This window comes from Pristis pectinata, chromosome 34 (genome assembly GCF_009764475.1).
Source record: "Pristis pectinata isolate sPriPec2 chromosome 34, sPriPec2.1.pri, whole genome shotgun sequence".
NCBI classification, from domain to species: domain Eukaryota; kingdom Metazoa; phylum Chordata; class Chondrichthyes; order Rhinopristiformes; family Pristidae; genus Pristis; species Pristis pectinata.
The window spans coordinates 6,496,110-6,568,198 of NC_067438.1; the positions used below are offsets into that span (position 1 = coordinate 6,496,110).

Genomic DNA, 72,089 nt, shown 5'->3' on the forward strand with positions numbered 1-72,089 from the left:
ACAACACACCAAGGAAGTGCAGGAACTCACCGGGTCAGGCAGCATCTATGGAGGGAAATGGAGAGTCGACGTTTCGGGACGAGGTCCTTCATCAGGACTAGACAAGGGTCCTCGCAGTTCTGATGAAAAGTCTCGACCCGAAACGTCGACAGTTCATTTCCCTCCAGTAATGCTGCCCGACCCGCTGAGTTCCTCCAGCTCCGAGGTGTGTTGCACTGGAAGAGAAACAGAGTCAACTTTTCATGTCGGGGAAGGGGTTCCTTCGACCTGAACTTTGTTTGCCTTCTCAAGGATGCAGATTGACCTGCTGAGTATTTCCAGTATCTTCTGTTTTTGTTCTAGATTTCCAGTATTTTCAGGATTATTTAGCAGTGTCCTGGAAGTCCCCGCCACAGGTGGGTTGCGGGGAGGGGGGGGGGGTGGCATCAGTATAGCCGAATGAAACAACAAACGCCTGGGGGAGCTCAGCAGGTGACGCAGCATCTGTAGAGACAAAAGGATGGTGGACGTTATGGGTCGAGACTCCGAACCAGTATAGCTAGACGTGCCTGTCGACCAGAAAGGGGCGGCACTAAAGCTGAGTATTTCTGCCACAAGGAGGCAGCAGCACAGCTCAGCACACCTGCCAATAAAGGTTCTCCACAGCTCATTTCTTCTCCAATGAGCTGAACAGTTTCAGAAGGGATTTCCAGCAGGAAGAAACAGGTTGATGATTTGTTCCTACTTACGGATGATACTCACGAGCTCATGGTGTTGGGAATCAAGTTGTTGTACCTGCTGGACCACGCAAGATCCCGATAAACTCAACAGGTTTTCATCCAAGATAAAGTCCACTTTTTCACCATAAGGTCAGGAGATGAGATAAAAAAGGAAAGCGGCACTACAGCCACCAGTCGCTCACCTTCACCGATGGAGCATCGTCGAACAGAAACATTGATTCTTTTTCTCTTTCCACAGATGCCGCCTGACAGGTTTTCAGCATTTTCTCTTCTTCCCAAAACCGGAGATCTTTCTGCTTCAATGTAATTTAAGGGGACTTTGGGGATATGGCCGTGCTTGTTTTTAAAGATATCTTTATCAATCACATGTACATCGAAACGCACCGTGAAATGCACCTTTATGTAGAGTGTTCTGGGGGCAGCCCGCAAGTGTCGCCACGCTTCCGGCGCCAACATAGCATGCCCACAACTTCCTAACCCGTACGTCTTTGGAATGTGGGAGGAAACCCACACAGACACGGGGAGAACGTACAAACTCCTTACAGACAGTGGATGGAATTGAAACCGGGTTGCTGGCACTGTAAAGCGTTACGCTAACCGCTACACTATCGTGCGGTGAAACAGGATGTGCGTAAGGGAACTGTTGTGTGTTGTGTAAAGTGAAGAAAAGTTGCAGAACTTGATATCACTTGAGAACCTGTCACTTTTTAAGAAGTTGTGTAAGTATGATCATTGTGATCACTGGAGTAAATTGTGCTCAGAACTGGAATTAGAGCTAACTACCTGAGAATTGAGGTTACAATTACCAGTTTAAAGCGGTGTAATATCAAAGCTATAATACTGCATTGTATTTTACTGGGTTGTACTTTAGATCAAGTAAGCCCGCGGTCATAATTCTGCTGCAGTTTCTTGTAATGTGTTATTTGATTTGTAGAATATTACATCAGCTGTAGTGTAAAGTACTTTCATTTCAGTTTCAGTGAACTTTTCAGAAGCTCCCAATTGTACTGCACTGTGAGTCTTGGCTGGTTTCCCCAACCTGGATAGTTTCAGGACCAATCACCGACCCTGTATCAGTGAAGACGACACACAAATGAAAGAATGAAAGCCACACAATTATATCTTTACATTGAACGTCGGGGAGAGGATGAAGGTCCCTGCCCCACTGACACAACGGATGTCAGCGAATGGAAGGGCGACGGGTTGGCCTTGCCCTGGGGCACCATGGCAGGTGACACATAGCCGGTGTCAACACATCGAAGAGCATAGGTTGGTCACGTCCTGGAGAACGTTAACTCTCAAAATATTCACTCCTCATTTCAATTGCAAATACATAATCCTGCCATATCAGTATTCAAAGGACAAGGCTCATTACACCATTTGCTTGCAAGATTTACATGATAACAGCGTGACTACATGTACCCTTTGGCATCGGTTCAATGTCCAGTCAGACCCAGGGTTTTTAGACACTGATGTATCCCGCAAAGGGAGGGCCTGAAGCTGTGGCGATTCTGCAGAGATTTGTGAGGGCTGCATCCACTTCAGTGTTTAACACAGTAGGTGGACCTGGAGCTCAACGTGCGCCAGTTGGTAGCATTTGGTTGTGCACCAGGAGATGTCTCAGACAGCAGAGCTTTGAGCAGACCAGTTAAAGATTGTTCCTTCAATACATTTAAGGCTAAAGTTTCAGCTTTGGAGGCTTGATAGAGGTGTAAAGGATGATAAGATAAGACTTTTTTATGAGTCACATGTACATCGAAACACACAGTGAAATGCATCTTTTGCGTAGAAAGTTCTGGGGGCAGCCCGCAAGTGTCGCCACGTTTCCGGCTCCAACATAGCATGCCCACAACTTCCTAACCCGTAACGTCTTTGGAATGTGGGAAGAAACCGGAGCACCCGGAGGAAACCCATACAGACACGGGGAGAACGTACAAACTCATTACAGGCAGCGGCCGGAATTGAACCCGGGTCGCTGTCGCTGTAATAGCGTTAAGCTAACCGCTACACTACCGTGCCTGATCGAGTGGACAGTCAGAGACTTTTTCCCAGGGCGAAAATGGCTAACGCGAGGGGACAGAATTTTAAAGTGATTGGAGGAAGATATAAGGGGGATATCAATGGATTTTTTTTACACAGTGAGTGGTGGGTGCGTGGAACGCACTGCCTGCAGAGATCGTGGGGGCAGATAGGTTAGGGACATTTAAGAGACACTTAGACACGTGAATGATAGAGAAATGGGGAGCTATGTGGGAGGGGAGGGTTAGATAGATCTTAGAGCAGGGTAAAATGTCAGCACAACATTTTGGGCCGAATGGCCTGCACTGTGCTGTAGTGTTCTATGTTCTATCTTCTAACACTGAGAAGCAAGTAGGGGAAGGTCATTTTGTTTGGACGCCCCCCTCCCACCCCTACCACCCCACCGCCTCCCCCCCCCCCCCCCCAGTAGTCAGCGGTAATTAGAGAAGCGGAGATGCAGGGATATTGCCGAGATCTGTAAGACTAATAGGGAAATATTTGGAGGAGATTTCAGCCTTCCTGACATTGACTGTGCCACCCACAGTGCAAAGGGCTTGGACGGGCTGAAATTTGTTAAGTGTGTCCAAGAAAGCTTCCTTAATCAATATATAGAGGGCCCTTCTAGAGAGGACACAACACCGGACAACCTCTTCGGGAACGAGGTCAGGTAAGTGACTGAAGTGGTGGGGGGGGGGGTGGTGGAGGGTGGGGGGAGGATACTTTACGACCAGTAACCATGATTCTGTTCGTTTTAAAATAGTTCTGGAGAAATATAGGAATGGTCCGCAAGTTAAGGTCTCAAATTTGGGCAGGGCCAATTTGGAGGCATTCGTCGGGAACTTGAAGGGTCAATTGGGTGAAAGTATTTGAAGGTAAAGTGACGTCTAGCAAGTGGGAGGTTTCCAAAGCGCGATCCCTGGATGTCAGATGCAACAAGGGTGAAGGGCAAGGCTGGCATGTTTCGGGAACCCTGGTTGACGAGAGATATCGAGGCTCTGGCCGGGGAAAAGAAGGAGTCATTAATCAGGTTTAGGCAGTCAGCATCCAGCAAATAGGAAAGATGTTATTAAACTAGAAAACGTGCAGAAAAGATTTACGTTGATGTTGCCTGGAGTTGGAGGCCTAGGTTACAAGGAGAGTTGAAGATAAGTGTTTGGATTTCAACAGCTTGCTCAGTTTGTCCTGCCATTAAATTTCGTTGCCATCAGTCCATCCATCTCATCTCCCTTAACACCGACAAATATGTAATGATGCACTTTGTGAAGTTAAACCAGGCCAGGACATACACAGTGAATGGCAGGGCCCTGGGGAGTGTTGTTGAACAGAGACTTAGAGGTACAAGTACATCCTTCCCTGAAAGTGGCAACACAGGTAGACAGAATGGTGAAGAAGGCAGATGGCATGTTTGTCTTCATCAACTAAGGCTTTGCTTACAAAGAGTAGAGATGTCATGTAACAGTTGTACAAATCATCCTGGTCGCCAAACTAGATGTGATTAAGACAAGAGGGTGCAAAAATGAATCAGAAGGAGGTTGCCCAGATTGGGGGGCTTGAGCTACAAGGAGAGATAGGATGGGCTGTTTTCCCAGGAGTGAAGGAGATTGAGAGGTGATATGATCGAGGTGTATAACATTATGATAGACACAAATAGGGCAAATAGCCAGTGTTTCCCATCGTAGGGATGGCTAAAACAAGAGGGCATTGGTTTAAGGTGAGAGAGAGGAGGCTTAAAGGGGATCTGAGGGGTAAATATTTTGCACAGAGAGTAGTTGGTATCTGGAACGAGCTGCCAGAGGAGGCAGTGCAGTCAGGAACAGTAACAACATTTAAGAGGCACCTGGACAGGTAATTGAACGAGCAGGGCACAGAGGGATGTGGAGGTGGGATTAATGTAGATCGGCATGATGGTCAGTATAGACAGATGGGAGGAAAGGCCGGATTCTATGACTCTTTGGTCCACCTTTGTCCATCTCAAGATTGCTCAAAAACCTAATTGTTCACTACATGTCGGTGTTTAGTATCATTGACAAACGTTGAACCTTTGACCTGCCTGCCACAAGCCCTGGTGGTTAATGTCCACGGTGATCTACCCTTCCCTTCCCTTAAGTCTGAAGCCCCGGGAATGACAGAGTAGTCAGTGCAGCTACCTTACAACTCCAGTGACCAGGGTTTGAGCCTGACCTCGGGTGTTTTCTTTGTGGAGTTTGCACGTTCTTCCTTCGATCATTATTATTTCAGAAAAAAATGACTCATAAAATGTATAATCAGGAAATACAACTCAATTAGTACGTGGAACAAAGGAATGAGCTGCCGGAGGAACTTAACAGGTCAAGCGGCATCCGTGGAGGGAAATGGACGGTTGACGTTTCGGGTCGAGACCCTTCATCTGGGTACTTCTTACTCCAGATTCCTGCATCTTGTGTCACAGCTGGTGTATGCCTCCCTTTACATTCATTGTGCCATCAAACCAATACATTCTTGGGCAGGCACGGTAGAGACTTTAAGGAACGGAGTTCCAAAGACTCACCACCCTTTCAGAGAAAATGTGTTGCCTGATCTCCGTCTTAAATGGGTGACCAAATACTTTGAACAGTGACCAATTATTCCACATTTTCCCACAAGGAGAAATATCCTCTCCACACCCACACTGTCAGGATCCCTCACAATCTTCTATTTTGCACCAAAATCCCCTCTCCCTCATCTAAACTCCCTGTGGAAGAAGTGTTGTCCAAACCAGATAAACCTTTTCTGAATTGCTTCTGCTATCCGAGATAATTGAATAATAACCTTTGTACCTTTGTATTCAACTAGCCAACAATAAATAACAACATACAATTGGCTCTCCATTTTCCTGCTGTACCTGCATGCTAACCTTCTGTGAATCATGCAGTAGGACAGCGAGATCCCTCTGCATCTCAGAGCTCTACAAGCTCTCAGCATTTAGGTAATATGCTTTCATTTGTAAATCCTCTTGTCAAAGTGGATAGCTTGACATTTTTTCTCAACTTGCTGACCATTTCTCAGATCATTTCCCGTTCAGTTAACCCATCTCTACAACCTCCTTATGTCCTCTTCACAACTTACCCTCTTACTTTATAGAATCACAGAGTCAGTCAGCACGGAAACAGGCCCTCAGGCCCAAACTGCCCATACCGACCAAGGTTCCCACCTAAAATAATCCCACTTGCCCACATTTGACGTGTATCCCTCTAAATATTTCCTGTTCATGTACCTGTCCAAGAGTCTTTTAAATGTTGTTATTGTTGGTTATGGACTGTGCGCACTCACCCCATCTATGCCCCTCATGATTTTATACACCTCTACAGGATCACCCCTTAGTCTCCTAGGCTCTAGTGAATCAAGTCCCAGCCTGTTCAACCTCTCTTCATAACTCAGTCCCTCGAGTCCCGGCAACACCTTCGTAAATCTCTTCTGCAGTCTTTCCAGCTGAATGGCATCTTTCCTACAGTAGGGTGACCAAAACTGAATACAATGGTGACAAGAACTGTGCATAATGTATGTCACCAGCAAAGTTAGCAAACATGCCTTCGATGCCTTCATCCAAAACAGTGATATAAACTGCAAAAATCTAGATGGTGGACAGGCACGGTGGTGTAGCGGTTAGGGTAAAGCTATTACAGCGTCAGCTACCCGGGTTCAATTCCCGTCGCTGTCTGTAAGGAGTTTGTACGTGCTTCCCGTGACTACGTGGGTTTTCTCCGGGTGCTCCGGTTTCCTCCCACATTCCAAAGACGTAAGGGTTAGGAAGTTGTGGGCATGCTATGTTGACGCCGGAAACGTGGGGACAATGGCGGGCTGCCCCAAGAACACTCTACGCAAAAGATATAGCTCACTGTCTGTTTTGAAGTCCATGTGACTAATAAAGATATCTCATCTTATTGACATTGCATGAAAATTACTCAAGTATCCTTCAACAATACGCCCATGAAGTGTTTGCTTACATTTTGCAATGGGGCAGGCTACAGTCCCAAAGTGATACTAAGAAATTTCACAGTGAAGTTACAACGAAAAAGTTACAATGGCAGCCGCACTTACTAGTTACAGCACTAAAAGCATATCATATCTCACACGTTCTCCACTGTGGCCACAGGAATTTCCTCTGGGTGCTCTGGTTTCCTCCCATCTCCCAAAAGTGTGATGATAGACTGATTGGCTGCTGTAATTCATTGTAAATAACAAAAGAATAAATCAAAGGGGCAATGATGGGTATAGAACACAGAACATAGAACAGTACAACTCATTACAGGCCTTTCGGCCCACAATGTTGTGCCGACATGTTATCTTGCTCCAAGATCTATCTAACCCTTCCCTCCCACATAGCCCTCAATTTCTCAATCATTCATGTGGCTATCTAGGATTCTCTTAGATCCCTAACTTATCTGCCCACACAACTTCTGCCGGTAGTGCATTCCACGGACCCACCACACTCTGTGTTAAAAAACGTACCCCTGACATCCTCCAATCCCCTTACAGTTATGCACCCTCGTGTTAGCCATTGTCGCCCTGGAAGAAGTCTCTGACTTCACTCGATCTATGCCTCCTATCATCCTGTACACCTATCAAGTCACCTCTCATCGTCCTTTTCTCCAAAAAGAAGCCCGAGCTCACTCAACCTATCCTCATAAGACATGCTCTCCAATCCAGGCAGCATGCTGGTAAATCTCCTCTGCACCCACTCAAAGCTTCAACATCCTTCCTATAATGAGGTGACCTGAACTGAACACAATACTCCAAGTGTGGTCTTACCAGAGTTCTATAGAGCTGCAAAATTGATTCACGGCTATTGAACTAATTACTCTGACTAATGAAGGCCAGCATTCCATACGCCTTCTTAACAACCCCATCAACCAACACGGCAACCTTGAAGGATCTATGGACGTGGACGCCAAGACCTCTCTGTTCCTCCACACTGCTAAGAGTCCTGCCATTAACTTGGTATTCTGCCTTCGAATTCGATCTCCTGAAGTGTACCACTTCGCACTTATCCAGGTTGAACTCCATCTGCCATTTCTCGGCCCAGCTCTGCATTTTATCAATATCCTGTTGTAATCTACAGCAAACTTCTACACTATCCACACCACCACCAACCTTGGTATCATCAGCAAACTTACTAACCCACCCTTACACATCCTCATCCAAGTCATTTATGACAAATACAAAGAGCAAGGGTCCCAGAACAGATCCCTGCGGAACACCACTGGTCACCGACCTCCAGGCAGAATACACTCCATCTACCACCAACCTCTGTCTTCTATGGGCAAGCCAATTCTGAATCCACACATCCAGGTTTCCCTGGATCCCATGCCTCCTGACTTTCTGAATAAGCCTTCCATGAGGAACCTTATCAAACGCCTTACAAAATCCATGTACACCACATCCACTGCTCTACCTTCAACAATGTGCTTTGTCACATCCTCAGAGAATTCAATCAGGCTCGTGAGCAATGACCTGCCCCTCACAAAGCCATGCTGACTGTCCCTAATCAGCCTATGCTTCTCTAAATGCCCATAATAACTCTCTAAGAATCTTCTCCAGTCATGTGCCCACCACTGAAGTAAGACTCACTGCTCTGTAATTCCCATGGTTATCCCTACTCCCTTTCTTGAACAAAGGAACAACATTTGTCATTCTCCAATAATCTGGCACTACTCCTGTTGCCAGTGAGCACGCAAAGATAGTTACCAAAGGCGCAGTAATCCCTTCCCTTGCTTCCCGTAATAACCTTAGATATATCCCGTCCGACCCCGGTGACTTATCGATCCTAATGTTTTTCCATAGTTCCAGCACATCCTCTTTCCTCACGTCAACATGCCCCAGCGTATCAGTCTGTCGTACGCCATCCTCAGCAATGTCAAAGGCTCTCTGTCAGGTGAATACTGAAGCAAAGTATTCATTAAGGGCCTCCCCTACCTCTTCTGACTCCAGGCACATGTTTCCTCTTTTATCCCTGATCGGTCTTACCCTCAGTCTAGTCATCCTCTTATTTTTCACATACGTGTAGAACGCCTTGGGATTTTCCTTGATCCTACTCGCCAAGGACTTCTCATGCCCCCTTCTAGCTATCCTAAGTCCGTTCTTAAGCACACTACTGGCTACCTTGTAACTCTCCAGAGTCCTGTCTGATTTATGCTTTCTAAACCTCAGGTATGCTCCTTTCTTCCTCTCGACAAGATATTCTACATGTCGTGTCAACCACGGTTCCTTCACCCTACCATCCTTACCCTGCCTCAATGGGACAAACCTAACCAGAGCCACATGCAAGTATTCCTTAAACAACCTCCTCATTTCCGCTGTGAACTTCCCCAAGAACATCTGTTCCCAATTTGCGCTCCCATGTTCCTGCGTAGTAACATCATAAATCCCCCTCCCTCATTTAAATGCTTTCCCATATCATCTGCTACTATCCATCTCCAATGCTACGGTAAAGGTCAAGGAATTATAGTCACTACCTTCAAAATGCTCTCCCACTGAGAGATCTGAAACCTGATCAAGCTCACTGCCTCATATCAAGTCCAGAGAGCCCTCTCCTCTAGTCGACCTGTCCACATACTTTGTCGGGAATCCTTCCTAAACACACCTAACAAACTCCGTCCCATCTGTCCCCTTTACACTAAGGAGGTGCCAATCAATATTCCGGAAGTTGAAATCACCATGACAACAATCTTGTTATTTTTGCACGTCTCCAAAGTTTTCCTCCCGATCTGCTCCTCAACGTCTCTGCTGCTATTGAGGGGCTCTGTAGAATACTCCCAATGGAGTGATGGCTCCCTTCCTGCACCCACACTGTCTCGGTGGACGATTCATCCAAGCCATCCTCCCTTTCTACAACTGTGACACTGTCCCTGATCAGCAAAGCCACTCTCCCATCTCTTTTACCTCCACTCCTGTCCGTTTTGAAACATCTAAACCCCTGAATATCCAGCAGCCATTCCTGCCCTTGTGACAGCCAATTCCCTGTAATGCCCACCACGTCATAGTTTCAGTAATTACCCATGTTCTAAGTTCATCAGCCTTGTTCCCGATACTTCTCACATTAAGTCGACACACTTTAGCCCGTCCAACTGAGTGCAATTTTGCCTTTTCAACTGCCTCTGCTTCCTCACAGTCTTTCTACACTCTGCATCTTCTTATACAATAAATGAACTCACCTCTGACCTATCACTCTGGCTCCCATCCACCTGCCAAACTAGTTTAAACACTCCCAACAGTTCTATCAAACCTGCCCGCAAGAATATTGGTCCCCCTCCAGTTCAGGTGTAACCTGAACCTTTTGTACAGGTCGTACCTTCCCCAGAAGAGATCCCAATGATTAACCAATGTGAAACCCTGCCCCTGCACTAATTTCTCAGCCACGCGTTCATCTGCCAAATCATCCTATAATTACCCTCACTGACACGTGGCTCAGGCTGCAATCCAGAGATTACTACCCTTGAGGTCCTGCTTTTCAGCTTCCTACCGAGCTCCCTATGTTCCCTCTTCAGGACTTCATCTCTTTCCCTACCTATGTCATTGGTACCAATGTGTACCACGACCTCTGGTTGTCCACCCCCCCCCCCCCTCACAATGCTGTGTATCCGATCCGTGACGTCCCTGACCCTGGCACCGGGTAGGCAACATACCATCCCGGAGTCTCTTTCACATCCACAGAATCTCCTGTCCGCCGCCCTTACTATGAAATCCCCTGTCACTACCGGTCTCCTCTACACCACCGCCACCCACCTTCCCTTCTGCATCACACTACCAGGCTCAGCCCCTCCTTTACCTCCACATCTGTCACTCCTCTAGCACCTGTACCCTGCAACACAGAGCTGACAGCCTTGCCATTCTCTCAGCCACGTTTCTGATTCAATAACATAAGTCATCCCCTTGAGCTAATTCAAGCCCTGAGTTCATCCGCCTTACTTGTTAAGCCTCCTGCATTGATAGAAATGCAATTTAAGCCATCGGTCTTTCATCTCTTCCTGCCGTTCTCCTGGTTCTCCTGTCTACTAAGCTTGCTCTCATTGACCATGCGATTTGCTTCCAACCTCCCAACAGACTCATTTATGCTCAGTCACCCACCCCCCTGCCAATCAGAGTGGGCTAACCACAGCACCGGACTCCAGTCACCAGACACCAGACACTTGCCCAGATTCTGGACAGCACACACAAGGCAGTGATGTAAACCCCCAGGCACCAGGTGACAGGCACAAGGAGCAAAGTACACTTCACCAGCTAACTGGTTCCGGACACGAGATGCCAGAAACTGTCTCGAAACTCTAGTCAGCAGGCTCCAGACACCAGACAACAGTAGCCGATCATCAGACAACTGACAACAGACAACCAGACAACAGGCACCAACCACTAGACAATCAGATAATCTTAACCAGCCAAGACATCAGGCACCAGGCATCAGATAGCAAACACTGAACAGAAGGCACCAGATACCAGACACCAAATGCCAGGTCACTGGCACCAGATTCCACACAGCACACATGAGACATCAGACAGAAGGCACCAGGCACCAGGTGAAGGTTAGCAGACACCAGGCAAAAGTATACACAAACTTTCACCCAGGACGCATAACTTTCCACAGTAACACCCACAAATCACCATCAATGCAGCTAGTCATATCCTTGCAACTGCCGCTCGCTCACACACACACACACACACACACACACACACACACGTACATACAAACTCTCTCTCTCTCACACACACTCTCACACTCACAACACACATATATACATACACATACACACAACTACACACATACACACACACATACTTTCACTTTTTCTCTCTCTCTCTCTCACACACACACACAAACTGTTTCTATTCTTGCTGTCAGTTACAGGAATCGCTTGCTGCTGTACAAGAAGTGTCATCTGTTCAACAACAGGAAACCAACCCCACCCATGAAGCTCGAGATAAACAATTTCAGGAAACTCTGACCTAGAAGTTACCCCTTTACTAAATCACATTTTGATATCGTTTTGAATGTAGAGAACATAGAACATTATAGCACAGGAAAAGGTTCTCTATTTCTGTGCCGAACACGATGCCAAATTAAACTACTCCCTTCTGCCTGCACATGACCCCTATCCCTCCATGCCCTGCATATCCATGTACCTCTCTAAAAGCCTCCTGAACACCTCGATTGTATCTGCTTCCACCACCACTCCTGGCAGTGCTTTCCAGACACCTACCACTCTTAGTGTAAAAATTGGGTCCCTTTTATAAGATATGATATTTATGTATTAGTCACATGAACATCGAAACACACAGTGAAATGCGACTTTTTATATTACTGAAAATGTGCTGGCGGCAGCCCACAAGTGTCGCCACGTTCCCGGCGCCAACATAGCATGCCCACAACTTATAACTTGTACGTCTTTGGAATTTGGGAGGAAACCAGAGCACCCGAAGGAAATCCACGCAGACACATGGGGAGAACATACAAATTCCTTACAGACAGCAGCTGGAATTGAACCCGGGTCGCTAGAACTGTAATAGCGTTACGCTAACCGCTACACCACCGTGCCGTTAAACGTTCTCCGACTCACCTTAAATGCAAGCTCTCCAATATTCACCATTTCTACCATGAGAAAAGGATTCTAGCTGTCTAAGCTATCAATGCCTCTCAAGATTTTATAAACTTCCATCAGGTCTGCCCTCAGCCTCCAGCGCTCCAGAGAGAACAACACAAGTTCGTCCAGCATCTCCTTATAGCAAATGCCCTCTAATCCAGGCAGCATCCTAATAAACCTCTTCTGCACTCTCTCCAAAGCCTCAACATCCTTCCTGTAATGGGGCAACCAGAACTGCACCCAATACTCCAAGTGCGGCCAAACCAAAGCTTTAAACAACTGAAACATGTCTTCCTTACCCTTATTCTCTGTGCTCATAGCATGCCATACACCTTCTTTGTGATTCTATCCACTTGCATTGCGACTTTCAGGGAGGTATGTACTTGGACCCCAAGATCCCTCAGTACATCAGTGATGTTAAGGGTCCTGCCATTAACTGTATATGTTCCCTTACCATTTGACCTCCCAAAGTGCAACACCTCACACTTGCCCAATTCACCGTGAATCCTGTGTATCTTAATTTTCCCGATCAACCTACCATGAGGGACCTTGTCGAATACCTTACTAAGTTCCATGTAGACAACACCCACTGCCCTACCCTCATCACCTTGATCGCCTGTTCAAAAATAATTTGTAAGACACGACCTGCTCCGTGAAAAACCATGCCAACTGTCCCTAATTAGCCCATTTTCTTCCAACTACGGATAAATCTTATCCATAAGAATCCCCTGCAATTCCTTACCTACCACTGATGTGAGGCTCACCGGCCTATAATTTCCTGGATTATCCCTATTTCCCTTCTTAAACAAAGGAACAACTTTGGCTACTCCTCCACTTCTCCAGGACCTCAGTTGTGACTAGAGAGGACACAGGCATCTTTGTCCAAGCCCCAGAAATCTCTTCTCTTTCTTCACTCAAAGCCACAAAGCATGGTCAATGCGGCCAGTCACATAACTACTGCTCCCGTTCTCACACACACACACACACACACACACACACACACACACACACACACACACACACAGTTTTCATTCTTACTATGATCTATGGGAATTTCTTATCACTCTGCAAGAACAGCTTCATCATAAACATGAAAACAGGCACACCCCTGAAGACAGAGAAAAATAATTGTCGGAAATTACAGGATCCTGACCGAAGATGAACCATTTACTAAAGCATACTATGTTGTCATTGTAAACATGCTGCAAGTTCTTTGCTTTGGTAAAGTTTGATAAATGTATTTGAAGCGACATCACGAACGCTTTAGTTCTGAGAGACGAGAGAAACTGCAGATGCTGGAAATCTGGAGCAAGACATACAAAATGCTAGAGGAACTTATCAGGTCGGGCAGTGTCTATGGAGGGAAATGGAGGGAAACAATAGATGCTTCTGGCGAGATCCTTCATCTCTGAAGATGAAGGATCTCAGCCCGAAACGTCGACTATTTATTTCCCTCCATAGATGCTACCTGACCTACTCAGTTCCGCCAGCATTTTGTGTGTGTCATTAGTTCTGAAGATGCGTACACAATGCATTGTGAACTGATGAATCCAGCTGTGTCCTTTGATTATCCAATGACTGTGATCAATATTGTTCTCCAGTACTGTGCATCTGTTGTCCCGAGAACGGTCTACAGACGGCAGGTTTCCATCTGCGAGTTAATCCCATGTGTTCATGTGGCTTTGGAGGCAATGATGGCTCTGGTGAAATGTGGGTCACGCCAAACAGACAGGCCGGTGGATGTCCCAGGGGAATTAGGAACGGCATTTTGGAGTGAGAAATGGCCGATCCCTCGGTTTTGCAGCAAGTCTCTGGTGCCAGCTTTGCCTAAGGTGGTGCAGACGTCGGCCGGTCCTTTGACGTGAAGAGCTGGTTGTTGTTGTTCATTACAACAACTGCAGTCACAACCAGTGAAAAGGAACAGACATGCAGCAACCAGGCATCAGACACTGCATTCAACTAGCAGACCAGTGAGCCTACTTGGAAAATCGACCAGTTGCATTCCATTAACACTCAAAAATTCAAGTTTACTAAAATCTTTTCACAAATTCGTTCCGGCCTAACTGCTTCAATGAAATGAGACAAGGGAGAGTTGGTCATTTGGAGCGCTGCACGGTGCATTATGTATTGCAATTGTACCTCTGCCTTTTCTCCAGTGTAGGTTTACAAGTTAAGTTGTGGAATAGACAGTTCAGTTCAATGGGCAGAAGGGTCTTGCATGTTTTGAGATGGAGCAGGTACAGGGATAACGTGAGCTGTGTCTGAAATTATCACAGGTGACAAGACCAAAAGATATAGGAGTCAATCAGGCCATTCAGCCCATCAAGTTCATTTCGCTTTTCAATCATGGCTGATTTTTTTTCAACCCTATTTTCCTGCCTTGTCCCCATAATCCTTAACCCCCCTTACCAATCAAGAACCCATCAACCTCTGCCTAAACACACCCAATGGCTTGGCCTCCACAGCCCTCTGTGGTAACGAATTCCACAGATTCAACACAATTACAGCGCCAGCGGCCAGGGTTCAATTCCCTCCGCTGTCTGTAAGGAGATTGTACGTTCTCCCCATGTGTCTGCGTGGGTTTCCTCCTACATTCCAAAGACGTATGGGTTAGGAAGTTGTGGGCATGATATGTTGGCATCAGAAGTGTGGCGACACTTGCGGGCTGCACCCAGAGCACCCTACACAAAAGATGTATTTCACTGTGTGTTTCGATGTACATGTGACTAATAAAGATACCAGATTCACCACCCTCTGGCTGAAGAAATCAGATCAGATATCTTTATTAGTCACATGTACATCGAAACACACAGTGAAATACATCTTTTGCGTAGAGTGTTCTGGGGGTGGCCCACAAGTTTTGCCATGTTTCTGGTGCCAATACAGCATGCCCACCCAATCCCCTCCCCAATTCCAATTCCTCCCCATCGCTGTTCTAAACGGGTGCCCTTTTATTCTGAGGCTGAGTCCTTGGGTCATAGACTCTCCTACTGCAGTCACAACCAGTGAAAAGGAGCAGACTTGCAGCAACCAGGCATCAGACACTGCATTCAACTAACAGACCAGTAAGCCTACTTGGAAAATCGACCAGTTGCATTCCATTAACACTCAAAAATTCAAGTTTACTAAAACCTTTTCACAAATCCGTTCCGGTCTAACTGCTTCAATGAAATGAGACAAGGGAGAGTTGGTCATTTGGAGCGCTGCACGGTGCATTACATATTGCAATTGTATCACTGCCTTTTCTCCGGTGTAGGTTTACAATTTAAGTTGTGGAATAGACAGTTCAGTTCAATGGGCAGAAGGGTCTTGCATGTTTTCAGATGGAGCAGGTACAGGGATAACGTGAGTTGTGTCTATAATTATCACGGGTGACAAGACCATAAGGTATAGGAGTCAATTAGACCATTCGGCTCATCGAGTTCGCTTCGCTGTTCAATCATGGCTGATTTTTTTCGACCCTATTCTCCCGCCTTGTCCCCGTAATCCTTAACTCCCCTTACCAATCAAGAACCCATCAATCTCTGCCTAACCACATGCACTGACTTGGCCTCCACAGCCCTCTGTGGCAACAAATTCCACAGATTCAACGCTATTACAGCGCCAGCCACCGGGGTTCAATTCCCGCCGCTGTCTGTAAGGAGTTTGGACGTTCTCCCCGTTTTGTTTGCGTGGGTTTCCTCCGGGTGCTCCGGTTTCCTCCTACTTTCCAAAGACGTACGGGTTTGGAAGTTGTGGGCGACACTTCCGGGCTGCCCCCAGAACACGCTACACAAAATATGTATTTCACTATGTGTTTCGATGTATATGTGACTAATAAAGATATCTTATCAGATTCACCACCCTCTGGCTGAAGAAATCAGATCAGATATCTTTATTAGTCATATGTACATCGAAACACACAGTGAAATGCATCTTATGTGTCGAGTGTTCTGGGGCAGCCCCGCAAGTGTTGCCACGTTTTCCGGCGCCAACGTAGCATGCCCACCCAATCTCCTCCCCAATTCTAATTCCTCCGCATCGCTGTTCTAAACAGGTGTCCCTTTATTCTGAGGCTGAGTCCTTGGGTCATAGACTCTCCCACTGGTGGAAACATCCTCTCCACGTTCACTCTATCCTGGCCTTTCAGCATCCGATAGGTTTCAATGAGATTTCCCCCTCATCCTTCTGAACTCTTATCGAACACAGGCCCGGAGACTTCCAACACTCCTTGTACATTAAGCCTTTCATTTCTGGGATGATTTGTATGAACATCCTCTGGACCCTTCCCAGGACCAGACAGGTATCAAAGGTGACAGAACTTCACTGTGGCTTTATCCAAGGATTTACTTCCTGCATTTTATTACTTGAGGACCAGACAACATAAGTTCTCCCCATTTCTCCACCGCAGAAATAAATACGAGTTACGGAGTTGCAAATGAATGCACAACAAGTGGGAGAAAACTGAGTGGTGTTGGGGAACAGATCGACCTTTGATCGCATGTACACAGATCATTAAATGTAGCAGGACGGTTCGATAATATGATTAAAAAGGAGCAGGGGATGGAACTCTGAATTGGCCGAGGCTTGAATATAAGAGCAAGGATCTTAAGCTGCGACTGGTCAGGACAGCAATTGGACCACAGCATGAGTACAGTGTGCATTACAGGGAAGGTGGGTGCAGAAGAGATTTATGAAAACGGTTTCAAGGACTGTAGTCAAAAGGAGACACCTGCTAGCCAGGGCCATTTTATCTGAAAGTTAGGAGGTTTGGCGGAGAGTTAGTTGTGGGACAAAGTTATCAGTGGTCACTTGCTACACTGAATGAGCGAGCGAATGGCGGGACAGGCTTGAGGGACGGCGTGGCCGACTCCTGATCCTATTTCCTTATGTTCTGAGCAGATTACAGAGGAAGGGCCTAATTCGCCCCCACCCCCACCCCCACCAACCCTGGGGATCAATCTGAGACGGATACCTATAAAGTAATGAATGGATGGGTTAGAGTGGGGAAAAGGGATAATTTGGAATTCATGCAGTGGAAGGACGAAGGAAGCAGCACGAACCACATGAAAGCATTATTCGGAGATGCGCCGCGACCGGCGGGACAAGGTCCCGAGCGCCGGAGCGTGTCCAGAGCAAGGGGACAGTCGCTCACAATGTAAACACCGCCTTCCCCGCTGAAATTCAGCGCTCTCTTTGCACAACAGGCAGCGTGCCCGCATTTCACTCGCTGCAGGCACGGGAAAGACTCTGGCTTCGAGCCCGAAGCTCACTCGAGGCAGGGGGCGGGCGAAACTCACTGAGGACATTAAAATCATCACGACAACCCCTCAGTATCCTCCCACTCTGGGTGGGGTTTAACGGATCAATTAAAAGCTCCTGCACCCTCGCCGCGCCTGGTTTACTGTGTGTTCCAACTGAGTTAACGCGCGGTTTTCAATGGAACTGGAAGCTTTCAAATACTTGAAAGAAGCCGTTTTGACTATTTGTCCCTCCTCAGCCAAAATCACTGGGAATGTGGCGTTAACAGCAGTCCTGTATGGATTTGAACACCTGATGGAGAAAATCAACTCGTGTCCCTGCGATCCGGTACGGAACGGTACCTACGCCATGAATGCTTTTGGTATACCTGCAACTATCCTCTTTATGGCCAGTTTGGTGGTGGTCCCGGATTCACGGAAACTGCTCAAGTGTGCGACCTGCCACAACCTCATTCGCGGTGAGACCTCCGACAACCCCAGAAGTGAGACCTCCAAAACCTACAGAGACGATGAGAACTGCTGCACAAAGGATTCGTTTGAAAACTGCTGTACCCGGGATTGGTATCGCGCCTGCTGCACCTGCAGACAATGTCGACTTATACTGGCCACTTGGATAAAAGTATCGATCCCATCCCTGATATGGGTAGTCATTCTGTTACTGGACGGGGATTACTACACCTGTTATTGGTTACCGTCAAACAATCAGACCGCCGGCAGTACGGGGTGCAAAGACTTTTGCAACATCACAGCTTCGTTCGAAGAGCGCCAACTTTGCTCCAGGTATCAGGTGAGTGCCCTCAGCAAGTGTGTGACCGTAACGGTGCGCAGCTCTAGCCCGTGAACCTTTCGTGCTCCAGAACGTCTCTGGTTTGCCAGAAACCGCTCAGGGTAGAAAGAGGGCACTGTTCTATGGTGAGAGGTGAAATACTTGAAGGGGATCTGAAGGAGGGTTCTCAGAAGGAGAAGATGGTGGAGGCGGGTACAATTATGTTTCAAAGGCACTTGGACAGATACTTGAAAATGAACGGAGTCGGGGGATACGGATAAGTGCAGGCAAATGGCTTTCGGGCAATGGGCATCACGACCGACGTGAATGAGGTGGGCCGAAAGGGCTCTACGATTCTCCGTCTTCTGATACTCCAGCTTAAACTCCCTGCGCCTTCTCAAGTAGGCACGGTAGTGTAACGGTTATCGTAAGGCTACTAAAGCGCCAGCGACCCGGGTTCAATTCCCGCCGCTGTCTGTAAGGAGTTTGTACCCACGCAGTTAATGGGGTTTCCTCCGGGTGCTCCGGTTTCCTCCCACATCCCAAAAAAAAACATGTTAGGGTTAGGGAGTTGTGGGCATGTTATGTTGGCGCCGGACGTGTGGCAGGCTGCCCCAGAAGACGACGCAGTGTGTGTTGTACATGTGATTAACAAAGATATCGTAGTAAGTACAGACAAACATCGATTAGAGTAAATCGGACTCCTTTCTCCATACAGCTCCTCGGTTGATTCTGGTATTGGTTTATTATTGTCACTTGTACCGAGGTACAGTGAAAAACTTGTCTTACATACCGATCGCACAGGTCAATTCATTACAGGGTGCAGTTACATTTAGTTAGTATAGAGTGCATTGAGGTAGTACAGGTTAAAACAATAATAGTACAGAGTAACGTGTCACAGTTACAGACTAACTGCAGTGCAGGTAAGACAATGTTGCGTTCGGTTTAGAAATATATATACGAGCAACAAGATTCCCCAAATTGATTCCTGAGGTAGCAGGTTTATCCAAAGAGGAGAGGTGAACATACGCTTGAAGAATGGGGGGTGATTTCACTCAACTGTACAAAACACTGATAAGATACCAGGTTGATGTTTGACGGGCTGAGGTGGTGCAGAATCAGGGGTCCCGGTGTCAAAATCAGGGTTTGGGGAGTGAGTTAAGGAGAATTGTCTTCACTTGGAGGGTAGTGAACCTTTGAAATTCTCCACCGGTCAGTCTCTGGCTCGCTCACTGAGTACATTCAACGCAGCAATTTGGATTAGAAAGCAAAGGTTATGGGGTTAGAAAGGAGCACTGAGGTAAACGATGATCTCATTGTGAAAAAAAAACTTAATCTTATTGAATGGTGGGGCAGGCGTAAAGGTATTTCTTTGTTTCTACGTCTCAGCTTCTTATTTTTATACCCAAACAGTGGATTGGTGCTATTGTCTTGGTGGTGACTGTGAGCCTGTTGGTAGTTTCTTACTTCCTTCCGGCATGGAAGCCCACCGACTGCACTGAGGAGATATATTACGAGAGAAAGTTTCGGAAAAAACTGGAGAAGAAGAAACTGACCAAGATAAAGGAGGAATTGGAAAAGAAAGTAACAGAATGTGCAGATGTGGAGTCCGGAAATCTCCTTGGTAAACTGAGCCTCGGCAAGACAGAGCAGGGTAAAGGGCAATCCAACCAGTCAACGGATAAGCATGATGATGACGATCACCCCGATCCTGACATGGGTGAACCTCCCCGTAAACCAACTGGGGACAATACCCCAATGAGCAGTGTTTCGCCTTCACTGCAGCAACCCGGGAGTGTTCACGAGTCCACCACAACTCAACCAAGACAGCATTTACACCACGAAGTTGAAACTGGTGCCTCAGACAGCAGTCACAAACGTCCAACTCAGAGCTATATCGAAAAATTCGGCATCCACCTCCCCCAACCCGACAAACGAAAAGCCACCAGCCAGAGCACACGCTCCGAGGAATTGTAAAGTTACAGCTAACTCACTACCACGATATCTGCACAAGTCTGGAGGATTTTCAACTGCTCAGTAACAACCCTGATTTTGGACAGAGAGGTTAAACAAATAGGCTCAGACATCAAATCAAACCTTGTTTTCACCAGCAGCCGAGACACCAACGAGGGGACAAAGACGCGGGTCATTTAACACTGAGGCGAGCAGAACTTTCTTCTCACAGAGAGTGGTGAATCTCTGGAATTCTGTACCCCGAATGATGGTGGAGGCCAGATCATTGAATATGTTTAAGCTGGAGATGGATGACTATTTGACAGATCGACCAATTGAAGGTTATCAGGAACTGGAACAGAGGAGTTGAAGCAAGGGGCATATCAGCCAGGGTCATATTGAATAGCGGGACAGGCGTGAGGGGCCTGGTGACCACTACTGCTCCTATAGAACATGGAACAGTAGAGCACTGGACAGGCCATTCGGCCCACGATGTCGTGCCGATCTTGATGCCAAGTTATACTAAACGTCCTCCTCCTGTGTACAATCCATATCCTTCTATTCCCTATATTCATGCGTCAATCTAAAAGACCCTTAAATCCACCAAACTGGCTGCCTCCACTTCTTTACCTGGTGACACATTCCAGGCACCTAGCGCTCTCTGCGTAAAAAAAAACTTGACCCTCACGTCGCCTACACACGTCCCCCTTCTAACCTTAAAAGCACGTCCTCTGGTGTTTGACATTTCTACTCTGGTGAACAGATTCGGACTGTCTACCCTATCTATGCCTCTCATAGTTTTACAGACCTCTGCGGGAGCCTTTTCAAGCACCTGGACTGTTGTGTCGGTCTCGCTGTCTCGGGCAGAGCGCCGCGGGATATCGCTGACGGCGAGCTCACAGTAAACAGCTGAGCTTCCACCCACAACACAACCTTAACTCGGTCTTCACACTTCAGGCTGGTGGGACCTTGTCCAATAATTCATAAGGACGCTATATTTTCTATTACAGCAGCAGCTAACCTTGAAATGTCCCTCACAAACTGTGAGATGCTTGCGCTGCATCTATGTTATTACGGACAAGTGTTCTGAAACAGTTAGAGAACCCTCGGCCGTGGAACAGAGGTTCACCGATGCGACCACTGATGACAGATCTACAGTACACGGGCCCTGAGCCTAATGGCACAAAGTCATTAAAAGCCCGTCCGAGAAACTGAAGGGACAGGTAGCACACACTTAACGCAAGGCCCACTCACAGAATCTTTACGGCAGATAAACTAAGTCTGGCCATGTCCTACACCAGGATCCCAATCAACCCCGTAATTATTAAGTATGATTGCCCCTTCAGCGGCATAAAAACCTCTTTTGAAGAGGATTTAAGATGAACTCTTCTGTACGATCCCAGTCTGGAGTAGATTAAGGCAAGTGGAGTAGGATATGTAGCCCAAATCAAAATGGATAAAAGTGAAGTCAATGGAAAAACCTTCAGTGGTTGGAGTCACATCTCACACAAAGGAACATGGTTGTGGGTGTTGGAGATCAATCACCTCAGCCCCAGGAGATGACTGCAGGAGGACCTGTGGGCAAGGAAGGACTGTATGAATAGGAGTTGTATTCATTGGGTGACTTCGCAGTGAGTTGCCTTCAAAATCAAAGGCAGAGAGAGTTAGATGGTAGTTGAATCCCAATTTATAATTGAGAGCTAAAGCAGAGCAGTTTTATTAGAATATAACCGTGCACAGCAGTTTCTATCATTTCATATCATGTAATTCTTTTGTTCCTTCCTGTCACATTTCATGCTACATTTTTACTGTATTTTAGATAACATTAGATGTGGTGTTTACCGAATTTTAATAAATGTATAAAAGAGCTCTGTTTCTTAATAGCATTACTCTACCCAGACGGGTTCAGACTGAACAGGCGAAAGGGAGAACTAGCTCTAGATTTGACAAGGGCCACTAGTAGAGGAAAATCGTACATTAAGGTAGAGTATAAATGATTAATTCGCAGAGGCCAGGAGTCTGGTCTCCGTCACCTCTTCATGTCTCGAACATGGGACATTGGTCACCCAGACAGCGATGGACCGCATTTCCACCGAAGATCTTACCCATACTGCTTCCAGCCTTACAGCAGCAGAGCACTGCAGAGCCCAATTTTAACTCCTTCCCAAAATCCACACTGCCCCGGCAGACACTTTGCTTCAGCTGCCCTTGCCCCAACAAACTTTTCCTCTGGACCACTTCTTTGCCACTTATACCTGTGACACCTCTGATGCTCTCTGCCACTTTGACCATTTCCAATGCCCTGGTCCGAACAGACTCAACTGTACCATGGACCTATAATCCTTTTACACCTCCATCCCACATCAGGATAGACTGAGAATCCTCCGCTCAGCAGAAGCCCAGCGAATCCCCTTAACCATCTCATCTGGATGAACTTGTTCTCACATTGAACAACTTCTCCTTCGGGTCCGCTCACTCCCTTCAGATCAAAGGTGTAGCTGGGCGCATTTACATAGACGCGATCTGCTCAGGTATTTTAGTGCCAGACCTGCCAGTAGATCCGCTGCCGCACAGCTCCAGTAACCCGGGTTCAATCCCGACCTGGGATGATGTCTGTGTGGAATCTGCACCTCTCCTCGTTACAGTAATGGGCTTCCGCTGGGTGCTCCAGTTTCCCCCTCCCATGTCTGAAAGACATGCAAGGAGTTAGGTTGATTGGCTAACATAAATTTCTTTCAGTGTGAAGATGACGGGTAGAATATGGGGGTGTCAATGGGATTGAAAAATGCGACACATCCACCGCAAGGCAACCAGCTATGGAATTAGAGAGATACTGCATGGAAACAGGCCCTTCGGCCCACCGAGACCGTCCCCCGCAACAGCCACGTCTTCCTGGTGGCCACCCACTTCAATTCTACATCCCACTCCCATACTGACATGTCTATCCATGGCCTCCGCTACTGTCACGTTGAGGGCAGGCGCAGGTTGGTGGAACAACACCTCATATTCCGCCTGGGGAGTCTCCAACCTAATGGCCTCAACATCGAGTTCTCTAACTCCCGATAACCCCACCCCTTATTTTCCTTCCACCCTCCACTCCTTTGACTTCCCTCATTCCTGTGGCTCCCTTCCCCAGTCTTGATAACCTGCCCATCTCTCCGGTCCCCTCCTCAATCCTTTATTCCATGGTCCACTGCCCTCTCCTAACAGATTCCTTCTTCTGCAACCCGGGACCTCTTCTACCTATAACCCCTCAACTTCTCCCCCTCCCCCACCCACCTACCTTCCCCTAATCACCTGGACTCACCTATCCCCTGCCTGCGTATACTCTTCCACCCACCTTCTTATTCTGGCTCCTGCCCTCTTCCTTTCCAGTCCTGATGAAGGGTCTCGGCCTGAAACGTCGACTGTTTACTTCCCTCCATGGATGCTGCCTGACCTGTTGAGTTCCTCCAGCACTTTTTGCATATTGCTCCAGATTCCAGCGTCTGCAGATTTTCTTGAGTCTCCACAATGAGACAGCAGTGCACTCAGACACGACAGCCACAAGGTGGCAGCATTACACCTGAACCCACATGTCACAACGTGACTGCAACGCACTTGGACACACCTGTCACAACATGACAGCACCACACGTGGACACGACTTCCACAAGGTGGCAGAAGAATACCTGAAGGAAATGAAACAGGAACATAGGATACTGCGGATGCTGGAGATCTGGAACAACACACCAAGAAGCTGGAGGAATTCAGCGGGTCAGGCAGCATCTATGCTGGGAGATGGAGAGCCTAGGTTTCATGTCGAGACACTTCATCAGGACTGGACAAGGGTCCTCGCAGTTCTGATGAAAGGTCTCGACCCGATTGTCCATTACCCTCCACAGATGCTGCCCGACCCGCTGAGTTCCTCCAGCTCCTTGGTGTGTTGATCTGGAGGAGAAACAGAGTCAACGTTTCATATCGGGGAAGGGGCTTCTTCGACCCGAACTCTTGTTTCTCTTCGCAAGGATGCGGATTGACCTGCTGAGTATTTCCAGTATCTTCTCTTTTTGTTCTAAATTTCCAGTATCTTCAGGATAGTTTAGCAGTGTCCTGGACGTCCCCGCCACAGGTGGGATGGGAGGGGGGCATCAGTACATCCGGATAAAATAACAAACTCCTGGGGGAGCTCAGCATGCCATACAGCATCCGTAGAGCCAAAGGGATGGTGGACGTTCTGGGTCAAGACACTGTACCAGGATAGCTGGACATGCCCGTCTACCAGAAAGGGGCGGCACTAGACCCGGGTACGTCTGCCACAAGGGGGCAGCAGCACAGCTCAGCACATCTGTCAATAAAGGTTCTCCACAGCTCATTTCTTCTCCAATAAGCTGAAGAGTTTCAGAAGGGCTTTCCAGCAAGAAGAAACAGGCTGATGATTTGTTCCTACTTACGGGTGATACTGACGAGCTCATGGTGTTGGGGATGAAGTTTTCTGTACCTGCTGGACAACGCGAGATCCCGATTAACTCAACAAATGTTCATCCAGGATAAAGTCCACTTTTTCAAGATCAGGAGGTGAAATATAAAAGGAAAGCGGCACTACAGCCGCCAGTCGCTCACCGATGGAGCATCGTCGAAAAGAAACATTGATTGATTTTCTATTTCCACAGATGCCGCCTGACCGGTTTTCAGCATTTTCTCTTCTTACCAAAACGAGAGATCTTTCTGCTTCAATATAATTCAAGGGGTCTTTGGGGATATGGCCGTGCTTGTTTTTAACGTAACTTTATTAGTCACATGTACATCGAAACGCACAGTGAAATGCATCTTTTGTGTAGTGTTCTGGGGGCAGCCCGCAAGTGTCGCCACGCTTCAGGCGCCAACATAGCATGCCCACAACTTCCTAACCTGTATGTCTTTGGAATGTGGGAGGAAACCGGAGCACCCGGAGGAAACCCACGCAGTCACGGGTAGAACGTACACACTCCTTACAGGCAATAACAGTACACAGTAAAGTGTCACAGCCCCAGCGGAAGTGCAGTGCAATAAGGTGCACGGTCACAACAAGGTAGATCGTGAGTCTTATCACAGCGGTGTAGAAGCTGTCCTTGAGCCTGTTGGTACGTGCCCTCAGGCTCCTGTATCTTCTGCCTGATGGAAGAGGAGAGGAGAGAGAATTACCCGGGTGGGTGGGGTCTTTGCTTATGCTGGCTGCTTCACCAAGGCAGCGAGAGGTAAAGACAGAGTCCGACGAGGGGAGGCTGGTGTCTGGGTTGGTCTTTAAAAAATAAAACAGAAATAATCTGGTCTGACTGGTGTTTCTCCGGGATTGCAGCCTGCTTCGGCGCTGTATGTGACCAAACGCTTCATTCCCGTATTATTTAAAGAGCAGATAGACACAAGGGGCATTGATAAATAGAATGGATTGGTTTGACGGCGCAATGGACGTCAAGACAGAACATGTACTGACTGCATTCCCTGTGCCTATTTTTATGAATGAAATATACTTCTTTAAATGTTCTCTTTAAAGTCATCGAGAGTCTGAGAATAGTCCCTTTTCTCACTTCAGGCTTCTGGGAGAAGATACAGGAGCTTGCAAGCCCGGACATCCAGACTCAAGAAGAGCTTCTCCCCCACTGCTATCAGACTTCTGAACCAATCACCTCTTTCACATCTCCTTCTTGGTGGTGCTGCCACATTCAGGAACCCTTAGTTTATTATTTTATTATCACCATGTGCACTGTTTATTCTGTGAGCTTCAGGCCAGTAAGGAATTCTGTTGCACTCTGGTGTATATGACAATAAACTAATCCAATCTAAACTTGATAATGTTTAGACTTAAAGGGGTAATTTGCAAGGCGACTAGAAACAGGATTAACGCCTGTTACTACCAACGGTAGCATCTACAGGAGGCGATTCCTCAAGAAAGCAACATCCCTCATCAAAGATCTCCACCATCCGGGCCATGCCATCTTCTCGCAGCTCCCATCGGGCAGGAGGTACAGAAGCCTGAAGTCCCACACCACCAGGTTCAGGAACAGCTACTTCCCTTCAACCATTCGGTTCTTGAACCAACCGGCACTACCCTAACACAAGAGTTTAGCAACATTTTGATCGCTTTGCACTAAAATAGACTATTTTGTTTTAATTTTTTTCTTTTGTGAAAATGGGTATAATTTATGTCTTTCTTATGAACGCTGTTTATCTGATGCTATGTCTCTGTGATGCTGCTACAACTAAGTGTTTCATTGCACCTGTGCACACATGTACTTGTGCATGTGACAATAAACTCGACCTTGACTTTGTTGGGACAGAGGGCGGCCGCTGTATTGAAGGATTGCAGTGTGCAAGGTGCACATGCGTGGCCCTTCGGGCCTATCGACGTTTCTGATGACCCCACTTGCGCGATACTCGACGACAAGATCTGTAACATAAAGATATCTTTATTAGTCACATGTACATCGAAACACACAGTGAAATGCATCTTTTGCGTAAAGTGTTCCGGGGCAGCCCGCAAGTGTCGCCACGCTTCCGTCGCCAACATAGCATGCCCACAATTTCTTAACCCGTACGTCTTTGGAATGTGGGTGGAAACCGGAGCACCCGGAAGAAACCCACGCAGACACGGGGAGAACGTACAAACTCCTTACAGACAGCGGCCGGAATTGAACCCGGGTCACTTGCGCTGTAACAGCGTTACGCTAACCGCTACACTACCGTGTCTGCGTGGTAGTGGGGGGACTGCGTTCGCCATCTTCCCTGACCTTCCAACTGAAGGTAAAATGGTCTCTGACCTTCCTGTGCCTGCCGCTTGTCTCGCTCTAAACAAGGCTGGCCCGGCAGGAGAGACACTCAGCACCCACCGCCTGGTTGGACCGAGCCCGGGCACCAGCTTGTCTACGACCACTTCCAACTTGTTCGTTTCCAGACAGTTGAAACGCGTGCGATGCCCCAAGGTAGGGTGTCGACCCGAAACATCGACCATCTCTCTGCCTCCGCAGATGCTGCCCGACCCGCTGAGTTTCTCCAGCATCTTGAGTTTTATTCCCAAGTGTCCGCCGTTCTCTGAACGCGTTTCCCCGGCGAACTCAACATCACTCGCCACGGTTAAGCAACTGGTCACCACCGGCGGGCACCAATGCTGCGCTCCCCAATGCCGCACATTCTGCAGTCGAGAATCCCGCATTGGGAACGGCGCTGACGTCAGCACACCTTCAGTGCCACGGGTTTGCATCCTGGTAGAATGGCCTTTCTCCCCCTCCATCCTCCCCAACCGCCTCTCCCCAAATACACTCAATACATAATATTCATAACTGCTCTGCCGCACGACCACAAGAAATTCAGAGTTCAGATGAAAGGTCTCGACCCGAAACGTCGACTGTGTATTTCCCTCCACAGATGCTGCCCGACCCGCTGAGTTCCTCCAGCGCTTTCTGTGTTGCTCCAGATTCCAGCATCTGCAGTCTCTTGTGTCTCCCCTCCACCGACTCCGTCTACACTTCTCGATACCTCGGCAAAGCAGAAAACATAAAGACCCATCCACCCTGGTCATTCTCTCTTCTCCCCTCTCCCATCGAGCAGAAGACACAAAAGCTTGAGAACACGTACCACCAGACTCAAGGACAGCTTCTATCCCACTGTTACCCGACACTTGAACGGACCTCTCGCACGCTAAAAGCTGAACTCTCGATCTCCCGATCTACCTGGTCGTGGCCCTTGCACTTTATTTATCTACCCGTACTGCACTTTTTCTGTAACACTATATTCTTCATTCTGTTTTCCTTTTCTATACCTCGCTGTATTTACGTATGTAGGGGAATGATCTGGCTAGATGGATCGCAAACAAAGGCTTTTCACTGTATCCCAGTACCTGTCACAATAATAAGATATCTTAATTAGTCACACGTAAATCGAAACACACAGTGATTACATCTTTTGCGGAGAGTGTTCTGGGGGCAGCCCACATGTGTCGCCACGCTTCCGGCGCCAACATAGCATGCCCACAACTTCCTAACCCCTACGTCTTTGGAATGTGGGAGGAAACCGGAGCACCCGGGGGAAACCCACGCAGACACGGGGAGAACGTAGCAACTCCTTACAGACAGCGGCGGGAATTGAACCCGGGTCGCTGGCTCTGTAATGGCGTTACACTAACCGCTACGCTACCGTGCCGCCAATAAACCAATTCTCGTTCCAATTCCAATCGAGACAGGTCTTTCACCAAGTTCATCATCTGCACTGGTGGCCGCAGTAGACATTTATCTCAATGTGCGCCCCATGGGAGCACCGAATGCGGCTGGGTCGCCTGCCCAACCGCCCTCTGGGCAGCAGCTGAAGGATCCGCAAAAGGAGACGTCCATTCACAAAGGGACACCTATTTGCGCATCTGCTTTCTGAAGTATGTTTACTACGGAATCATCAAGACAGCGGTATCCACCAAAGTAAGAACCGTGGAGACACAAGAGACTGCAGATGCCAGAATCCGGTGCAACAAACAATCTGCTGGAGGAATTCAGTGGGTCGAGCAGCATCTGTGGGGGGAAAGGAATTGTCGACGTATGCGAACAGAGTAATAACCCTTTCAGGTGTTGATAAGATCAGAGTTCATCCCCATCAAAACAATTTTTCAATAAAATAAAATGACAGCAATGTCTGATTAAATTGAGCTGCAAGGGATAGACAAGACACGGAAGGTAGAATCAAAATAGAGGGGTTTGCGTCAATGAATTCACATGGACACGATTATTGTTTCATATTGTTGTCTGGAGGCAAGCTGAGAACAACTTAGTGGAAAGAACTCTGTTCTACCTTGATGCACTCTGTACTACCTCGATGAATTCTGTTCCACCTCGATGCCCCCTGTTCTACCTTGAGTTTACAACTCAGTCATAAACTCAGTGTATGACTGTATGATCTCGTCATACAGATGATCTGTATGACGAGAGTGAAGTCCTTCCACTGATCTCTGGAGTGATTTGCTTTCAGAAACAGAATTAAAGAGAATTACATCTCTTGAGAAGAGATGACGGAAGTAGAGATTACAGGAATAGAAATTCAAGCTATAGTTAAGATCTAAAACTGTGTCAGTTTGTTGAGATAGGAGACTATATCAGGGCATAATATTGTGTTTTATAGTTTATATCATTTAATTATTTTGCAGTTTCTTGTACTTTTCATGTTACATTGTTTGAAGTGCATTATATTAGTTGTAGTTTACTTAATTTTAACAAACCTTTGATAAGCTTTCGCAGATGGGGAGGGAGGTGGGATCTTGATGGAGGGTTCCGACCCAAAACGTCGGCAATACCTTTCCTTCCGCAGATGCTGCTCGACCTCCTGAGTTCCTCCAGCAGATTGTTGCCTTCGAAGAGCCCTTTGCTGCATTATTGCGGGAGTCTTAACTGTGTTATTGCAACCGGGTGGGCTACACCACCGTGCCTGCCCTGGGCATAAATCTAGGGCTTATTTTTCTCTTCCTGTTCCATTGATTTTGAGGTGATGTAAGTTTAGCTTGAGGGTTGTTCCCTTATAATACATTCTCTTACAATGCGTCAACGCCAATGTTTCCAGGGCGAAGACTATCTTGGTGACGTTTTTCTGGAGATTTGTACATCAACGTCCGACAGGTCGGATCCACCCTGGACCATCGGGGCAAGGGAAGATGGTTCGGGTGACGGAGGTGGTGCAGGAGCGGGGTACGGGCCAGGTACAGCGGCCCCGAGACCACCTTGTCTTGTGGTCTGGGATTGGTCATGTTTGGAACACAACGCCCTATATTTTTTTCCCGGGACCGCTTGTGGGAAGGGAGGCCGATGCGCCGCCGCTGGAAACGCACTCCCCGGTGAACTGGTTGTCTCTGAGTCTGATGTAAGTGGGGAAGATGTACCGCACACGTTGAACCTTCTGCCTCTCGATGCTCCGGCGTTTGCTTCTCGATATGGACATGGAAGATAAACGTGTAGGTGGTTACACTTACTGCAAACACTGGGCGGAGCGCAGCAATCCGTGCAGGAAGCGCCCCTGGGGATTTACTTCAGTTTTTACCAGGACTCCAGTAAGTTAATGAGCTGTTCTACCCGATCGTCGCTGCAATGGCATTAAACTGCACGGTTATCCAGGATATACTGTGCGACTTCATAAGGAATAGATCCATAAGGTTCAAAACCTTTTGGTACATGATATTATTTCCAATTTATTATGCAATCGAAGAGTATTTGGAACATAAAATCCCATGTCCCTGCACTCAGAAAGGGAATCAACTCTACCTTCACCTGTATCTCTGGGTCCCCGCAGCCGCAGTGTTTTGTGTCAGTTGTCTGCTGCATGGCGAGTGGAAGGAACAGGACAAAGCGATCGACTCCTCCCAAGAACAACCAGACAGAAGGACCGGCTCCCGCAGAGAGCAGCGGACGGCCGAGGGCCCTCGGTGCCTGTGGCCGACGTTTATAAAGTTTACCTTTGCCAAACTGCCTCAGAAAGACGCAAGCATCTGCCGCCAAGAAAGCTCCAGACAAACGGAGGAAGCCGAAGACTCCGGTTCCACACAAGGGGTGGAAACCAGACACTGCGACTGTGCACTCGTGGTGCTAACCGCTGTCTCCGTCCCCGCACGAGGAGGGATCCGAAGCGTCCGGCTCCACACAAGAGGAGACACACGAAGGCTCCGTCTCCAGAGAAGAGAAGCCACCCAAAATGCCCAGCTCCACAGAAGGGAAGGCACGCCAAGGGACTGCCTCCACCGAGCGACTGACCCCCGAAAGTCCTGCCGCCGCCCCAGAGGAGGGACACGAAAGGACCATCTCCCCCCAAGAACACCCAACCGATAATGCCCACTGCTTCCTCATCCAGACGTGCCTGCACGTACACACCTGGACAAAACTCTTCTTCACCTTGACTCCACCGGTAACCTGGATCAGCGTGATATTCCTGGACGGAGATTACTATGCCTGTGCGAACTTCATGGAAAGCAACACTTCGTTTTGTGCGCTGAATTGCAGTCAAAACCCCCTAGATATTCCCAATGCGCTCCGAGACGTTTGCTGGCATTCGCGGGTGAGTAGAGTCTTTAGACTTTGCCTCTAAGGTAACAGCAAATAGTGAACTCCCGGGAAAGGTTTTGGCCTTGAAACGGCAACTATAATGTTGCCAAACATCTCAAGGGACCTGTCCTCTGGAGGGTAGATCTTACTCCGGGGTGGGAATCGGGCGGAAATCCTCTGCAGTTACATCAGAAAGAGACCCTCGACCCACGGTCCCGCTCTGTCTCCAGTCGCCTCCCCCAGCAAGGAGACCTCTGTACTGGGAAACGTCCCCCAGGAAATGGGACTCTTGTCAGATGGAAAAGTTTTGTGGATGGGCCGTGGTCTAAAACATTGTTGCAATCTCTCCACCCAACAGGAAATCGGTGGCGGGCTGTTGGCCTTTATCATGTTTTTTCTGGGACTCTTGAACTTTCTTCCCAAATGGGTGTGTCGTTGTCCCAGAACCGACTTGTATTTTCAGTGGAAATATGCAGAAATATATGAGGAAATGAGGGAAGAGGCGACGTTATTGGCGGTGAGAAGGGCGGTAGCGAACGACACGACAATTGACAGTCGCCAGGCTGTCGACAGATTATTTCACCCTAATCTCAAAATTCAAACCGATGCAGAAAATAAACTGGAGAGTGTTGTGCAAGGTCGGGACAGAACGAGTGAAGAGGTCTTGAGAAACTCTGACCACGGCGCAGGTTTGCCTGGTGCAGGTAAATGGAGCCTTAAAACTGTTGGACTGTGATGGGAGAATCCCGTCCCTCGCACGCTGGGATCTGACGGCTGGAGGTGACCTGACATTAGTCTCTTATTCCGCACAAATATTAATTTCTCGTTGCCTTTGACCCGAGGATCAGGGTCCCTGAGTGACTTGTTGTTGTTTTAGAGGGAGTTCAGAATTGACCACTTCCAGAGTCTGGAGTCACAGATCGGCCACAAAACAACGGGTGGAGGATTTCCTTCCCTGAAGGAGTTTAATGATGTAGCTCCCCGGTTGCCCTCAGATTTAGTCGCCTGTGAATTCACTTCAATGCTCCTGTTAGTCTGTGTGTGTGTGTGTGTGTGTGTGTGTGTGTGTGTGTGTGTGTGTGTGTGTCTGTCTGTCTGTCTGTCTGTCTGTCTGTCTGTCTGTCCCTCTGTCTCTCTGTCTGTGTGTGTTTGCGTCTGAGTGTGTGTCTGTGTCTGTGTATGTCTCTGTGTGTGTTTGTTTGTGTCTGTTTGTGTGTCTGTATATGTGTCTGTGAGTATGCCTGTATGTGTCTGTGAGTGTATGCGTGTGTTTGTTTGTATCTCTGTGTGTCTGTGTCTGTGTGTGTGCCTGTGTGTATCTGTGTCGGTGTGTGTGTCTATGTGTTTCTAGGTGTGTGTGTGTGTGTGTGTGTGTGTGTGTCTGTCTGTCTGTCTGTCTGTCTGTCTGTCTGTGTTAATTACCCTTCCTTCACGTTGCAAGTTCCCCGCCCGCGACGCTGCAGTGGGAGGAAGGCTCGGCCTGTCACATGTCAGAGTGTGGGATCAAGATGAAATGTTAAACTCATGTTAAACTCATGTTGCATTTAAGCTCGGTTTAGTATTACTTCCCAAATAGTCATTATTGGCATTGTCGGCGTTTGATAATTTTACTGTATTGTATAGCCAAAAATAGTCAACAGTTTGAAAAACCTTTTGGAAGAAAGTTCCAATATTTAACCCAATAATATAACATCTTATTATGTTTTGAAATTTACAAAATGGACTGTTATGTACTCCTGCAGCATTCAATGTGCCGTCGGCAGCACTCCCTCATGAAGATCTCATTGGACTGGAAGACCAACACGTTTCAGGCGGACGAAAGTGTGTCTTTCATCAGACTGATGATCTTCCAGCAGCGCTTGATATTCGTCCAGGTCCGCATTCCTGGGAACAGCCGGGAGATTAGAGAGTCCTCTGCTACGCATCTGTGTAAAAGGTAACTGGAAATGTAAGGGTTAATGGTTAGCTATTATTGCTTCGACCATGGTGTGACTATAGTTATGACTGCAAGATGTTCAGGTGCTCGGGTGAACCAAAGAAGTACTTAAGGCATGTCTTGTTTTGCTAAAGTTTGCTGTAAGCAACTGCCCAAGTATGTGCAACTTTGCATAAAAGGAGGGACACTAACGTGTAAATCTCTGAGTGGGAATCAGTACAGAGCTCAGGTTACACTGTTTATCTTTCTCTGTATCCCGCTAGCGTTAAATAACAAAGCATTAATTGTACGCTCTTTGCTTCTGCTGTTGTCTGTTTTATTACAGCGCGGGTCGACTTTCACAACTGCTCGGGGTGAACCTATAAGCTCTAACCTTCCATCTCAGCTATTCTCATTGCCCTGTGTTTAGTCCTTATCTCCATAAAACTTTCCTATCCATGTACCCATCTAAGTGCCTTTTAAATGTTGTTAATGTACCTGCCTCGACCACTTCCTCTGGCAACTTCATTCCACATACAGACCACCCTCTGAATGAAAAAGTTGCCTTTAAGGTTCCTAGTAAATCCCTCCCCTCTCACCTTAAACCTGTGTCTTCTCGTTCTTTATTCCCCAATCGTAGGAAAATGTCTGTGCGTATTCACCCTGTCTGTGCTCCTCGTGATTTCATACACCTCTATTCAGATAAACCCTAATTCTCCCACGATCCATCAAGTAAAGTACCAACTTACTCAACCTCCCTCCCAAACTGAGTCCCTCAAGTCCCGGCAACATCCTCGTAAATCTCCTTTGTGCTCTTTCTAGTGTAGGGGGCAGGCACGGTAGTGTAGCGGTTAGTGTAACGCAATTACAGCGCCGGCGACCCGGGTTCAATTCCCGCCGCTGTCTGTAAGGAGTTGGTACGTTTTCCCCGTATCTGCGTGGGTTTCCTCCGGGTGCTCCAGTTTCCTCCCACGTTCCAAAGACGTTCGGGTTAAGAAGTTGTGGACATGTTATGTTGTCGCCGGAAGCGTGGCGACACTTGCGGGCTGCCCCCAGAACACTCTACGCAAACGATGAATTTTACTGTGTGTTTCGATGTATATGTGACTAATAAAGATATCTTAGATTATGGGATTGGGGGAAATTATTTTAATTTTTCAACGAGACCAGATGTGAGCAAGGCCAGAATATATTGTCCACAGCAACAAACAATCTGCTGGAGGCTGCTCGACTCGCTGAGTTCTTCCAGCAGATTTGTTGCTCCAGATTCCAGCGTCTGCAGTCTCCTGTGTCTCCGTTCATTGTCGATCCCTCAGTGTCCTCCTTCTGAGTCATTACTGTGTTCCTGTAGCTCCAAGTCCAATTAAAGGATGGCAGCGAACCCTTTTGTTTTTTATGACAATCCCGTAGGTTTCAGTTTTAGTGTAATTTCCTCAGTCTTGGTGGGATTTGAACGCGTGACTCTGGATTATTAACCCAGTGACAGCCGCCCTGCCTCTGTAAAGGGATCAGAGCGGAGTGAAGCTGCTGTGTCCTCTGCCTGGTGAGTTCCGATTGGGTGAAATCCAACTGCGCTCCTATTGATTGGCCGGGCAGCCACCAGTCAAACTTCGACTGCACCATCAGTCTCCTTCTGGGCTGCATCGTGAAGTACCAGATTCATGCGGTTACAGATGAATTTACCTTCTCTGGATCCTTGGGCTGCCAGAGGGCAGTATCGGGGCATTACGCCTGTAAGGGAGAGGCGGGGGCTGGTGGGAGGGGAGTGGGGTGCAAATCAAGTCCTGTCCACTGCCAGCTCAGACACACACCTATTTCAGCTGACTATCAAACCTGATGAAGATTTATTTTCCATGAACGTTCAGAAAGGTGAAGGAAACTATTGAAAATCAAATGGAAAAGGTATCAAAATGTATCGAGATAAACGTACACATCTAAAGAACTTTACACATTAAAAAGCATTTAACTTCATATTGAAGTTGTACAAGACGTTGGTGAGGCCACATTTGGAATATTATGTTCAGTTTTGGTCACCCTGCTATAGGAAAGAAATCTTTATTAGTCACGTGCACATCGAAACACAGTGAAATGCATCTTTTGCGTAGACTAATGCTAACAAACTCTGACATTTAAACCATACCCTGCTTGTCTATTTTTCCACCAGAATGGATAACCTCATATGTCCCAGATTATATTCCATCTTCCTTACACTTAACCTGTTCATGTCCCCACTGAAATCTCCCTTTGCCCTCCACACATACTGTCACCCAGTTTATCTTATTAACAAGCTTTCACGTATGATGCACGATCCCCTTGGTTGCGAATCATTCACTTAGACGGCGAAGGTTTGCGGCCCCAGAATAAATCCACAAGCAGCCCAAACGTCATAGACAGCCGATCAAAAGAAATGACCCATTTGCCCTCGTCTCTGTTTTCTTTCGGTTAACCAATCTCATACAGTTTAATTTAGTTTAATAACCTCTTGTGCTGCACCCCGTCAAAGGTCTTATGAGAATCCAGATAAACCAGGTCCACTGGTTCACCAACTCTACTGGTGACAACCTCAAATTCTTTAGCTAGCAAAGTGGCGACGCAGGTCCGATTCTGATCTCCGATTCTATCTCATCCCACATTGCAAACGTGGGCAGGTTAGTGGGTTAATTGGCCGTTGTAAAATCCCCCAAGTGCATAGATAGACGATAGGAGAATCAAGGCATTGTTGATGGTCATGGGAGATAGAATAGAGATATTTATTCATCAGTCACATGGACATCGAAACACACACAGTGAAATACGTCTTTTTGTGTTGCTAAGAATGTGCAGGGGGTAGCCCACATGTGTCGCCACTCTTCCGGCGCCAACACAGCGTGCCCACAGCTCCTAACCTGTACGTCTTTGAAATGTGGGAGGAAACCGGAGCACCCGGAGGAAGTTCACGCAGACACGGGTGAGAACTTACAAACTCCTCACAGTGAGCGGCGGGAATTGAACCCGGGTCGCTGGCGCTATAATAGCGTTACGCTAATTACTAAACTACCGTGCCTACTGACGCTTTTTCACACCTCCCATTCTGCACTCTTACTCCGGGATAGAATCTATAGCTTCCTCAAAATCGACAACAGCTTTTTTTGCAAAAAATACATATTATTCTTAATATATACCGTAAATACAATCGGCAAACATCTTTTTCTGCATGCATTGTACGATCAGTTCAATATATTTTTTTACAATGCCGCCTACATTTCCTCCTTGTGCAATGCAATCGTGAAGCGTTTGGGAGGCTGTTACACACGTCCCTCAGTGTTGAGTGGCGGCAGGAGCCGAGATTGTAGTCCTTCCCCAGAGAGTCTTGCAGTGGCTGCACCGAGCTTCAGAGATTCCCTCAACATGTTGTCACGTCGCCTGCAATGTGCATTCGCTTGCGAACATCCCCTTGCGCTTACGAACGATCTCCACTGATGTCATGGACAAATGTCAAGTTCCTCTGATAGGTTTGTGTCAGCTACTCGTTGGAATATTCTTCCCACACCCACAAGAATATTCCCACAAGAATATTCTGCATTCACCCCGTGTATGGAAAGTAAACAGTCAATTATTTTAATATCTGCTATTCTCTTCATGACCGTGCAGGAATTTAAACATAAAGAATTTGTTGCGGGCTTGGCTACAACACCACACCCTTCCTTGGAAAGTCAACATGCCCTGATATGTTTTCCTGTACTGATGGTGGGTCTCATGCTGAACAATAAGCCACGAGCACTCTACATCGAGTCGATTCATCATTCAGTGAATACAGCTGCATTTTCTTTCAAGTAATAGAATATACAAGAATGCAGCACAGAACAGGCCACTCGGTCCACAATGTTGTGCCGACATAGCTATTCCCTCCAATTTACAGAATGCCCATATCCCTCTATTTTCCTTTCATTCATGTGCCCATCCAAGCCCCTCTTAAAAGCCCCCAGTGAATTTGCCTCCACCACCCTATCAGGCAACGCATTCCGGTCATCCACCACTCTCTGAGTAAAAAACGTACCCCTCACGTCTGTCCTAAAAACTTGCTCCTCACGTCACCTCCCATAACCCTCTATTGTTCTTTCATCCATGTGCATATCTAAGAGTCTCTTAAATACCCCTACCACCCTCTCACCGGCAGTGCATTCCAGGCACCCACCACTATGTAAAAAACCTACCTCTGACATCCCCCCTGAACTTTCCTCCACGCACCTTAAACGGGTGACCTCTGGTATTGGCCATTACGACCCTGGGGAAAAGATGTTGGCTGTCCACTCTATCTATGCCTTTCATAATCTTATATACGTACGTCTATCGTTTCCTCTCATCCTCTGTCTCTCCAAGGAGAAAAGCCCTAACTTGCTCAGCCTCTCCTTATAAGACGTGCTCTCCAATCCAGGCAGTATTCTTGTAAATCTCCTCTGCACCCTCTCCAAAGCTTCCACATCCTTCCTATAATGTGGTGACCAGAACTGAGCACAATATTCCAGATGTGGTCTAACCAGGGTTATATCGAGCTGCAACATTACCTCTCGGCTTTTGAACTCAATCCCCCAGCCAATGAAGTCCAGCACACCATACGCCTTTTTAACCACCCTATCAACTTATGTGGCGACTCTGAGGGATCTATGTACAAGAACCCCAAGATCTCTCTGTTCCTCCACACTGCTAAGAATCCTGCCATTAACCATGTACTCTGCCTTTAAGTTAGACCTTCCAAAAGGTACCACCTCACACTTCTCCGGATTGAAATCCATCTGCTTCTTCTCTGCCCAGCTCTGCCTCCTGACTATATCCCTTTGAAACCTACGACAACATTCTGCACTATCTGCTACACCAGCAACCTTCGAGTCATCTGCAATCTTACCAACCCACCCTTCCACTTCCTCATCCAATTCATTTATGAAAATCGCAAAAAGCAGGTATCCCAGAATAGATCCCTGTGGAACACCAAGAGTCACTGACCTCCAGGTTGACTACTCCCCTTCAACAACTGCCCTCTGCCTTCTGTGGGCAAGCCAATTCCGAATCCACTCAGATAATATACCCTGGATCACATACCTTATGGCCTTCTCGATGAGCATACCATGGGGAATCTTGTAAAATGCCTTTCTAAAAGCCATATATGCCACATACACTGCTCTACCTTCATCAATCTCTCTTTTCACTTCCTCGAAAAACTATGAGGCTCGTAAGGCACGATCTGCCCTTCACAAAGCCATGTTGACTATCCCTTACAAGACTAGGCGTCTCCAAATGTTCATAAATCTTGCTCCTACATTCTATCCCACTGTGATAAGACTATTGAACGGTTCCCCTATACAATGAGATGGACTGTGACCTCACAATCTACCCAGTTGTGACCTTGCACCTTATTGTCTACCTGTACTGCACTTTCTCTGTAGCTGTGACACTTTATACTGTTATTGTTTTTACCTGTACTACCTCAATGCACTCTGTACTAACTCAGTGTAACGGCACTGTGTAATGAATTCACCTGAACGATCGGTATGCAAGACAAGTTTTTCACTATACATCAGTACAAGTGACAATAATAAACCAACAACAATGTCAATAAATATGCTTTCTAATAGGTTTCTCACCACTGACGTAAGACTAACTGGTGTATAAATCCTAGGATTATCCCTTTTACCTTTCTTGAACAATGGAACAACATTTTGCAATCCACCAATTCCACTCCTGTGGTCAGGGAGGACTCCAAGATCATTGTTAATGCTCCAGCAATATCTTCCCTCGCTTTTCATAGTACTATGGGGCATATCCCATCTGACCCCGGGGACCTATCAATCCTAATGCTTTTTTTAGTATCTCCAACACTGCTTCTTTCTTAACCTCAGCATGCTTCAACACATTTGCCTGTCCTACGCTAAACTCACCTTTGTCTAACTCCCTCTCCTCGCTGAACATTGAAGCAAAGCATTCATTCAGGACTTCACCTATCTTCTTTGCCTCCAGACACAAATTTCACCCCTTATCCCTGAGCGATCCTACCCTCACCCTAGTCATCCCCTTGTTCGTCACATACATGTCGAACGCCTTAGGGTTTTCCTTAACCCTTCTTGCCAAGGCCTACTCATGCCCACTTCTAGCTCTCCTAAGTCCCTTCTTAAGCTCCTTCCTGGCTACATTATAACTCTCAAGGGCCCTGACTGATTTTTGTTTCCTAAACCTTAAATAAACTTCCTTCTTCCTCTTAACTAATCCTTCCACCTTTCTTGTTAACCATGGTTCCTTCATCCTACCATCCTTTCCCTGTCTCAGTGGGACAAACTTATCTAGAAACCCATGCAAGTGGTCCCGAAATAATCTCCACAGTTCTGCAGTGCATTTACCCGAGAACATCTGTTCCCAATTTACACTGCCATGTTCTGCCTAATACTATCATAATTTGCTTTCACCCAATTAAATACTTTCCCATAATGTCTGCTGCTATGTTTGTCCATGGCTAAAGTTCAGGGAGTTGTGGTCACTATTTCCGAAAGTTCGCCCACCGAGAGGTCTGCCACCTGAAAAAGTTGACTGCCTAGTTCCAGATTCAGCATGGCCTGTCTATGCTGAATCAGCAATCCCTCCTGTTCACACCTAACAAATTATGCCCCATCAAAACCTTTTGCACTAATGAGGTGCTTTCCAATTTTAGGAAAGTTGAAGTCACCCATGACAACAACCCTGCTATTTTTGCACCTTTCTAAAATCTGCCTACGCACCTGCTCCTCAGTGTCCCGCTGACTATTTGGGGGCCTATAGAATACTCCAAATAAAGTGATTGCTTCCTTCCTGTTTCTGACTTTCACCCACACTGACTAAATAGACGATCCCTCTATGATGTCCTCCCTTCCTACAGCTGTGATACTATCCCTAATTAGCACTCCCACCCCCTACCCCTTCTCCTCCCTCCTTATCTCTCCTGAAACATCTAAACCCCGGAATCTCAAACAGTCACTCCTGCCCTTGCGGTAACCAAGTGCCTGTTATGGCCACAACATCGTAATTCAATGCACTGATCCATGCTCTAAGTTCATCGGCCTTATTCTTACTACTTCCCGTATTAAAGTAAACACATTTCAACACATCTAACCAACTGAATTTTTGCTCTATCACCTGCCTATCCTTCCTCACATTCTCTGTACATATCACAGCTACTTCTACACCAACTGATCCAGCAACTAATCTAACACACCGGTTCCCATCCTGCCAACCTAGTTCAAACCCTCCCCAACAGCTCCAGCAAACCTGTCAGCAAGGACATTGGTTCCTCTAGAGTTCAAATGTAACCCGTCCCTTCTGTACAAGGCGTATCTACCCCAGGAGAGATCCCAATGATCCATAAACATAAACCCCTGAGCCCTGCACCAACTCTTCAGCCACTCATTATCTGCCTTATCCTCCTATTTGTTCCCTTCCTAGCGCGGGGCACAGGCAGCAATCCAGAGATTACCGCCCTTGAGGTCCTGCTTTTTAACTTCCTCCCTAACTGCCAAAACTCGCTCTTCAGGACCTCATCCCTTATCCTACCTATGTCGTTGGTACCAATGTGCACCACGACTTCTGGCTGCTCACCCTCCCCCTTGAGAATGTTGTGACCACGATCCGAGACGTCCCTGAACCTGGCACCTGGGAGACAATATACAATGCGGGAGTCTCTATCTTGTCCACAGAGTCTCCTGTCTGTCCCCCTAACCAATGAATCCCCTCTCTCTATCGCAGTCATCTTTACCACCACCCCCCCCCCCCCCCCCAGCTTCCTTTCAGAGCCACAGAGCCAGACTCCGTGCCGGAGATCCGGCTGTTGTGGCTGTCTACCTATCCCCCATCCCCCACAACAGTATCCAAAACAATATACCTGTTATCATGAGAAACACTCACTGGGGTATCGTGTAGCGAGACACGAGATGAAATCTAACCAGTTTTAATCCATCCGTCTAATTCTCTCAGTGGATTGTTGATGAAGGAAGCAGTGATACAAAGGGAACGGAAGAATGCAGAGTTTCAGGAATAGCAGGTCAGTTGGAGATTTCAATGATAGTGGCTCTTCCAGTCATGGAGAGGAATGTAACTGCTCAATGAACTGCAGGTTGCTCATCTGAGGTGGAAACCCAATACTTTAAAAAAAACACCTTAACTCGTTCAGTCTCGCTGATTCTTGCATAGTGCTTAATAATTTTCGTGAAAAACACAATAGAATTTCATTTTACAAGAGAGAAAGTACGAAGTAAAACAAACAGCAGATTTGCAAATGAAGCCACGTGTAATTCTGCGGGCTACGAGCATTAAGAATTTCCGTTGTAATGCCATTAACTCTTTGTGTCTGATTTACAAATTTATAACGAAAATCGGAGAGACGCAATGTACCAACTTAACCGTAATGCATTCTCACCAGCTTTTCTTCTGCACAAAATTTCGCTTTGCTTAACGTTTTCCAGGAATGCAACTTCGATAAAACGAGGGATTTTTTTCCTCCTTACCTTTGACCCATCCCCGGGTGGATCTGCTCTCCCCTCCTAACCCGCGCCTGCCTTTCACTGTCTCTTACCTATCACCCCGCACCCCTCTTTTGTCCACCTATCACTGTTCTGCTTTTTCCTCCTATATATTGGGCTTCCCATTTTCGTATCTTTAGTCCTGAAGAAGGGTCCTGAGCTTCTTGTGCCATACATCACCTCCAGGAGTCGGGAAGAGGGAAGGGAAGAAAAGGAGACGCATGGTTGTGTGTGTGGGGGAGGGGACTTGTTTGTGGGGATTACTTAAAGTGGGAGAATTCAAAATTCATGCCATGTGGCTGCAAGGTTCAAAGACGGAAAATGAAGTGTTATTCATCCAGTTTGCGCTTGGACTTCTCCTGGCAGTGGAGGAGGCCGAGAACTAACATATCAGTGATGGAGTGGGAGGAGGAGTTGAAGTGACTGGGAACAGGGAGATGCAGATCGCAGCTATAGGTGTTGTGCGAAATGGCCACCTCGTCTGAGTTTGGTCTCGCCAATTTTGAATGCAGTAGATGATATTAAGGGACCTGAAATGATTGTTTGGGTCCCTGTAAGGATGTGATGGAGGTGGTGCAGGGACAGTTTTTGCACTCCTGGCGGGAGCAGTGGAACTCCCCGTGCTGGGAGCAAGATGGGTGGGGAGGGAGGAGTGAACTAGGGAGTCGTGCAGATCGTGGTCCCTTAGAAAGGCAGAAAGAGGTAGGGAGGGGGAAGATGTGCTTGTAGTCGGATCCCGTTGGAAATGGTGGAAATGGCGGAGAATGATGTGTTGGATACGTAGGCTGGTGGGATGAAATGTGAGGACAAGAGGGACTCTATCCCTGTTGTGTCTGGGAGGGGTGGGGGTGAGAGCTGAGGTACAGGAAGTAGCAGAGATGCGGGTGCGAGCTCTCTCAACCACAGCTGGGGGGAAGCCCCGGTTAGTAAAGAAGTTGGACATTTCGGATGTTCTAGAGTGGAAAGCTCCATTATGGGACCAGATGCCACGGAGGTAGAGAAATTGAGAAAAAAGGATAGCGTCCTTGCAAGAGACAGGGTGGCAGAAGATGTAATCGAGTTAGCTGTGGGCGTCAGAGGGTTTTCAGAAGATGTTCTTGGATAAGGAATCTCCTGAGATGGAGATGGAAAGATCGTGGAAAGAGAAGGAGGTGTCAGAGATGGTCCAAGTGAATTGAAGAGCCCGGTGAAAATTTGTGGTGAAGTTTATGAAACCGTCGGGTTCCGCACGGGTACAAGAGGTGGCACCAATGCAGTCTTCGAGAAAAAGTTGAGGAATGGGGCCGGAGGAGGCTTGTAACAGAGACTGTTCAACGTAGCCATCGAAGAGACAGGCATAGAAGGGCCCATGTGAATGCCCATGGCTAGCCCTTTGTCTATAGAAAGTGAGAGGAATCAAAGGTGAAGTTGTTTAAGGTGAGGACAAGTTCAGCCAGGTGGAGGAGAGTGTTGGTGGAATGGGACTGGTTCTGTCTCTGGTCAAGAAAGAAGCGGAGGGTGGTGAGGCCGTCATGATGGGGAATAGAGATATAAAGGGACTGGATGTCCATGGTGAAGATGAGGGTGTGCGTGCTGGAGAACTTAAAGCCATGGAAGAGCTGGAGAGCGTGTGATATGTCAGGGACGTAGATGGAAAGGGACTAGACCAAGGGGGAAAGGATGTGATACCAGGAGGGAACAGAACCTTTCATTTTTGACATCCTTAAAGTCCTTGATTCCGTGTACCTAGGGAGAACGTCCTTCTCAGATGTGGCTGCCTGAGGAAAATTGTCCTCATTCTCCATTAATATACAATGAAACACAAACTGTGATTCGAGCCAATGTGCCAGTTTTAGTTCAGACTGCTGTCATCACTTCAATACCATTTAAAATCATTGTCATCCTTCTGTTAGCTTCCGCTACCTCACTATCCATTGTAGAGAGCACAAAGCACCAGTTACCACCAATGCTGTCTCGACAAAATACTCCAAATCCACAGGGAAAATAATAAAACAAATATCAACATCCTCTGCCAGGCCGAGATGCCCAGCATTTCGGCGCTGATTGCGCTCTAGGCTCTGATGAGCAGTTAACATCACCTGCATGCCCAACACCCGACTTCGGCCCCGATCCTAACTTGGAGTCTGCAGCAGAGTCCCTGCTTCCTGGAGGTGATGTATGGCACAAGAAGCACAGCTCCTCCCTCCTGTTAGTGACGCTTAGGGACATGAAAATGCACTTCACTTCAGGTGGTTCCACGGGGCCTCAAGCAGAGTTCTTCCCTTCTACAGGTGGCGGTGTCGGGCCAGAAACTGAGATTCTCTCTCCTGTAGGTGGCGCTGTCGGGCGTGAAACAGAGCTCCTCCCTCCTACAGGCGGTGCTGTCAGGACTGAAACAGAAAACCTCCTCCCTATAGGCGGTGCTCTGGGAGATGAACCAGAGTTATCCATCCTGCAGATGGCGCTGAAGGCTGTGAACCAGACTTGTTCCATCCTGCAGGCGTAAAGGTGCATTAACTTAAGGATTGTAATAGCGGGGGGTTTCAATGATCCAAATACAAACTGCATTATCAATAACATAAGGGGCAAGTAGACGGAGGACTTATTGAAGGATGTTCAAGGGAAGATTTTAATTAAAATGCACACTGGCGGACAAGAAATGAAACCTTCCAGACCTGAGAATTAGCCAGACGAAGTTTAGAAAGTCTCAGTTGGGGGACATCTTGCTTGTCTGTCAATAAGAGGGGTCCTCCCTGTCAAATCCCTCCTGCACAGCTGGAGTCTCACTCCTCCCACACGCTGTTCTCGAGTTGGCTGCAGTGTGGATCAGACAATGGCTCAGTTCCTCGTGGACTGGGCATGTGCAAGTAGGGGCCTGCTTCTTCAAAGGGATGCAAGATCCGTTTCGAGTAGTGGTGTTATAGAGGACTTTATGATCCACGTGCTGTGTCCAGGGACGCACATCAAGAGAACCATATAATGCTGCTGGAAGATCATCAACTAAAAATGGACAGTCGACCTTTCGGGTCTGGACCTTTCACCGAGCCTGGAACGTAAGAAAGGAGATAGCCAGTATAAAAAAAAGGGCGGGGGAAGGAGTGGAGCAGCAGCAGGCAGGTGATAGGTGGATCCGTGTGAGAAAAGTGACAGGCAGGTGAGGGAGGGGTAGAGCAAGAATGATGTTAGAAGCTGGGAGGGGACAGGTGGAAGTGACAAAGGGCTGAAGGAGATGGTACCTGATCGGAGAGGACGGTGGACCATGGAATAAAGGGAAGGAAGTGGGGAGGGGAACCGATGGGAGGAATGTGTGTGGGTGATGACACATGGAGAGGGTGGGTGGAGGTAGTAAAATAGGATGATGGGGGCCAATAGGATGGTGGAGAAACAGGAAATGGACAGAGGGGAACTGTTATTGGGATTTTGCGAATTGGATGGGTCTGCCGTCAGGCTGGAGACCAACAGGGTGGAATATGAGGTGCTCTTCTAATCTGTGCCTCTCCTCTAGAGGGTGTAGAGGAGGCCGCAAACAGACATGTTGGGGTGGGAATGGGAAGTGGAATTAAAATGGTCGGTCACCGGGAGATCCCGGCTGGTTCGGTGGACGGAGCATAGGTGCTCGAAGAAGCCGTCCCCCAGCCTGAGCCGGGTCTCACCTATATAGAGGATGCAGCACCGAGAGCCCCGGATGCCATCTATCACACCGAGGGATTGACATTTGAAGTACTGCCTCACCTGGAAGGACTGTTGGGATCCCTGTCTGGTGGTGAGGGAGGAGGTGAAGGAGCAGGTTTAATATTTAGTGTGGTTGCGGGGATAATTGTCCGGAGGGGGATCGGTGAGGAGGGATGAGCGGAGAAAGGAGTCACGGAGAGAGTTATCCCTGCAGAAAGTGGAGAGGGGACGAGAGGGGAAGATGTGCGTGGTGGTTGTCATCCAGCTGGAGATGGCAGAAGTTGTGGAGAATGGTATATTGCATGCGTAGGCTGATGGTGTGGTAGGGGAACTGTACTCCAGTTATGACTGGGGGCGAGGGATTAGGCGAGGGCAGAAATCTGTGAAATAGCTGCAGGTGAGGGCTAATTCGATAGCAGTGAGGGGTAGGGAGATCCCGTTTTCTGAAAAAGTAGAACATATCTGATGTCCTGGACTGGAAGGCCTCATAATAACAACAGATGCGGTGGCGACAGAGGAACTGAGAAAAAGGAAGAGCCTCCTTGCAAGTGACAGGGTGGGAAGAGGTGTAGTTGAGGTAACTCTGGGACTCAGTGGGTTTGTAGAAGATGTCGGTGGATAATCTGTCTCCCGAAGTGGAGACAGAGAGATCAGGAAAGTGGAGAGAGGTGTCGGAGATAGACCAAGTGAATTTGAGGGGGGGGGGTGGAAGTTGACAGCAAAGTTGATGAAATTAACGAGCTCCGCACGGGTACAGGAAGTGGCACAAATCCAGTGGACCGTGAAGCGGAGAAGGAGTTGGGGAGAGTTGTCGGTGTGGGTTTGGAACATGGATTGATCCACGTAGCCAACAAAAATACCAGCATAACTGGTCCAAGCGAATGCCCATGGCTACATCTTTGATTTAGAGAACGTGGAAGGAACCGAAATCCACCCACCCACCCCCACCACCACCCTCCCCCCCCCCCCCCCAACTCATCCCGTTCGCACCCTGAGAACTTTCCACCGGCCCCGACATAGATGCAACACCTGCTCCCACACCACCTCACCTCCATCCAGGGACCCAAACAGTTCTTTCTAGTGAGATAGAGATTCACTTGCACCTCCCTTAGTATCATCGACTGCATTCGGTGCTCCAGGTGTAGCCTCCTCTACATTGGTGAGACGCAGACTTGGTGACCGTTTCGCAGAACACCTGCGCTCCGTCCGTAACCGCGATCTGCATCTCCCCGTTGCCAGAGACTGCAGATGCTGTAAATCTGCAGCGGGAAAAAAAACGAATTGCTAGAGGAACTTAGTCTGATGGGGAAAGAGATTCCGTGTCCCTGTGACCTTCAACTGAATGTTCGCCACACAGTCCTCGCTTTCTGTGCCCCGGCGGTCTCGCTGTTTCTGATCAGTCTGCTGATGTGACCTGATGCGCGGAAAGTAGTGACTTGCCGGATCAGCTTTGCTTCCCCGAGTACCTGCAGATGCCAGAGTTTGCAAACTTGCTCGGAAAGTGGCTTCAGCACCTGCATGAGGCAGTTTTACTTTTTCCTGTACACACTGCTGAAAGCATTGTTCCCATCCGTCCTGTGGATCATCATTCTCCTCGCGGACGGGGATTACTACGCCTGTGCGAGTTTAACGGGAGAGTACTGGAAGACGAACATTCAGAATTGCAGTGCCTCTTGCGCTTCCATTCCCAAACTAATCCCCTCCGAGCTCAGCAAACTTTGCGTAGATTCGCAGGTGAGTATCATTCGTTGGCTACATGGTGTGGTCTTTGTTTGAAACCTAATTTTGCGCACTTCCCCGACTCTTATTCGCTACATCGACGACTACATCGGTGCTCCGTCCTGCACCCGCGGGGAACGTGTGAATTTCATCAACTCCACTGCTAACTTCCGCCTTGCTCTCAAATTCACCTGGACAATTTCCGACCGTTCTCTCCCCTTTCTGGATCTCCCGGTCTCCATCTCAGGAGACAAACTATCCACTGACATTTACTGCAACCCTACCGACTCCCACAGCTACCCAGATTACATCTGTTCCCACCCTGTCTCTTGTAAAGATAGAATCCATATCTCTCAATCTCTCCATCTCTGACACATCTGTTTTCGAGATGAGAACTTGCACTCTAGGACATCTGAGATTTCCTCCTTACTCAGGTAAAGTGACCCCTCCTCTCTGGTTGATGGAGCCCTCATCCGCAGGTAGAAGACACAGGAGCCTGAGGGCACGTACCAGCAGGCCTAAGGACGACTTCTAACCCACTGTGATAAGACTATTGAACGGTTCCCTTATACGATGAGATGGACTCTGACCTCACGTTCTACCTTGTTGTGACCTTGCACCTTATTGCACTGCACTTTCTCTGTAGCTGTGACACTTTACTCTGTACTGTTATTTTTTTTACCCGTACTACATCAATGCATTTTTAAGGAAAGGGGGCCATGCATATAATCCTGTCTACATCAACAGTGCTGAGGTCAAGAGGGTTGAGAGCTTCACGTTCCTTGGAGTGAACATCACCAATATCCTGTCCTAGTCCAACCATGCATATTCCCCAACCAAAAAAGCTCACCAGCCCCTCTACTTCCTCAGGAGGCGAAAGAAATTTGGCATGTCCCCTTCAACCCTTACCAATTTTGATCTATGCACCATAGAATGCATCCTATCTGGATGCATCACGGCTTGGTATGGCAACTTCTCTGCCCGGAACCACAAGAAACTGCAGAGAGTTGTGGACACAGCCCAGCACATCACGGAAACCAACTCTCCCTCCATGGACTCTGTCTAAACTTCGCACTGCCTGTAAAGCAGCCAACATAATCAAAGACCCCACCATCCCCTGGCATTCTCTCTTCTCCCCTCGCCCATTTGGCAGAAGCCTGGTATAAAAGCCTGAAAGCACGTACCACCGGAACAGCTTCTACCCTGCTATTATAAGAATATTGAATGGTTCCCTAGTGCTATAAAATGGACTCTTGACCTCAGAATCTACCTCGTTTTGACTTTGTACCTTATTATCTGCCTGCACTGCACTTTCTCTGTAGCTGTTACACGTTATTCTGCATTCTGTTGTTATTTTACCTTGTACTAAGCACTGTGTAATGAATTGATCTTAATGAACAGTACCCAAGACAGGTTTTTCACTGTACCTCGGTACAAATGACAACAATAAACCAATACCAATGCCATCTTCCCTTCTCCCTCCAGACAGAACAGGTATAGACTTCACTTGGTCCTAACCTTTCACCGCTGCCTGCCTTCGCATCCAGTGCAAAATTCTTTACACTTTTTGCCAGCTACAATGTGATCCCACCACCAGTCGCATCTCCCCTCCCCTACCCCTGATTCCCTAGTTTCCTCATCCCTCCCCGCCCATCGCGCCCACTCCCCAGGCGCCTTCCTCTGCGACTGTTGTAGGTGCAACAAATGTTCCTCCAGCTCTTCCCTCATCACCGCACAGGAAGCTAAACAGAACCCAGACCCCCTCCCTCCCCCACAACAGGTGAGACAGATATTCAAATGTGGCTTTTTAATTCCCCTTCCCATTCCCACACAGACCTATCGGTCCTCGGCCTCCACTGCCAAACGTAAACTAGGTACCAAATGTAAACTAGAAACACACTGCTTCATATTCCCCGGGGTAGTCCACAACCTGCCGGCATGAACATTGAATTCTCCAAATCCAGGTAACCTGCTCCCCTCTGTCCCTTTCTCTCTACTCCTGATCTACCTACGCCCTGTCACAGACCCCCTTCTTTCCAACCCCACTCCCAGCCCCATCACCCAGTTTCTTCCTCCTCCCCCACTCATACCATCTGCCCATCACACACACAGTCCTCTCACTGGGTCCCCTACCCACCCTCCACTGTTTCCGTCTGCCCACGACACTTCCCTTATTTGGTTCAATGCTCCACCATCCTCTACAATCAGATTCCACTATCTGCAGGTCTTTGTCGCCTCCACCTATCAGCTGCCAGCTTCTGTCGCTATCTCCCACCTGTCTCCATCTTCCAGTCACCCCCCCCCCCTCACCTTGATCCACCCATCACTTCCCCTCACCTCTTTATACTGACTGTAACCCGTCTACTCTTTCAGTCCAGATGAAGGGTATCGACCCGAAATGTCGACTGTCTATTTCCCTCCACAGCTGCTGCCTGAACCGCTGAGTCCCCCAGCACCTCCTTCTTATTTACATGGTGTCTTCAGATGTAGCAGTAAATGTGTAATTGTGGCAGAAAATATCGAACTCTGGGCCATGCATTAACCCGGTGTCTTTAGCGCCGCCGTCCAGTTCAAACTTCACCACAGAGAAGTGAGAGGTTTACGGGCGAGAACTCCAGCGTAAACACCTTGCATTGAAATACAGAGTTCCGATGAATCTGAAAAAAAATGTCTGTTATTTAGTTTGGACGAGGCAGTTCTGATTTGACTACCCCTTGACCGTAAGTCAAGCATCATGCAAAACAATACATCAGCCAAGTGTGTGGTTACGGAAGACATGATTTGTTTAAAATCATGGGAAAATGGAACATTCAGGTACATTTGCTATCAGATTGTGGTTTATTTACAATGAAAAGATGAAAATGGCTAGATTGGAATCAGTTGGTGGGAAACACTTTTCACCAATGTTTAACAGACCACGGCTTGCACAGAGCATTTTATCAACCAATGCATTGAAGAAAAACGACTAATCATCAGTTAATTGGTCCAGAAATGGGCACACACTTGCCTCTACAGCCTCAGTTTGTCTCTCCAGGCGAGGAGACCGTATCCTTCTATGCCTTGCCTCGTTAGCTGTCTGTCTAAATCCCTCTTTCACTGTAATAATTGCATCTGCTTCCGCCATCTCCTACTGGCAGCAAGTTCAATACATCTGCCACTCAAATATATGACCAGTTTAGATGGGAATTATGGTCGACATGGACTATTTGGGCCGAATGCCCTGTTTCAGTGCTGTAATGCTCTCTGACCCTCTCCTTCAAAAAGAGTCAGCCCTCACATCCACTTTAAATTTCTTACCTCCCGCTTTAATCTTCTGTCCTTCTGCTTTCGATACCACTACCATGGGAAAAAAATGAACGACCTACCATATCTATGCCTCACGTAATCACGTATACTTCTATGAGGTCACCCCTCAGTCTCCTTGGCTCCAGGGAAAATAAGCCCAGTCCATCCAATCTCTCCTCACAACGGAAGTCCTCCAATCCAGGCAACACACTGGTGAATCTCCTCTACACCTTCAACGACAGCCTGCCTTTGCAATGTATTTAAGAGGACAAAAGAGAAGTCCACAGAGAATTAAAATACTAAGGATGTGTTGGAGCAGACGGCAGGACAGTAAAATGTTAAAAGGAGTGATAATCCTTGGATGTGAAGATGCAAAATTCCAAGGATAATTTGACTGAAATAATGTAGTTGCATTTTTCCAAAGGGCAGCCCCCTCTCCCCTTAAAACTATCTTGATTTCAATTTCATGTAAACTAAAATTCTCTCCGCCCATATTTGGCTAGAGAATGTACACAACTCTCGTTGTACTCAACTGAGTAGATATATGGAAGATGTTTCTCTTGCTTGAGGTTCAGAATCAGGGTCGCAGACTCAAATTAAGGGGTCGGCTGTTCAGGACTGAACCGAGGAGAAATTTCTTCAACCGAGAGTGGTGAATCTTTGTAATCCTGTAACCAAGACCGTTATGGAGACTCCGTCACTGAGAGTATTCAAGAGATGGATGGATAGATTTTGAGGTACCAGAAACATCAAAACGTATGGGAGTTTATTTTAAAGAGCCGGAGATGCTGGAAACTTTAATAAACCCAGAAAATGCCGAGTAAACTCAACAGGTCAGGCAGCATCTATAGAGAGAAAAACTGCTAATGTTTCAGGTCGAAAACCCTTCATCGCAATGATAACAGGTTAATGCAAGAAGATAAGGTAAGATATTTATTTATTAGCCACATGTACGTCGAAACACGCAGTGAAATGTGTCTTTTTGCGTTACTGAGAATGTGCTGGGGGCAGCCCGCAAGTGTCGCCACTCTTCCGGCGCCAACACAGCATGCCCACAACTTACTAACCCATACGTCTTTGGAATGTGGGAGGAAACCGGAGCACCCGGAAGAAACCCACGCAGACATGGGGAGAACGTACAAACTCCTTACAGACAGCGGCCGGAGTTGAAACTGCGTCGCTGGCGCTGTAATAGCGATACACTAACCGCTGCACTACCGTGCCTGCCCCAAGGTGACGCCCTGGTAAAAGATCGGCCGTGATCTCATTGAATGATAGAACGGAGTCGCGAGGCCGAATGGCCTAGTCCTGCTTCTCTTTCTGACGCTCTTACATCTGTACCGTGACAGATAATCGGCGGCGGTTTATTGGTGATTATCCTGTTGGTGCTGGTCGTTCTTCACTTTCTTCCCAGGTGGACCTGTTCTGAGAAGCAGCAAGAAACGGGCGGGCAAAATGCAAATGATGCAGAGACTGGGAAACCCACAGCAGCGTCCGAAAACCAGGGGGGAATGGGCGTTAGCGCAAAAGAGTCCAACCCTTCCCAATCTGAGGCGGATCGATCTGAAGACGTTGGGCTTTGTGATAAGGCTGGGATAGCCATCTTGCCCCAGCCCCCCCTCCCTGGCGATTCCGAGGAAAAATCCGCCCACTCAAAGTGCATCCGGTTCCAGTGGACAGGAACAGCTCAAAATCTTTGGAATTGAAATTGCTCGGAGATTTAAATGGTTCAAAATAAATACCACATATATAATCTTGAACAATAAAACAAAAGAGAATACAGGAAAGCAATCAACAACATTAAAGCACAAGGGTCGGAGAACCCATTCAGATGAATGAGATCTCCGTTCCTTTGGCAGTTCTTGGAGGTTCAGAGCTGAGGGACCTGATATAAATGCATCCCACTTCTTCCTATCTCCATTCTCCTGGACTCAATTGAGGAATCTGAGTGAAGCGCCGTAGCGGGAGGTCGAACGTGCCAATACCTGGGGCTTTGGACCCACCTGTTCCCCCGAGCTGGCTCGTCTTAAGTTCGGCTTGGGCTGGAGACTCACGAGTGCAGGCAAACAAGCTTCTGCTGTCTGGGTTTGCAAGGTGCTGTCCAAGGATTCTTGCTGAGTTGATAAATTATTGCATCACGGGGGTCGACTGTGGCTTCAGTCAGAATGACCTTGGTTCAAATCCGGCTGCAGAAATTGAGCACAAAGTTCTCAGCTAATACCTACCATAAATTCAGGAAATCCCGCTCCTCATCTACCAGTTTCAGTCCAGAAAGGTGTTAAATGTTGTGGTGTTAGATGACCCTTAACTTGGATCGGGGTTTGAGAGAATGAAACCTGATGAAAGCAGGTCTCCGGAGCTCTGCATCTGCAATCTGTCACCGTGAAGTATGACAACGGCAATGTCAGTGTTACTTATCGATAGAAGTGTCTGTCGGGACATGTGATCGAGGAAATTTGAAAATAAGCGAATGCTATGCACGCCATCGTACTTAATTAGGTTCTTACATTTCTCGTTGTTGGTGGACTTGTACTGTTAATAGTTGCTAAATTTTGTATTAAAACATGAAATTAATTTAAACATTAAATTTCCACTCTTCTTCCCGAAGTAGAGAGGAGCACTTCCACATTTACACTTCCACAGAAACCTTGCTAGAATGGAAAACGAGCCTTTTGATCATCTATTGTGCATTGAAGGCCGTCTGCGCGCGCGCACGCACACACACACACACACACACACACACACACACACACACACACACACACACACACACACACACACACACACACACACACACACACACACACACACACACATCATCCTCTAGACCAAAATACGAAATGCATCCTTCAATGACCTGAACGCAGAAAACACTCAACAGGTCAGGCAACTTCTGTGGAGAGAGAAACAGCTCATGTTTCAGGTCTGAGACCCTTTATCAGAAGTGGGGAAGAGGGAAAACAAGTTCGTTTTCAGTAGCAAAGGCGGGGGTGGGGTGGGGGTGGGGGGGGTAGGAATGGATACCAAGGAAATATCTCTGATCGGGTGAGACCAAATGTGTCCGTTAGAAGCCTATTGTGATTCTCAATCTCTCTTTAAAATAGCCTTCCCATGGAACAGTTCCTTAGATCTTCACCGTACTCCCTCTCCAGCAAGTACATTCTTTTTTAGGGAAGAAGACCAATACTGTCCATAATACTCCCGGTGTGGTCTCACCAAGCCTTGTGCGATTACAGTTAGAGATATTTCCTCTTATAATGAAGGTCAACATACCGTTTGCCGCCCCAATAGTTTTTTGCACCAGAATATTAGGTTTCAGTGCGGAGACACCCTGTTCGCTTTGAACATTAACATTATCTTACCTTCACTTTAAAAAAAACATTTTCCCGTTTTTATTTAATGTGGATGACATGACATTTCTCCACATTATGTTGTATCTAGTATTTTTGACCATTTACTCAGTTTGATTCCTTTCAAACCTCTTTATTCACAATTTCACCTCGTTTTTCTATCATATTAATCTGTTGCTTCTTGTATTCATGTTGTTATTTGTTGAGTTTGCACCATGTTATCTGTAGTGTAACTGACTTCGAATAAACCTTTTCAATGAGTAAGAATTTACGTTGTACTGAGTCGTGAACCGAGCACTGCCCCACCTGATAGGTTCATGGCTGAACACTGATAAACAGATTTGGTGTCTATCTACAGAATACATTGTGGCATCCATATAGGGAATGAAAGGGGCAGTACTGGGGCGAGACTTTATTTTTGAAGGAGGAATGACTACATCTTTTGGAGCTGCATCAGAACTTGTAAGAGTGAGAAATTGGAGGAAAGTTCACTGGCTACGACAAATCGACAGTGGATTAAAACGGTGTGTTAGTGGGGCAGGGGTCTTCATCCTCTCCTCCAGGTTCTTGTTAAGTTTGTGCTGTTAGAAGATTTGAAATAATTCGTTGTCCAGCGGAGGTTAATTACATGCCAAGAAACTGGCTGTGCGTGAGGGAACGGTCGTGTGTTATGCAAGGTGAAGAAAAGTTGCAGAACTTCATATCTCTTAAGAGCCTGTCACTTTTTAAGAAGTTGTGTAAGTATGATCATTGTGATCACTGGAGTAATTTGTGCTCAGAATTGGAATTGGAGCTAATTACCAGAGAATTGAGGTTACAATTACGAGTTTAAAGCGGTGCAAGATCAAAGGCTATAATACTGCATAGTGTTTTACTTTGTTGTATTTTAGATCAAGGAAGCCTGTGCTCATAATTCTGTTGCAGTTTCTTGTAATTTGTGATTTCATTGGTAGAATTTCACCTCAGTTATAGTGTAAAGTACGTTCAGTTCAGTTTCAGTAAACTTATCAGAAGCTCTCAGTTGTGCTGCACTGAGAGTCTTGGCTAGTTTACCCAATCCGGATAGATTCAGAACCAATCACCGACACTGTATCAGAGAAGACGACACACAAATGAAAGGCTGAAAGCCACACAATTCTATCTTTAAATTGAACGTCGAGGAGAGGATGAAGGCCCCTGCCCCACTAACACAACGTTTCCACTTGATGTGAAATTGGAGACATGACTGATGTCAGCGAATGGAAGGGCGACGGGCTGGCCTTTCCCTGAGGCAACATGGCAGGTGACACATGGCCGGTGTCAACACATCGAAGGGCACAGGGTTGGTCTAGTAGTGAAGAGCTTTCACCCCCAAAATATTCACTCCTCATTTCTATTGCAAATACATAATACTGTACACTACTTCGCCATATCAGTATTCGAAGCACAAGGCTCATTACACCATTTGCATACGAGATTTACATGACAACAGCGTGACTATATGTTCCCTTTGGCATAGGTCAATGATCGGTCAGACCGAGGGTTTTTAGACACTGATGTATCCCGCAAAGGGAGGACCTGAAGCTGTGGCAATTCTGCAGAGGTTCGTGAGGGCTGCATCTACTTTAGTGTTTTCCTCAGTACGTGGACCTGGAGCTCTACGGGCGCCAGTTGGTAGCATTTGGTTGTGCACCAGGAGATGTCTAAGACGGCAGAGCTTTGGGCAGACCATTTAAATATTGTTCCATCAATAAATTTAAGGCAAGAATTTCAGCTTAGTCGGCAAACCAGCCTCTGGGTGAATTAATTGTAGAGGGAGAGGGAGAGGGAGAGGGAGAGGGAGAGAGAGAGAGAGAGAGATAGGGAGAGAGTTATTTAGATAGATAAACATATGGATCGATAGATAGACAAAATGATAGATAAGTAGACAAATAAATAGAGAGATAGATAGATAGATAGATAGATAGATAGATAGATAGACAGACAGACAGATATATAGACAGATAGATAGATAGATAGATAGATAGATAGATAGATAGATAGATAGATAGATAGATAGATAGATAGATAGATAGATAGATAGACAGACAGACAGACAGACAGACAGACAGACAGACAGACAGACAGACAGACAGACAGACAGAAAGACAGACAGACAGACAGACAGACAGACAGACAGACAGACAGACAGACAGACAGTCAGATGGATAGATCGATATACAGAGAGTGAGAAAGAGAGAGAACGATGGAGACATAAAGCATGGAAATGGGTACTAGTGGACACCGAGACTACGCCGACCTAAACAATTGCCCATACATTGTAGCCTCTGTGTACCGATCCTCACTAAGCCAGAGTGGAGTGTGATTCTGAGCAGAATAAAGATGCCTCCTTGCAAATCAGCAGACCGGCGAAGGAACAGACAATGGGAGAAATGGAACAACCGAAAAATCAGGCACCAGGTCCAGAAAATTGACACCAAGAACACAGACGGAAGACATAGTGCAGATAAGCACCCGGTTAATAAGTCGCACGTTTATTTATTACTGATAAACGTCAGCATATGTGTTGAACAAAAGGCTTGACAAATCTAAAGAAGGAGAATTGTGCTGATCCAAATACCCCTTCAAAGTTAAGCTCCACCCATTTTAGTGCACTGCATTCGGCGCTCACATGATGACATATTGGATCACCGCTTTGCAGAACATCCATTCAGTTTACAATGGGCACCCTGAGTTTTCAGTTCTATGACCCTTCTATTCTTCATTTCACTCGCACTCACCTTTCTCTCTACCGAAGCCCATGGTGAGCTAAAGTTTTGATGGCAGTTGATGAACCTGCAATGTTTACTCGGTGTTTATCTCTGCACGGCTACTGTCTGACCAGTTGGACATTTCCAGCATGACCATTGGTCTCAGGTTCCCGGCATCTGCAGAGTTCCAGATGTCCTCTTCACTACTTTTTTTTTCCCAATCTTTGTACAATTAGCAAATTTGGTGCCTTAATCCAAGTTCTCTTGCTGAAACCGACCCATTAAGGAGACTATACTCCTGATTCTGGACTTGTAGACTCCCCTTTCAAGGAGAACATCCTCGGAGCACAACCTGTGGAGCCCCAAGAGAACTCCATGTGTTTCAATGAGATCACTGTTGAGAATCCATTGAGTAAATTCACACTGAGTGTCTCGGCATCCAGAATTTGCTCAAAGCTTCATTTATACCTGATGGGGAAATGCATCAGGAGGTGCTGATCGGTTGCAGTGTGTAAATGCTCTGGAACTGATATCCATAGTCCCAAGTTTCCAGATCTCCTGCTGCCTGTTCTACACTGTTTCTTAGAGCCTTGTACAGGGCGCAAACCCAGGGCATGGGAGCAGGGTACTTTTTTCTCCCAGCAAAAATAATCTGCAAGAGAAACTCAGTGGTTAGGGAGACAACAGATCCCAGGGATCTGTCCTGTGCACAGTGAAACATAGAAAACCTACAGCACAATACAGGCCCTTCGTCCCAGTTGTCCCTAGCTTAGAAATTACCAGGCTTACCCATGGCCCTCTATTTTTATAAGTTCCATGTGCCTATCCAAAACCTTATATTATCCGCCTCCACCACCGTTGCCGGCAGCCCATTCCACAGACTCACTACTCTCTCAGGAAAAAAACTTACTCCTGACATCTCCTCTGTACCTACTCCCCAGCACCTTAAACCTGTGTCCTCTTGTGGCCACCATTTCAGCCCCTCTGACTATCCACATCATCAATGCCTCTTATCATCTTACACACCTCTATCAGGTCACCTGTCATCCTCCGTCGCACCAACGAGAAAAGGCCGAGCTCACTCAACTTGTGTTCATAAGGCATGCTCCCCAATCCAGGCAACATCCTTGTAAATCTCTTCTGCACCATTTCTATGGCTTCCACATCCTTCCTGTAGTGAGGCGACTAGAACTGAGCACAGTACTCCAAGTGGGGTCTGACCAGGGTCCCATATAGCTGCATCATTACCTCTCGGCTCCTAAATTCAATTCCACGATTGATGAAGGACAATACACCGTACAGTACATGTCTGGGTGCTTTTGACAGCCGGAGCGACCCTGTCTATTGACTCACTGACTGCCAAAGTCGATAGTCAAATGAGTTACTGGTGAGTGTTTTTGACATTCAAAATCATAAGGAAACTGTTAAAAATAAATTTGCTTAAAAAGAATCAAATGGTTGAAAGCAAATCTTCTTCATCTTAGATGGACACTCGGGATCAAGAACCGCTTACTTCCAATCCGGTTTTGTGGCATCTGAGGTAACTGACGAAGTCAATGTGGGAACTGCACTCTCTTAAATTGATGGGGCTAGATCTGACTGGCAGATGGATATTGTGTGAGTTGGTCACAGTGTTATCCAGATAGAAATAGGTCCTTCGGCCCACCGCATGTATGCCGACCATTAGGCTTATCTATGCTAATATCACTTGCCTGCAATAATTCCATATCCCTCTTTCCCTTGCTCACTCAAGTACATGTCAAGTTCCTTGTTCCTACCGCCACCAACTTCTCTGGCAGTTCATTCCAGATACCATCTCCTCTGTGCATGAAACAAATTACCCCTCAGTTCCCCTTTAAACCTTCTCCCTCTCACGTTAGACCTTTGCCCTCTAGTGTTAGACGCCCCTATCATGGAAAATTGACACTTGCATTGGTTAATGGTGATAGACGACTGTCCTCGCTAGAAATGAGAAGTGGACAATGTTTTCCAGGATATCACAACGAACCCTTATTGTTGGAGACTTGTGTTGTAGTTGGCAGCACACCTTTGTCATGAGGATGTGGAGGGGTACACTTGTCACTGGATATACCTGTCACTGGATATACCCAGATTAAGGAGAAAACTGGATGACACCAAGACACATTGTCAAAGGCTCTGGGAGCAGTTCGATCCTCAGTGGTGTCCTAGTAGAGGACATTGGAATATGTTCACTTATTCTAGCTCTCAGTGTCGTATGGGGGGCGTATATCATTACTACATGGTAGACCATTTGTGCCAGGGTTGAGATCATGACTTTACTCGATAAACCAAAAGCTGTGCTTTGGTCCCTTCTAGGCCGCTCAAAGTTGTATATACCTCTAATCCTTTTCGTCTGCTGCATATACAGGGCATCTGTGTGTTCCCGATGTATGGGTCAAGAGGTTCTCAGCTCTATCCTGAATGCTGCTTTCTCCACTTTGAATGGTCAGTGGGCCAGAGTCTCCCAGCAATCAGTAAGGATGTTGCATTTCTTCAGGAATTCATTGAGCAAGTCTTTGAATCTTGAATCCTTTCCTTTGTCCATCTGCTAATCTCGCCCCATGACAGAGCTCAGTGTGTTTTTGATTGTTTCGGGAAGTCTCATTGCCATGGGCATTGAGGGGTTCAAGTAACGAGCGGTCCCAGCTGACCTGACTCCCATTTGGGCAAAGTTACTTATTAGACCCAGGTCCGAAAAACCCTTCTCGTGAGCCTGAACAACATAGCTTGAGAAATCTCTCAGAAATACCTTATCTAGAGCGCCAGGTTTTTCCTGTGCAGGCTACAAAACATTTCCTCACCCTTGTCTGTTGCCTGAGCAGGATGTGGCAGTCAGTACTGCCATCAGGAAACAAGGGGGCACCTATGGGGGTCTGTCTATGAAGGAGCTCTATCCCCTTCCAATGGAGACTTGGGGTGGAATGTGCTGCATGCATCAGGCCAATGCAATTGGTGTTTATGTAGGTCAACTGATTACCAGGCTACGCGTACTTTCTGGACAAGTGGCTGCACAATGCACATAGAACACTACAGCACAATGCTGTGCCGACATTTTATCCTGCTCTAAGATCTATCTAACCCTTCCCTCCCTCGTAGCCCCCAATTTTACTATCATTCATGTGTCTATCTAAGAGTCTCTTAAATGTCCCTAATGTATCTGTATCCCCACAACCTCTGCCGGCTGTGCGTTCCACGCACCCACCACTCTCTGTGTAAAAACCTTACCCCTGACATCCCCCTTACACCTTCCTCTAATCACCTCTAAATTATGTCCCCCCGTGTTAGCCATCGTCGCCCTGAGAAAAAGTCACTGACTGTCCACTCAATCAACGCCTCATCATCTTGGACAGCTCTATCAAGTCCCCTCTCATCCCCCTTCTCTCCAAAGAGAAAAGGCCTAGCTCGCTCAACCTATCCTCATAAGACATGCTCTCCAATCCCCTCCAATGCTCTCCACATATGTGGCTCCTAAGAGCTTGTTCTTCCTGACTGTTGTTGCCTTTTCAAGGATAACGAATATAAACCTCTCTCTGTAGCGTCGCATCGAATACGCCCGAGGCAGCGCTGCACGGTTTGAATACAGAGTGCAAAACAAAACCAGTTATAATCTTCAGGTATCTGCTGGACAGCCATTACTCTTTAAAGATTGACCCCGTGTCCATGGTTGGTTTGGAAGGCACACGAGGGGATGCGGAAGGCACTTTCTGTGCACAAGTGAATATGGTCAAACTGCACTACATTAGCAGTGAGACTAGGACTCTCCTTTCTCTTCTCTCCCCAGTCTCTCTCCCTCTCTCTCCCTCTCTCTCCCTCCCTCCCCCTCTTTTTCTCTCACACACACACATGCAGACATTCACATACTTAAAAGCATACACAAACACAATCACACGCACAATAACAAATTAACAGACACATTCTCACATATAAGCAGACACAGACACGCATACAAGTACGTGTACGCGCTCACACGCGTGGGGCGCGCACGGAATGCAGCGGGAACCTATGCAGCCACGTTATCAGACATCACCACTGAAATTCAGCCCCTCTCCCCCGTCCTGTGGGGAAAAGTTTCTGCGACTGATTCGGGTCTGAGCATGGAATTAAGCAATGCTTGATTTTCCCAAATGGCCCTGTTATTCCTAATAACGCAAATCAAACCCTGCGAAACCCACCACTCTCCTGAGCTGCCCATGGTATAACTTGCCCATGGACAGCGAAAATAGGGTTCTCTGTCCATGAAGGCTTCAGTAATAACCTGATCCGGCGGAGAAGGGGCTTTCCTCGCCCCGGTGAAGGCGCAGGTCTCCCTGGGGCCCAGGTTTTGCCGAGCTGCTTCTCTTCACTCACAGAGTGACACTGAGAGCAAGTGGATGTCTCCAACCTCAACATACAGCCGGTGATCCTGACGGTGAGAGCAGCCCGAGATTTGGCTCGCCGGTTGCAGGAATATTTGGAGGTGTCTCGGGGCCAGTGTAAGTGAGGAGGAGAAAGTAACAATGGTGTTGTCCAGGATCGCGTCCACCCTGAGAGTGAAGTGAGGTGGAGATCTGGAACCAAGAGGGGTGTCTATGAGGAAATTGTCCCAATCTGCCGAGGGACTCCTCAGGATTTTCCCTGCTACAGAAGCCAGTAGATGTGCTCTGGTGCGGAGGCCAGTGGATGTGCTCTGGTACGGAGGCTAGTGGATGTGCCCTGGTAGAGGTCAGTGGATGTGTTCTGGTACCGAGGCCAGTGGATGTGCCCTGGTACCACTTCCGCAGTAACACTTGGCGACTAGCAACGCACAAAGCGCTGGAGAAACTCAGCGGGTCAGGAAGCGTCTGTGGCGGGAAATTGACAGTCGACCTTTCGGGTCGAGACCCTTCCTTTGTGTGTTGATCCAGATTCCAGCATCTGCAGTCTCTCGGGTCAACATCTGGCGACCCACCCCCCCCCCCCCCCCCCCCCGCCCACCCCGTCTGACCTGCACGTTTCCCAGAGTTTCACAGAGAAGGCCCCATCCTCTACGGTCCAAGGTGTTGGCGCTGTTCTGTTCTTCTCAGGGAGGCTGGCTTGCACCTTCCTGCCCACGTGGACCACCCCAGGCCCAATTCTACCTTCAGTCACCCCAGGTTCAGCCTCTGACAGCGCCCTTGCCAAAGAGAAACAGCTACGGAGCTAACTGCTGCCCCGGCCGGCCGCTGAACAGACAGGTTGCCGACCTGCTCCACATCCCCAATAGCACAGCAAACCATGATTCTACACCATTGCTGACTCTGTAAATTGGTATTGGTATTGGTTTATTATTGTCAGTTGTACGAGGTACAGTGAAAAACTTGTCTTGTATGCCGATCGCACAGGTCAATTCATTAGTGCAGTCACATTGGGTTAGTACAGAGTGCATTGATGTAGTACAGGTAAAAACAATAACAGTACAGAGTGTCACAGCTGCCGAGGAAGTGCAGTGCAATCCGGTGCAAGGTCACAACAAGGTAGATCGTGAGGTCAGAGTCCATCTCATCGTATAATGGAACTGTTCAATAGTCGTAGGGGTAGCAGTTGTCCTTGAGCCTTGTGGCATGTGCCCTCAGGCTCCTGTATCTTCTACCTGATGGAAGAGGAGAGAAGAGAGAATGACCCGGGTGGGTGGGGTCTTTGATCCTTCTGCATCCGTATTGAGAAGTGCCGCTGAGTCTACAGGCACAGTGCGATTGGGTTTGTGTACTCCCGTTCCCTCGCACAAGCTACCGCCCCCTCACACCGATGTTCCCCTGGCCCACAGCCCGCGGGTTCACTCCCGGCATTAGACAGATGCCCGACCTCTCACTTCATGGAATCTTCCGCTGGATCATCCTGCCTGTTTATTTTTCCTGCAGTTCCTTCACAAACCCCGTTTATGGGTGGATGCCTTTTCCCTCCCCCCTCCCCATAAGGAACAGAGAGGCAGCGCTTACCACCGCCCAACATGCATTCGCACCTTCAACAGTGCAGGGAGCGGAGAGACGGCGGCGGTGAACTTTAGAACAGTGGACGCAATCTCTCCCTTGGCTCCTTCTTCGAACACAGAACAGTATAGCAGAGGAACAGGCCCTTCTGCCCACCATAATTGTGCCGACCATGATGCCAATTTAAACTGCACCTCTGCCTGCAGTTGTTCTCTGTCCCTCAATTCTCTGCCCGGTCGTGTCTCTGTCCAAATGCCTCATAAACGTATCTGCTCCGATCACTTCCTCTGGCAGCGCGTTCCAGGTGCCTAACATTCTCTGTATATAAAAACAAACGCCTCTTCAATCTCCTTTACACTTTCCCCTTCTCACATTAAAGGCATGACCTCTAGTGCTCGATAGTTCTATCCTGCGGAAAAGACGCTATCTACCAGGTATTGGTACTCGCTTATTATTGTCACTGTACCGAGGTCCGGTGAAAACTTGTCTTGCATACCGTTCATCCAGATCAATTCATTACACATTTCATTGATGCCATACCAAGCCGTGATGCATCCAGGTAGGATGCTTTCTGTGGTGCATCGATAAAAGTTGGTGACTGTCAAAGGGGACATGCCAAATTTCTTTAGCCTCCTGAGGAAGTAGAGGCGCTGCTGAGCTTTCATGGCCATGGCGTCTATTTGGTTGGATCAGGACAGGTTATTGGTGATGTTCACTCATGGGAACTTGAAGCTCTCAACCCTCTCGACCTCAGCACCATTGATGTAGACAGGTGCATGAACACCGCCCCCTTTCCTGAAGTCAATCACCAGCTCTTTTGTTTTGTTGACATTGAGGGAAAGGTTGCTGTCATGACACCATGTCACCAAGCTCCCTATCTCCTTCGCGAACCCCGACTGATCGTTATTTGAGATACGGCCCACTACAGTGGTAAAATCTGCAAAAAATGTAGATGGAGTTAGAGCAGAATCTGGCCACGCAATCATGAGTATATAGGAAGTAGAGTAGAGAGCTGAGGACGCAGCCTTGTAGGGCACCATTGTTGAGAGTAATCGTGCTGGAGGTGTTGCTGCATATCCGCAGTGATAGCAGTTTGTTGGTCAGAAAGTCAAGACCATTAGAATGGAATGAATTTGTGAAAACTATTTTAGTAGACATTAATATTTAATGTCAAATGAAGTTGCACAATTCACCCTTGAGTGGGCTTCTTTATTTCAAAGACAAACTTTATTATCAAAAATATACACAAGAAATGCAGTGCACAACGTTCTTTGCAGTCAGAGTGCAGATCGATGCATTCATAGTGTTATAGGCTCTATGCATTTGTACTGTTAGTACATTCCATCTACGAAGCACTAATGCCACTCATATAGGCTATTGGACAAGACAAACTTCCATGTTACACACGACCATCTCCTCACTGTCCAGTGTTGGCAGGACGTCAGATTGCAGTCCTCCCCACCCAGATCCTCTCTGCTGTAGCTTGTCAATCACCCCAGAGGACAGATTGTCGAGATGCCAGGCTTCAATGGTAGGCTTCCATCCTTTCGTTAAGGTTCACGGTTCACGCCCCGTTGTCAGGGTCAATTGATCCAGGAGCTTGCTTAAACCGAGTGATTAGAGGAGCGATCCGTTGGGTGGAAGTGGTGTACAGTGCGGAAGAGTCACGGCTGTGGGAGGAACCACTCTTGAGTTCGGGGGTCAGCTGGGGGAGGAGGATGAGCTGGAGCGTGGTCATCACTGGGAAGGGAGTTGGTCTGAGGAGAGTCACGATAGACGCTGTAGGGGAAGAGCTTCCGGTTGCAGGGTCACTGAGGACTGCTGAACGTGAGGTTTATCGGGGAGGTTTTGTTGTGTCAGGAGTTATGCACCTGTTGGGGCAGGAGCGTTATAAAGTCGTAAAGTCGTACAGCACAGAAACGGGCCATTGGGCCACCAGCTTCATACTGACGCTGTACCTATCGAAATACACCTCTTACCATGAGAAACAGAGTCTGTCTGGCTACCATACCTGTGCCTCTCATAATACGATTAACCTCTGTTAGGTCACCCCTGAGCCCCCTTTGCTCCAGGGAAAACAAGCCAAGCCTATCCGCTCTCTCCACATGATGAACGTCCTCCAATCCCAGAAGGCCAGTACGTAGCAGAACACGGACCTAAAGTAGGCAACTGGTATGATTGTAGATAGGTTCAACGGTCAGTATGGGAATGGTGGACTGAATGGCCCATTTCTTCACTGTATGACTTTATAACTCTCTATCCCTCCAGCCCAACAGGTGCAGACGTTGGCGAGACCGACCTTGGAGTATTGTGTACAGCTTTAGTCGCCCTGTGAGAGGAAGGGCAACATTAAACTGGAAAGAGTGTGGAGAAGATTTAAGAGGATGGTGCCAGGACTCGAGTGCATGAGTATTAGGTTGCTGTTGGACAGGCTGGGACTTTATTCCTTGGAATGTCTGACGTTGAGGGCTGACCTTACAGAGGTGTTTAAAATCATGAGGTACAAAAGCGCAGGCACGGTCGTTTAGCGGTTAATGTATCGCTATTACAGCGCCAGCAACCAGGGTTCGATTCCCACCACTGTCTGTAAGGAGTTTGTATGTTCTCCCCGTGTCTGCGTGGGTTTCCTCCGGGTGCTCTGGTTTCCTCCCACATTCCAAAAAAAAAAGGACGTACAGGTTAGGAAGTTGTGGGCATGCTATGTTGGCGCCGGAAGCGTGGTGACACTTGCGAGCTGCCCCCAGAACACTCTACGCAAAAGACGCATTTCACTGTGTTTTGATGTACATGTGACTAATAAAGATTTCTTTAAAAAAAAGGCCATATCCTCAAAGTCCCCTTAAATTATATTGAAGCAGAAAGATCTGTTTTGGTAAGAAGAGAAAATGCTGAAAACAGCTCAGGCGGCATCTGTGGAAAGAGAATCAATGTTTCTGTTCGATGATGCTCCATCGGTGAAGGTGAGCGACTGGTGGCTGTAGTGACGCTTTCCTTTTATAGCTCATCTCCTGACCTTACGGTGAAAAAGTGGACTTTATCCTGGATGAACATTTGTTGAGTATATCGGGATCTCGCGTTGTCCAGCAGGTACAGCAACTTCATCCCCAACACCTTGAGCTCGTCAGTATCATCCGTAAGTAGGAACAAATCATCAACCTGTTTCTTCCTGCTGGAAAGCCCTTCTGAAACTCTTCAGCTTATTGGAGAAGAAATAAGCTGTTGAAGAACCTTTATTGACACGTGTGCTGAGCTTTGCCGTTTTCCCCCTTGTGGCAGACATACCCAGCTCTAGTGCCGCCCCTTTCTGGTAGACAGTCACGTCCAGCTTTACTGGTACAGTCTCTCGGCCCAGAACGTCCACCATCCCTTTGTCTCCACAGATGCTGCGAGACCTGCTGAGCTCCCCCAGTAGTTTGTTGTTTTATCCGGCTGTACGGATACCCCAACCCCCACCCCCCACCCCCAATCCCATCTGTGGCGGGGACGTCCAGGTACACTGCTAAATAATCCTGAAGATACTGGAAATCTAGAACAAAAACAGAAGATACTGGAGATACTCAGCAGGTGAATCCGCATCCCTGGGAAGAGAAACAGATTTCAGGTCGATGAAACCCCTTCCCCGACATGAAATGTTGATTCTGTTTCTCTTCACAGCAACATACCTCGGAGCTGGAGGAAATCAGCGGGTCGGGCAGCATCTATGGGGGGAAATGGACAGTCGACGTTTCGGGTCGAGAACTTTCATCAGAACTGCGAGGACCCTTGTCCAGTCCTGATCAAGGGTCTCGACCCAAAAGGTCGACTCTCCATTTCCCTCCACAGATGCTGCGTGACCCGTTGAGTTCCTCCAGCTCCTTGGTGTGTTGTTCCAGACTTCCAGCGTCCGAAGTCTCCAATGTCTCTTCTTTTACTTCAGGTGTACTTGCCGCCACCTTGTGGCAGTCGTGTCCACGTGTAACGCTGTCACGTTGTGACAGGTGTGTCCAGGTGTGTTGCAGTCACGTTGTGACATGTAGGTTCAGGTCTAATGCTGCCACCTTGTGGCTGTCGTGTCTGAGGACGCCGCTGTCACATTGTGGAGATACAAAGAATTCTGCAGACACTGGAATCTGGAGCAATACGCAAATAGTGCTGTAGAAACTCAACAGGTCAGGCAGCATCCGTGGAGGGAAATAAACAGTCGACGTTTCGGGCCAAGTCCCTTCATCGGGAATGGAAAGGAAGAGGACGGAAGCCAGAATAAGAAGGTCGGGGGAGCGGGAGGAGCACACACAGGCAGGGCATAGGTGAGTTCAGGTGAGAGGCGAGTCCAGGTGAGAGGGGGCAAGGTAGTGGGTGGAAGAGGGAGGGAGGATGGAATAAGCTTAGAGGTGATAGGTAGAAGCGGCAAAGGGCTGAAGAAGGAGGAATCCGGTAGGAGATGGCAGTGGACCATGGGATAAAGGATGGGGGAGGGGAGGAGAGGAGATGGGCAGGTCATCAAGGCGGGGGAAGGGAGCCACAGGAATGAGGGAAGACAAAGGAGTTGGGGGGAGGGAAAGAAAAAGAAGGGGGGAGTTACCGGAAGTTAGAGAAATCAATGTTGAGGCCATCAGATTGGAGACTCCCAAGGCGGAATATGAGGTGTCGTTCCTTCAACCTGCGCCGGGCCTCAACGTGGCCGTAGAGGACGCCGTGGGTAGACATGTTAGTATGGGAGTGGGATGAAGAATTGGTGGGTGGCCACCGGGAGATCCTGGCTGCTGCAGGGGACGGACGCGGTGGGCCGAAGGGCCTGTTTCCATGCAGTATCTCTCTGATTCCATTTCGGGTTGCCTTGTGGTGGATGTGTCGCATTTTTCAATCTCATTGACAACCCCCATATTCTACCACTCATCTACACACTGAAAGCAATCTACGGTAGCCAATTAACCTACCAACTCGCATGTCTTTCTCACACGGGGAGGAAACTGAAGCACCCAGCGGAAGCCCATTGATGTTACAAGGAGACGATGCAGATTCCACACAGATATCATCCGAGGTCGGGATTGAACCCGGGTTACTGGAGCTGTGGGGCAGCGGATCTACTGGCAGGTCTGGCTCAAAAAGACCTGGGCAGATCGCGCCTATGTAAATGCACCCAGCTACACCTTTGATCTGGAGGAAGTGAGCGGACTTGGAGAAGTCGTTCAATGTGAGAACAAGTTCATCCAGGTGAGTTGGTTAAGGGGACTCGCTGGGCTTCTGCTGAGGGGAGGGTCCTCAGATCATCCTGATGTGGGATGGAGGTGTAGAGGTATTATAGGTCCGTGGTAAAGATGAGTGTGTTCGGACCAGAGCATTGGAAATGGTGAAAGTGGCAGAGAGCATCAGAGGTGTCACAGGTATAAGTGGGATAGAAGCGGTCCAGAGGAAAAGTTTGGTGGAGCAAGGGCAGCTGAAACAAAGTGTCTGCCGGGACAGTCCTGCTTGTGGATTTTGGGAAGGAGTTAAAATTGGGCTCTGCGGATCTCTGACACTGTAAGTCCAGAAGCAGTATAGGGAAGATATCCAGTGGAAATGTGCTCCATCGCTCTCTGGGTGATGAATGTCCCGTATTCGAGATATGAGGAGGTGTCTGAGACCAGACTCCTGGCCTCTACGAATTACTCATTTATACTCAAAGCTCTTTTATACATTTATTAAAATACAGTAAACACCACATCTAATGTAATCTAAAATACCAGTAAAAACGTTGCATGGAATGTGACAGGAAGGAACAATAGAATTACATGATATAAAATGATACAAACTGCTGTGCGCGGTTATATTCTAATAAACCTGCTCTGCTTTAGCTTTCAATTACAAATTGGGATTCAACTCCCTGCATAAAAAACTTGTCCCTCACGTCGCCTTTAAACTCCCACCTCACCCCCACCCCCCACCCCCCGCCCCACCCACCACCTTAAAAGCATTGGAATTGCCAAATTTCTTTCGCCTCATGAGGAAGCAGGGGCGCTGGTGAGCTTTCTTGACCGTGGCGTCTACTGGTTGGACGAGGTCAGGCTAATGGTGATGTTCACTCCTTGGTACTTGAAACTCTCAACCCTCTTGTCCTCAGTACCATTGATGTAGACGGATGCATATGCACCGCCTTCCTCCCTTCCTGAAGTCGATGACAAGCCCTTTTTTTTGTTGACATTGAGGGAAAGGTTGTTGTCATGACACCATGTCACTAAGGTGTCTATCTGAGCTGGAAGAGAGCGGCGAGTCACCTGACTAGGTGATCTTTTTGTTTCCATCTCCATTTGCTTGTATATTTTAGTTATAAAAGGGAGGTAGTGTCTAGCGGAGCAGCCGTCGCTGGAGTGGCTATTGTTGAAGTGGTCTAGAGTCAGAGTGGGAATTTAGAGGCTTTGACTCAAGAGGCTTCGATCAGAAGAGACTGAGGCAAAAGAACACGTAAGGAGGGTAAGTTTGTCCTTTAATTATTGCTGTTTGTGGTCTTAGATTCCCTTAATAATGTGTAGGCAGGATAGCAGATATGGTAATGGAATGCTCCTCCTGTAGGATGTGGGAATTCAGGGAGATTGATGGTCTCCTTGATGACCGCACCTGCGTGAAGTGAGGCCAACTTCAGCTCCTGGAAGACCGGATTAAGGAGCTGGAGCTGGAGTTGGATGAACTGAGGTGCATCAGGGAGGCTGAGCGAATCATAGACAGGACGGTTGAGCAGGTGGTTACACCGAGAGGGCAGGATTCAGGAAGTGGATGGGCGAGCACCGAGAGAGGTAGGGGGAAAGAGAAGTCACCGCAGGGTCCCCCTGTGGCTATTTCTCTCAACAACAAGTATACCCCTTTGGATACTTCTAAAGGGGGATGACCTATGTGGGCAAGACAGCAACAGCCAAGACAGTAGCACTGTGGTCGGCTCTGAGGCTCCGAAGGGAAGGGTGAAGTCAGGCAGAGCGGTAGTCATAGAGGACTCGATAGTCAGGGGGACAGACAGGAGATTCTGCGGCCGCCGAAGAGACGCCAGGATGGTGTGTTGCCTCCTGGGTGCTGGGGTTCTGGATGTCTCGGAGCAGTTGCAGAATATTCTTAAGGGGAAGGGTGTGCAGCCAGAGGTCGCGATGCATATTGGGACCAATGACTTAGGCAGGACAGGGGTAGAGGACCTGCGCAATGAATATAAGGAGTTAGCAAGGAGGCTGAAGAGCAGGACCTCCAAGGTAGTAATCTCGGAATTAATTCTGGTGCCACAAACCAGTGAAGGAAAGAACAGGACGATAGCACAGACTAATGAGTGGCTGGGGAGATGGTGTAGGGGGCAGGGTTTCAAGTTCTTGGATCATTGGAACCTTTTCTGGGGAAGGGGTGACATGTACAAAGGAACGGGTTGCTACTGAACTGGAGGGGACCCAATATCCTGGCACGAAGGTTTGCTAATGCTGCTGAGGAAGATTTAAACTAGTTTCGCAGGGGGGTGGGAACCGGAAAAACAGGTCAGTAAGTGCGGGAGTGCGCAGGAAGTATGATGTCAGGGAATGTAGTGTTAGGTAGGTTCCTGATAACAGATGTGGTTGGATGAATGGTTTGAAGTGTTTGTACTATAATGCTCGGAGTGTTGTGGGCGAGAGTGATAAGCTTGGTGCCTGGATCGGTGCATGGAACTATGGTGTTGTGGCCATTGCAGAGACTTGGTTGAAGGAGGGACAGGAATGGGTGATCGATGTACCAGGGCTTCGAAGTTTTGGGAGGAATGGAGAGGGGGTAGAAGAGGAGGAGGAGTTGCTGTACTGATTGGGGATAATGTATCAGCTGCACTCCGGGGACAAATAATGGAGGGCTCAGATGCGGTCTATATGGGTGGAACTCGGGAATGGGAGGGGTGGAATCACTCTCTTGCGGGGTGTACTCTAGACATCCCAATGGCCACCGGGACGTTGAGGAACGGATATGCAAACAGATTAGGGAAACGTGTAAAAATTTCAGGGTTGTGGTCATGGGAGATTTCAACTTCCCTGATATGGATTGGGACCTTTTAGGTGCAGGGGGGTTGGATGGGGCGGAATTTGTTGGGTGTATCCATGGAGGGTTCCTGGATCAATGTGTTGACAGTACAACAGGGGGAGAGGTTGTTCTGGACCCGGTGTTTGTTGGGTGGTGAGCCTGGCCACGTGACTCGCCTATCAGTGGGTGCACAGTTGGGGAATCGTGACCACGGCTCATTAACGTTCAGGATAGTGATGTATGAGGATAGGTATGGGGCTGGGGGGGGGGGGGGGTTTAAGTTGGAGCAGGGCTAATTATGAAGGCATAAGGCAGGAACTGGGTAGAGTAAACTGCGAAAACCTTTTTGCTGGCAAGTCCATGTCGAGCATGTGGAAAGTGTTTAAGGATCAAATACACAGAGTACAGGATAGGTATGTCCCGATTATAAGGAAGGACATGAATGGGAAAATTAAGGGAATCTTGGATGTCCAGAGGAGTAATCAACTTAGGAAGAAAAAGGACAAGTTCTGTGGGATCAGACAGGGCAAGTGAGAACTATGGAGAAGCTAGAGGTGAACTCAAGAAAGGAATTAGGAAAGCCAGGTGGGGCCATGAAGAGTCCTTGGCGAGTAGGATTAGGGAGAGCCCAGAGGCGTACTGTACCTTCATCCGGAAAAGGAGGATGGCGAGGGAAGGGGTAGGACCACTGAGGGATAAAGAAGAGAATCTGTGTTTGGATACAGGGGTGTGGGTGAGGTTCTGAATGAGTATTTCTCTTCAGTATTTAACCAGGGAAGGGACATGCAGGGCGCAGAAATTGGAACTGAGGGCGTAAACATACTGGGGCACTTAGAGGTCAAGGAGGAGGTAGCGTTAGCTCTCCGGAACAGTATTAAGGTGGATGTCCATTAGCCCGATGGGATATACCCCAGGTTGCTGGGGGATGCGGGGGGGTGAGCTTGCTGGGGCCTTGACCGTATCTTTGTGTCCTCTTTGACCACGGGTGAGGTCCCGGATGACTGGTGAGTGGCTGATGTTATTCCTTTCTTTCGGAGGCAAAAGGGGGATGAATCTGGAGTTTCGCGTCAGTTGCGGGGAGGTTACTGGAGAGGATTCTTAGCGATGGAGTGTACGAGCATCTGGAATCCAATGGCTTGAATGGGAAGACCGGGCGTGGCTTTGTGCGGAGCAGGTCGTGTCTTTCTGGCCTGGTTGAGTTTTTTGACAGGGTGGCGAGAGAGATTGATGAGGGTGGAGCTGTGGATGTCGTCTGCATGGACATCGGTGGAGCGTTTGACAGGATCCCACGTGCTCGGTAGTTCGGGGAGCTTCAGATGCATGGGGTCAGTGGAGAATTATCTGTGTGGATCCGGGGCTGGCTTGCCCGTGGAGGACAGGGGGTGATGGTTGAGGGGACTTGTTTGGGTTGGAGGCCTGTGGGTAGTGGTGTTCCACGGGGATCTCTGCTGGGGCCTCTGCTGTGTGTGATGTACGCGAATGACCTGGATGAGTATGTTGGTGGATGGGTTGGTAGGTTTGCGGGCGATGCCAGGATTGGTGGAGTGGTGAATGGTGTGGAAGACTGGCGACGGATACGGCGTGAAGTGGATCGGTTGAAGATGTGGGCGGAGAGGTGACGGATGGAGTTTAACCCAGAAAAATGTGAGGTGTTGGTGGGACTAACGTCAAGAGGCATTATACTCTAAAGGGCAAGACCCT

The 72,089-nt window shown here is 47.8% G+C and overlaps 1 protein-coding gene across 1 annotated transcript; it reads left to right on the forward strand.

Moving 5' to 3' along the window:
- The first annotated feature begins 17,712 nt into the window (after window positions 1–17,712).
- On the forward strand, window positions 17,713–22,147 carry LOC127586122 (uncharacterized). The gene is made up of 2 exons (XM_052043976.1): window positions 17,713–18,355; window positions 19,748–22,147. Exons 1-2 carry the CDS (start codon window positions 17,747–17,749, stop codon window positions 20,309–20,311), a joined length of 1,173 nt encoding a protein of 390 aa, XP_051899936.1. The 5' UTR covers window positions 17,713–17,746; the 3' UTR covers window positions 20,312–22,147.
- The last annotated feature ends 49,942 nt before the right edge of the window (window positions 22,148–72,089 follow it).

Coding starts and splice junctions, on each gene's coding strand:
- LOC127586122 (XM_052043976.1), top strand. CDS start 17,747: ATGGAACTGGAAGCTTTCAAATACTTGAAAGAAGCCGTTTTGACTATT. Junction 18,356..19,747: donor AACTTTGCTCCAGGTATCAG/GTGAGTGCCCTC, acceptor ATACCCAAACAG/TGGATTGGTGCTATTGTCTT.